At 42.9% G+C, this 69,323-nt stretch overlaps 1 protein-coding gene across 2 annotated transcripts; it reads left to right on the top strand.

Moving 5' to 3' along the window:
- Positions 1-33,915: 33,915 nt before the first annotated feature.
- On the top strand, positions 33,916-57,568 carry insyn2ab (inhibitory synaptic factor 2Ab). 2 transcript variants are annotated; one of them, XM_037466460.2, is made up of 4 exons: positions 33,916-34,040; positions 39,655-40,819; positions 49,979-50,050; positions 57,316-57,568. In XM_037466460.2, exons 2-4 carry the CDS (start codon positions 39,660-39,662, stop codon positions 57,497-57,499), a joined length of 1,416 nt encoding a protein of 471 aa, XP_037322357.2. In that variant the 5' UTR covers positions 33,916-34,040; positions 39,655-39,659; the 3' UTR covers positions 57,500-57,568. The 2 variants fall into 2 exon arrangements, with proteins under 2 accessions (XP_037322357.2, XP_037322358.2); XM_037466461.2 differs by lacking the exon at positions 33,916-34,040 and adding an exon at positions 34,234-34,423.
- The last annotated feature ends 11,755 nt before the right edge of the window (positions 57,569-69,323 follow it).

The raw sequence follows: 69,323 nt of genomic DNA, 5'->3' as shown, positions 1-69,323 counted from the left end.
CATATAAGCATGTGATATTTGTTCAATACATTGAAAACCATTGATCTCGTCAAATTCCTGACTTTAAAATGTGTTCAATTTAATTACTAAAAAAAAAATAGGTGCGGTCAGGGTGTGATAGTTCAGAACATCACAAAACCACAGAAACTACCTTCAAGGTCCTTTAACGTTTTACTTCTTATAGACCAGACTTGTCAATGGAGCCATCTGCTGGCAATGAAGGACCCTGAACTCACTCAAGTTACCAATGTCTCTATGTCTCTGCTGGCTGGAGACGGTCTGTGGATGTACCTTATGTGTGATCTATGTTATGGTCTGTGTTTTATAAACAGCTGACACTGTACGTCTCCAAGACAAATGTCCTTCTGGACAATACAACATATCTAATCTGAGCCTCTAAGGGTGGTGTTGTTGTGGAGGGGCGTTTTCTTATACATGCGTTGTTGAACATCAAATGTTTTTGACACGGATTAGACATCATTTTTTTATGTGTCCACCTTCAGTTTCTCTATCAGCACTCTTTTCTACCATCACATTTTGTGACCGCTTAAAAACTTGCCCGCGGCATGTTGCGTTTGCACATGGAAGTCATGAGTCAGACATTTGAGCTCTGAAAGACAACTTGAGGGCAGTTTAGTTAAAGGGCAGCTGTGCAAAGACTCTTCTCTTCCCGTGATGTGAACAGATTTCCTGTCTGCAGGTTTTCACAAATACATTTTCCTGCATTCCTAGAACGCGTGATAAACAGATTGCACTTGCTCATGAAGGATGTGTGAGGATCCTCTGCGACTTTCATTCACCTTCAAGGGACATGGAAACAAAAGATTTTAGTTGAACTGGGCTGCTTCTGCTGGCATCGTGTGGAGGCTTTGTTGAGTTAACGGATTTCTGTTTTAATAACATTTTTGAGTTTTAACTAAACATGTTGAAACGCACATGTATAGCGCGTTACTGTCTGATTCCAACGATACAACAACATAACTGTACAAAAGAGAGAATGGTATTCGTTCAGCAGGTTGTCCTCTATCGGAGTCACGACTAACGCTGTACTAGCCGTGCGGGACGGAGCAGTTTACTAGGTGTACAGTATATCAAGATGCTGAGTGTGGACGTTTTAAAATAACATTCGGACACAACCAAAATATACTAATCAGTATGTGAGGGATTAGGTCTTGAGTCTTAAATATGTGATAACACTATACCAGCAAATACAAATGATTACTACTGTACTGAGAATATTAACAGCAGGGGATTCTTTTAGAAAGTATAGCACATAAGTGATCGGACAAAAATGTGTGACATTTCCTCCAATGTTTTAGTGAAATAGGATGACACGTAACAAAGCAGACCTAATTTGTGTCAGTTAAGCTGAGATGGGGGGAAAAAAAAGCAAATGTTATCGAGTGAACAAAGCAATCGTCGACATTTCGTGATGGCTGAATGAATGACGTGACTGGACGTAACGTCCTTGTGTCACAGTCAGCTGCTCTCTGTTTTGAGGGATGTGCATGGTTGTGCTATCAGGTGTAAAATATCTTACTGAAAACACGTTGTAGCCCTGTAGTGTGAATCCATAATAGCAGCATTGGGAACAATTCTGCCTCTTTGAAAGCTGAACTCTCAGTCAATTTAGTGCATTGTGATTGAATATTTAAAGGACAAATGTGCATTTCAAGTATGTCTGTTGTCTACAGACAGATTGCTTCTTTATTCTCTTTTCTTCCACCAGCAGCACTTACCACATTTCAGCTGGGGGCAGTGTTGCTCTATAAATACCCACAAACATCCAACACTGCACAGTTCTTAGTTATTCACACAGTGGTGTGTATTCGTGTGAGCGTAACAACTCAATCACTTACCTAATTTACAATCATCGCATAATTGAATTTTATTCAGTTTCTTTCCAAACTGAAGTCAAAAAGAGATCCAACCGTGTTGCTCGGCTGTAATTAAACAAAAGGCGTTGTGAGTAAGTCATTGGATTGCTCGCCCAGTTGAAGTTAATTGCCATAAGAGAAACATTTATGCCTGCTGAAAAGGATGAAGGGAAAGAAGTGTTTTCTTAAATGCAGCATCTTCGTAGAGCACTTCTGTTCCCCTCTGTGGAGAAGCAATCACGGTTTGAAGGTTTTAAATCTTCAGCGATTTGTGCGATATGACAAACAAAAATTTCGATTGACACGAGCCATTGTTGTATCCATAATAGGCTTTGGTCCTCAGCGACAGTTAAACAGCCCTTGTGGTCCATTCATGGACGGACAATGTCGTACTATGTCGTGCCCCCCGTCCCGTCCAACGGACCATCGCTGATGGTCCGGCCCGCGTGACATCAAAGTGCACTGTATGTGGCCCCTTACCTAAAATTAGTTTGATACCCCTGCTCTATAACAAGAGCTAATTCATTCGGACTTGCCATCTTGGCTTACTGCATGAATTACCGTAAAGATGTTCAGTTGTCATGTCTGACATGTAGACTGAGCATTTAACATTTACCTTTAACATTTACATTTAACATTTACATTTATATTTAACATTTATATATAACATTTAACATTTAACATTTAGATGAAACATTTATATTATTTAAAAACTTTGTTACTGCCAAACATTATCCTTGGAAAAGTTATTGCATGTATTTACATGACTTTCTCTTTAAATGTTTGAAAAAGGGACATATGAATATTGTCATGCTTTTTTTTGTCATGTGATAACGCTAAATGTACCAAAACTGCGCAGGATTTTAGAACGTGCGAGATTTTACAAACGGCGCCCCCTAGGAGACCCCAGAAAAAGAACCCAGTCCGACCCAGTCATCACTTGAGTCATCACACAGAGTCCTTGCGCACGTCTTCCCATTTCGATGAGACACTTTATTCCTTCGTCATATTTACTCTGACACAGTGATCGATTCCACTGATTTGACTTCCCGATATTCACCACACAGCACAGGTTACCTACGGGTGACGCCCACACCCCCCCCCCCCCCGTCTTAAGCTGCGCCGTAGTACTTGAAGCGCCTCCCGCTCGGCACTGGCAGGTACATCGCGGTGAAAATAGGCCGCGGTGACAAGTTGCTCACGAGTGACCGCCGGCTGTGAGATAAATGTTTCTCTCATGTCCTGTCTGTTGGCTCCTCAAAGCCGAACGAGAAAAAAGATGCTGCTGCTGTTAGCTTCATGACAAAATGTTTTATCCCCCATTAACCTTGACAGAGCGCGTATCAGCGGGGGATTTCAGGCGGAATTAAGCACCAGTGTCAATAAGCAGGTGTGTCACTGAGCTCAAAGGAGATGACGGGCGAGCACGAAGCGCCCTTCGTCCTTCGTTTCTCCTCCTTTTCTTTCGGGGTCATTCCTTAGCTGCGCTCTGACAGTGACCACTGATAAGAACATGATTAAATATCACAGACTCAACACACAATCCAATTCATGTTCCCAGTTTCTCTGCACACATACAAAGAAAGCTGTGACAGGAAGTTCTATTAGCTTTTTGATTACTCCCTCACATAAGCCATTTTGGTGTAGGGCCGCCCCGACTTACATCCCCGAAATCCATTTACAGTACATTGTGTTTCTTTCTCAACGTTCCCGACATGATCAAAGGATCAAAGATCTGGTTGGGACAAATCAGGCTGAGCTCACCACTGTGTCTGAAATAGATCGGTACGAGTTTCCGTGGAGCAAGACACCGGCTCTCTGGAAAACGCATGTGAAAAGGCAGATTTGGTCCACGGGGATTGGCAATCAGCCGTGAAATTCCACCCGAGATGCATCTGGGCACCCCGTGAAAAATGGAAATGGCAGCTGCCGATCCGTCGACGGGGACCAATCTGCCTGCTCATCAGGGCTCTTCGTTAAAGGGGAGCACTGTCTATTAGGGCCTGTAATCCTCCTCACCCACTGCCACACACACGCACACACACACACGACCTTGAGGTGCAACAGTACACAACAACAGCCCCTAAGTTCTCACACAGGTGCCGTTAATGTCAGAGGCATTTTTACCTTTGTCATTTAAGGGCTGAAAAACTATTTTGAAACAGGGGCGGGGGATTTAAAGAGCTCTCTTAACCCTCTCGGATCCGCTTGGAGGCGCGGTCACTTTTTTTTTCCACTGCGCTTTACAGGGGAGGGATCATTCCACGCTGACAATAGTAGCTGCTTAATTGAGCTGGATGCACGTCAATGATTTCACTTAGACGGAATCATCAAGATTCAGACAAGCACCTGTTCTTTTATGCTCCTGCAGAAGACTGGCAGGAAAAACGATTACGGGGCCCATTTGTTCTCTATAGACAGTTGTGACCTTTCCAATTGGCACATCGTCTTACGAATATGACGGCTTTTCTTTCCCAAAACCAGGAGTGATCTCGCGGTTAATATGCACATAAATTGCATCTTGCATATATGAGCGAGAACATACTCTACTGTCAGTGAGTACATTTTTTGGGACAATGGATGTGGCAGTTGCCCGTGAAAGTTTGTAGTAAACCCATTACACTCACAGTTCTGAGAAAATAGGTCAGTTTGAGCAAATTATTAATCTTATTATTGACTTTGCATCTGCAGAAATATGTTAACGTTTCTGCAGATGAAAAGATTTTACATGACAAATACGTTTTTACACAGTTTTATGTGGCAGAATTATACAACATATCAAAAAAGAAAAAAAGAAACAGCTGTTATGGATGATCAACAGATGATGCATTTATCTGGAAATATGCAGTGTCAACGATACGATGCTAAAAAGACCTTCGTATTGCTTTAGAGCTCTCTGAGCAATTTGAAACCTGATAAGAACCAATGGCTTGTAGGATTGGGTCCCTGTACCGTTAACCTAAGCTGTAAGAAATACTAGACAAAATACCCACCTGGGAAATATACATCAGAAGTGTTTTTACAAATAAAATTCCCAGTCTATGTGCTTATAGATTTTTATTTTATAAAACGTGGTAAAAATGGGGTTAGGGGCACAGGGAGTTATTGCCAAAATCATTGTTTACTTGAATGAGTTACTACGTTGGTAGAAATACATGATGTACAATCACTAGGAAATACCAGAGCAGAATGAAGTTGCAGGACCTTTAAAAGAAAAGTAGAGGTATCCTCAACAAGAGTCTCAGGACTTATAGTTATTGATCTTCTTGTACTTAATAATAACCATGTGAATGTGTATATTGTCTCAGAATCCTCATGGATTACTCATTACTTTGACTTTTTTTATGCTAATAGTCTCCAATGAGTTGTATTCCTTTGGCATTTTCAGTTTTGGAAAAAAAAAAGAATTACCCAGTGGGAAACTGCAAATAAATATATAATAAGAAAAAGATTTAAAGGGACTTTGATTGAAAATGTTGAATTTTCAAACCCAAAGCCCAAAAAGGAAAAATGTGGCGTGATGTTGACCTACGGAGCACAGCAGACAACTCAAATTACAATCATGATGCAAATGCCAAGACTTGATGAAATGTCTCTGCGAGAACACAAAAGGGACCGGATTTGAGCCGTCTATGGAGAGCGAAAAGTAAGAGAGGAATACACCTCCGCCTCTCTCTCTCTCTCTCTCTCTCTCTCCCCATGGGAGTGCTGGAGCGTATTGTTGCTGCCTCTGTTTGTTGTTCAGTGCCTTCTGCCTCACTATCTGTGCGTGCAATCAGATGGAATCGTACAGACTGAAGCTCAGAGCACTCACAGCATCTCATACGGGGCCAAACATCCACGTGCTCTATCTCTTTTGCATCACTGCTTTGGACTCTTTGACTATTTGAGCCAGAGAAATTTCATGTCATTTTTTTTCCCCCAGGGGCTCTTCTTGTCCATCACTGCCTTTGTATCTTCAACAGGACCGGAGCGCTGTCCAAACCTGGGCCTCGGTGATGTTGACCACAGGCACAACAACCATCTGTGGTGTGTCCCACTCTTCCCTTTGGGGAGCAGGTGAAGGATCTGCTGTCACTCTAGCAGGGGATACATCTGTCCCCGTTAAATTACTACGGCCCTGCCATGCAAGTTATCTCTACTGCACTCTATTTTACCGCCCGGGTCCTGCGCCTGCAGACAAGGGTATGAAACAAGATTAGTTAAATGACTGAGAACAGGGGAGGAAGGGAGGGAGGGGAGAGAAGAAGAAAAAAGTGAGGGAGACTTCTCTTCCCTTGTCGTCTGCTCTCGTGCCAATTAGGAAGTGGGGACTGTCCTCGAGTGGAGCGAAAAAAGAACGACATAATCGCCCCATCCATCAGCTCAGTTGTCACCGCACGGCGTGGACCCATCACATGGGTAACACTACGAGAGCATCGTGAAAGGAAGCAGGTCCCGTTCGGAGGACCTCTCGGATCTTCAGAATTTGTGTGCCTCTATTTGGTTTTTTTTAAGTAGTCCAGCGGTGCTCAAAATGTTGTTTCACTTTCAACCTCGAAAGCAGTTCCGAGCAGCTCCCACAACGCAGCTGCTTGCATTGTCATGGAAGGATTGTAGCATGAATGCATAATGGATTCAGTAAAAATGCTAAGACATTTGAAACCGGGCATAGGGTGCATAACCGGAGCCTGTAACATCTGGCATAATCTCAATGGAGATGAAAGAGCTGCAGCTGAGTCGCATGCAGTTTTGTTATTTTTCTGTCAGAAGACATATGAGTGTGCAGCATCACTTGGACTCTCTGTTCCGTCAGCATGAATTGAATAAAGCAGAGGAAGGTCTGTGAGTGTGTGGATGAGTGCTTTCTATGACTAACCTTTTGTTGCACATTTCATTGTAGTTTTGACATTTCCCTTTGACAACCAGAAAAAAGGCAGAAAACATTGGTATTCATGTATCTTTTTCAACTGAAATAGAGCATTTTTTGTTGGTATCTTCTTTTTTTTGTAATCCCTGTATCCATATTCTTGGCACAAAAAAACATTTGCTAGGTGTTCAACAAATTGTGATTCAAGCCAAAAATAAGACGGGTGTCATGCTCCAAAAAAACAGACTTCAACATGTCTACTGTCACAAGCCTCAGGGAGAGTTCCACTGTGCTTCTAACACATGCTTAAACAGTGTGGTGAAGGTTATGCATACATGTCGGCATGTGGCGCCAAAAAAAAATATTTATATTTATGCACACCGCATTTTACACATTACGCCTTGTGAGATTTGTCTCCCCTCCTGCGACTGGAAAGTAAAATGACATTCCTTTTTTTTTTATGTCGGCATAATGATGCTAGCCAAATGCGGCCCCGCACTACTAAAAAAACTAAATGTTATTCAAAACAAAACAATAAGGTCAGTGATGGATGAATTGTTTTTTTGGGGCGGGAGGGCAGGGGGGGGGGTGTTGTGTTTCAGCTTTATATGATGTGCATGCATTTCGGAGCAGTGCACGTGGAAGACGGGGTGAGAAAACTAATGACCGGCCAGGTAGAAAGAAAAAGAGATGTGTCTGCAGGGCGAAAACAACAAGTGAAAAGAAAAAATAATGAAGGATATTGGCTCAGAGATAACCGGGCTGGGAAAAAAAAAAACATTGGCTGAAAATAGAGATACTCAAATGGAGAGACGTGGACACAATACACGCAGTCAGGTGACTTTTGTATTTCTCTCTCACCCACACACACACACACACACACACACATGAGATGACATTTTTGTCCTTGATAAAAGAGGCAAAGAGGGGAAACAAGCACAATGGAAATTGGAGCTTTGAGCATAGAGAGTAAACTAATAAGTCTAGAAACACAGAAAATAATAAAAGGTGGGAGTTTAAATGGATTCAGTAAATGTTAATAAAACTGTACGAATGTCCAATGGTTTAATGCGACGGTGCAATATTTGGGAAAATGTATTTAACTGCTTTCTGGCAGAGAGATGGATGAGAGACCAATACCAAAAAAGTCAATAGAGCAGAGGCAGTGGCCTGGAGCTGTTCAACAGTCAAATAAATTGACCTAAACCTCTGAAGCTCGCACATTCAAATGTTCTGACACATTTGTTCAATGTGTGAAAATAGTTTTTAAGTTTTACGTGTGCTTATGTGTCTCAATCATTTGTAGGTATAGCATATGTCATTTATCTCTCTAAACATTGAACATTGAACTATTCCTTCTTCACTTCATTCTATTGAATCATTACCGCATCCCGTAGCTTCTCCAAATCAGTTATGCTCTCTTTCTTTATTCCAGTGTCCGCCTCGCTGCCAAGTCACATTTCTTAGTTGATCATCTGTTCATGCCTGTGATCTGCTCACTTGTGTGAGAATCAAAACGCGACTCGTTTGATCAACCTGCACAACACTGTAGGTGACCTCTGTCCCATAGCTTGGAGGGAATGAACTGTGGCATGGTAATTAGTAAAGCTTTTGATTATTCAATGGAGCACAGTGGGTGTCATGAAGCTAATAGCAAAAAGCAGCGCCGGGCTATCATCTTTCACCCGGACAGTTTAATTCTTAGAACTGCCTAAGTCTGATGAGGCAATGCAGCTCATTGCTATGCTATTCCACACAATGACCGGGGGCTGTGATAAACAACTTTTTAATTGCAAGTGCCTGAAGTGTGACCGGTGTCAGAAGTTTGCATTTTACATTGTAATAGTGTTTCCATTGCAGCATGGTTCACCTCACATAACAGATGGTGAAACGCTTACAAGGCGATTCAAATGTACAATGAATGTTACTTTATTCATTTAGAAGATTCATATTGTATGTCTTCTTACCTCTCTCAAGTTTCTCCTCCTTACCATCTTCAACATGTAATAAATCACTTACTGTCTGTCAAATGACACAATTGTGAGTCGGGGTCTGCGGACGCTAGAGGGCTTCAAGGGATTCTCCTTCTTCACTTACAATGTAACGATTGGACCCGAGAAAATATGCATTTCAGCCTGGAAAATCTTTTTGCTGCACCGTCGCTGTTTAAACACTCACTACACACTTCGGAGCATTCACTTTCAAAAAAAAAAGAACAAATAAAGGGAAGATAAAACATTGGACAAAGAATTCAGCTTTCCGTATTCATCAATATTATTCCAGAATCCAAACCCTGTGTGTAACACTGGAACTTCCTTCACTGCAAATGACAGCAATGCCTTCATGCCCTTGATGCCGCATGTTACATTATACAATATATACATATATATATATATCATGAATACATGCATATGTAAGCATACACACAGCATCACATGGGACTTCACTTTCTGGGACCAACACAGAGACAAAGCATCATAACCTCTGCTGCGGCTATGTCTTTTGAGTTTTAAAATATTGAAAAGATCTCACGTCCAACCACCCCCGGCGCTTAAACTCCACGAAGTTCCCCACCAGGCACCGCGTGACCTTATGTACGAGGGGGGGGGGCGAAGCTCCGTCAGCGGACGGGAAGCCCACCGCCGTGCCGAGTGACACGTGGTAAACAGGGTCGAGGGAGCGTCCCATCGAACGCGCCGCCCACTCCCGTTCTCTCCACTCGGCTTTCTGACACCGTGGTGGTGGGAAACAGGGGGGCGGGCTGGGGGGGGGGCGAGGGTCACAGGCCCCCGGTACTTAAGAGACCCCCCGTAGTTCCGGACGGGCTCTAATTGTCATGCTGGAGTGTAGGTTGTGTTTGACCTTTACTGATTTATTTACACACAAACAGCTCCATCATCACAGGCCTCGGCACGTCATCGGCCCCTGAGAGAGAAACCTCACAAACGGAGGACTCTTTTTTTTACAAACACAACACATGTGCACACATGCGCGCGCAGTGAGTCATGCACCATGGCATTTTGCCGGGCGCACACACCCAAGCCAAAGCTCACAAACACACCCACGCACAGTCTCACTGGAGCAGAAAGTGAGCAGAGTCATATTTGTACTGGGCAAATATAAGAGGAATTAATTAAGCTGACTAGTTTGGGGTTACATTTAATTTAAAATCTCGCTTCAAGGGACATCTTCCACAGTAATATTTGCATTGTATTCAAGGGGGTAAAGATGACATTATTACACATGTGAGCCCCAGTGAGTCTATATATTCACATTTAAGAGAGGTTGTTTGGTAACTGCAAGGTGTCTTACTCTGGTTTAATCCCCCAAGTAAAAGGTATTTTAGTTTTTGTTGTTTTTTGCTTGTTTTTCAGATTCCCTTTAAATCTGATGTAGTTTGAATTTTACCAAATATAAATAATTTACTATGTTGCCTAATAAAACCATTTGCATATTTCCACTGCAGTGTTCGTACACACTGATTGCTCAAGGGCGCTCAGCCCAGAACAGAAGAGAACTAGCAGCATCGCTAACAGTACAAAAACCTTAATTTTCTCTTACCGCAGTGCAATGGAAATGCAGTGTCGTTTTTTTTTTTTTTTTGATGTCCTTGTTTGCCGAGGTCAACATTAAGAAGCTGAAACACATCGCCCAATGGATCGGTGGAAGCCATTGACTGGAGCAAAACCATAATCAACTAGCTGCCAACAGCTCAATACAGCACCATGCAAAGCTGTGTCATTAAACACATGAAAACAAGCAACTGGTCAATGCTGCAGATATGCAAAATATACATTAGGTTTAATGTCAGACAAGCGTGAAAGAAATGATCATCAGCAAAACAACTCACAACCCCAACATGGACAACAAATAAGAACTTTTTACAATCTCATGGGGAATAGAACCCTTTACTCTTGTTAAACCACAATTTTAGAAATGCTTGAGAACCCTTTGAGCAAGCTGAAGTTTGGCTAGTATATAACATTTAGTGGGGACTTGGTTGACACACCAGGTGAGAACTCTGGAGGTATAACATTTACTCCATTTGCCAACTTCTCTTTATTGCCTTATTCATTTGAAAATCAAAAAAAAATATGTTTTCATTCATATCACTTATGTGCATGCAGTTTGCCCTGAACTTGGAATTACAAACCCGAATATTTGGATTGATATTCTGAAGCCATTGTGATTTTCCTCTATTTTGTTGCTGTAGTGCCATTAAAGATCATGCGGCTTATTTAAAAGTTGAGTGAAAGATTTGCAACGATGAGAAACGGAACGCTGGTCATGCAAAGAAAAATGTAATTAGATCTGGCAAATATGTTGCAAAATGCAAAAATGATTCATTTGTGAAATTACAGCACATAATGAGACACAAAGAAACACAATGTCATGCTGATAGTCTAAATACGCTAACACAACTCAGAACATCAACTGTGTCTTTGTGTCTGTCTTCACAAACTGGTAGCTGTCAAAGTTAAAACTATTATCTTTGGATATTTGATCTGGAGGTGTCTGAAGAACACCTTCAAAAAAACACAAAAACACAAAACACAAACACAAAAAAAGACAGAGACGATAATTCCACATCTATCACCTACGCTCCCAGAGTTCAACCGCCCTGTACATTGCTGAATTACTTTGTACTTCATAAAACATACAAACATTTTTTTTTTCAAATCGACTCTACTCTCCTGAAAAGCAGATGTTGGGACGGTGTTAAGTTCAAATCCTTTTTTTTCTCCATTCAAATACTTAAATGAATGTCTACTGAATGCATACCCATGACGCTTGCAATTTTATCATTCTAAAAATACTATAGATGTATCTCTGACAATGCTTTAATATTTTTCCCATGCATAGATAGTGAGATAATAATAGTGCGCTCTAACAACTTGTCAAATTAGAAGCGGGGGGGGGGGCGGAGTTTGGCAATGTGTCAATTATGTCATGTTTACCGTAGGAACTTTGCACTCTCTTACACTGCTGAATGCTCTGATTCCAGATGGCACCGTTTGTTTACGTTTTCCTCTGATGAATATTACTCCTTCATTGCCCGAGAGAGTCTCCCTCCTCTGATACACGGTGATATCAACATTTTACATCTAGCAAGATATGTCAACTGACGTTTCCCCCCGTGTGTCAATTTAAAACTGGCAACTTCATGTGTTCAATGTGCTTCAAAACTTAGTTATTTAGTAGCACTGTATAACACTGTATAGCATGTCAAAGGTAATAGTTTAACCTTTTAATCAATGAATGTCCTTCACTTGTTATAAAATATCTAAAAAAGGAGACTTCTTGATTCACAGAGTTTTTGGTTTATTATTTAACTCAAAATAGGCACTCAAAGGTGTTTTTGATAACTGGCTTTCTATTCCCGTGAGACGTAATCTGAGTAGACCAAATTAAAAGGCGTTCTCCAGCGTTGCTCACCCACCATGCGTGGCGCAGCCACAGGGGACAAAGGGAACAGCAATAAAAGAAGATGAGTGAGGGATTTGGATAAGTCACCCAGGATCACCCCATTATATGAGATATTCCTTTTTAAACCCTCATCAGCATAGGAGGGCTTTCCATTGCAGCTTTACAGCTCAGGCAAGACTACAGTCTCCCAAGAGAGAGAGAAAAAAAAAATCTTTTCATACCGTTGCATGATGTAGCTCTTGCTTATCAGCTCATGAAAATGAAGGCCTCCTCATTTATGAGATTTAGAAAATTCCTGATGCAACACCTAACATTTATGTGACACCTACAAAAACGTCCTTTTCTTTTCATTTGTCATTTGTGCCCCGAGTTCTTTTTTTTTCACATCATTGCCAGGCACTATGCAAAAGAAATTCAAAAGGTCACCGTAGAACAGTGTCGAATAGCTTTCTGTGAACAAAACAAGGTCACGCGAGCGGGAGGTCGGCTGCTTGTGTCAAATAAACATGTTTTGAGGTCTGAAGGTGACTGAGCTGCCGTTAAAATGATGTACATGAGGGGACAGAATAACATGCGGCTTGAATGATCTGATGAGGGATAAAGGGGTCATGTTTCGCTTTCCAGGTTGTCCGTATTAGCTAAATGTTTTTTTTTTTCAAAACGTGTGACTATTGAAGCCTGACCCCTTTCCGATACAATACGTGCTTTATTGATCACAGGCCTCTTACTTGGATTGCTGTCCCAGCTCGCTGTCACTGCTGCAGCCTCCGAAACAACACAGGAGACCTCTGAAGCATCCTTTGAGATAAGAACGCATTATGTGTCCATGCACTTCCATTTTGCAGGTTGCCAAAGATGCAACATGCAACCATCATACAAGATTGTGAGCCTTAGGCTACACACATATACTGTATATATATATATATATATATATTCTCCCTTGATTAGTAGACAGTATCCAATCGAAGGAGGATTGGCTTTGAGTGACTGTCCTTGTTAAATACTTTTATTTCCCCACTTTGGAGAACGAAAGAAAAGTTCTCGCTATGTAGGGTGAAGTTCAGACATCTTAGACAAAAGACAGAAGGCAATTTAATATTGATTTCTACTTCAACAAGAAATGTATGTGGTTGACTGTAGTCAGCAAAGCACAACGGATACACGTTGCATGTGTCCTTTAATCGATTGCAAAATAATTAAATGTGTCTGTTCTTTAGCGGCATGTTTTCAGATGTAATATCCCGTAAGGGACATTATCAATGGTAAATCAGCCTCGCTGTGTTGAATTACACTTCATTTTCCATCATAAGTTTTAATATTATTGATCAATGCATGTTTTGGCAGCTGGCCAAAACATGCATCGATCAATAATATTGAAACTGGAATTGTGCTGACATGTTTTATTCTCTTAATGGCCACTGTCAGTATGCATAAAGTTTGGAGTTTTGACAGTGACACTTAAGACTACTTTTTATCTTTCACCACTCACCATCTGTTCACCATGGATCTCTCACTGACTGTCGCTGCACATTTTAAGGCCCTCCATTTCAGCACCTCCCAAAATATACAATAATAACGGGTTGCAGCTCTACTTATTATCAAGAATGATAGTAATGGCCTTTGGATAGCAAATAAAGTAAATGTTTAAATTGTATAAAAAACAACGTTTAGAAAAGTTTTTCGGGGTGTGTTTTAAGGTGTGTCAGGTAACATGGGTTGAGTTTGCCTGTGTGCATTTCTCCCTGCTGGGCTGTTTCGTATGGCCACAACCAATAAATCAATTTAAATGATAAGGAAAGGTCCTTTGATGTTTAGCTTTGATTCATTTAGCTGACTGTGCACTAGAGAATGCTTTAAGATACGAAGGATGGGGAGATCATACCGTCCCACAATTCCTTGCATCAGCAACATTTGTAGACATTGAGGTCAAGGAAAAATATCTACTAAAATATGTGATGTAATTTCTTCGACTATTCGATTCAATGGACATTGCATTGCTCTCTACAACATTTTTTTCTGCATGAAGTATTGGTTTTGATTGCGGCTCCAAAACGCATTTGATAACACTGATTTGCCTAAATTGTGAACGTACAAATTAGGCCCAGATTCCTTTCCCTCGAGGTTGTTTAACCGCTCCATTGTAAATCTATTAGATGGAGGATGGTACGCTGAGGGGCATTTCGAGCACATAGCAGGTGTGAAGATACAGTAGAGGAGCTTCATTAAGTCTGTGTCAGGTAAACAGACCGCCGTCGTGAGAACAAGTGGCAGACGAGGGTGTCATTCTGACAGGCGGCATCCAGAAGCACCTTCTGCTCCTTCAAGAGCTTCGGCAGCATGGAACTGCGCAGAGAAACAATAAACAGTCTACAATGCAGGGAACAAGTGACCCTAATGATGGCTTGAGATGTGTTTCCAATCCCGTCTCTGCTGAGAGTGTAATCGCATTGTGCAAAACATTTTTGCTTGTGAATCGAACTCGCCCCTTTTACCTGCTCAGTGGGACTCGGCGGCTTGTGGGGCTCAATTTGCAAATACCATCCCGGCTCTCCTCTCCCGCACAAAGAAACACACAATAACGTTACAAGCAGAGTGTTCACGTGCAGTTTCAGTTCTCTTAGGGTTGCAAGTGGCATGTGGTGCAGGGACACGCAAGTACATCATACATTATATACTGTATACACAAACTATGTTAGCCATTTAAGAAACTGCGTAGCAGAGATACACAGATACAAAGAGGCCTCTAAGGTAAACAGAGGCAGTGTGAGCTCTTTTTCCATACGTGTGTGACTTTCCCACAGCACTTTACGTCTTCATTATGCATTCTGGGCATAACCCTTTAGTTTGCAAACTCTGATCGATTTCTCAGTTGTACTATACCCGCAACCATTGCTTTCTTAAAATCAGCGTTGCCCATTCATCACTTCAACTGCTTTACAATTCAAAAGGGGAATACAGAGAACATGTGTCCCAAGTGTTGTTAAAGCAATAAACTTTAAGGTTTAAATTGTTTCTTGCGGCTGTGTAAAAATATTACAATGTACATTCACTTCTTTTTTTTTTTTTGCACAACCGGTTTTTAAATTGCCTGTTTTTAGAAAATGCAAAAGGTCTACTCTTCCAGTCATCACGACAACCTCCGTACACCCACACAGGTGTTTTCAGTTTGTCCGGCGGATTGGGGCTCTGCTCAGGTTGAGCATGGGCCGCAGCTATTGTCATTTATTTCAATCAGAAGAGACAAGTCGGATGGAGAGAAGATAATTGTTTATTATTGACAGATGATGAAGTCTTGACGCAGCAAGATAGAATCCCCTGTGGAGTAAATGCAGCCACTGGTGGTGATGGCTGATAAGGCCTGATTGACTCATGAATTGAAAGCTGATGAATCTCCTAATTGGGTGAAGATGGGGCAGTGGAAGGGGAGCATGAACGTACTGAAGGTAGAGAGAAAACTATATTTAAAATAGACAGCAGCAACATGTAATTGTTTTTTTATTTATTGGATAAAGGAAACCAGCTGATATCATGATAGACAGCCCCGAACAATGACAGCAGCGAGGACATAACGAGTGAGGAGCCAACGGTGGACGATTGAGAAATAAACTGTGTGCCTAGGCATGCAAGAGTAAAGAGTGACTAAATAAATGCTAGAGCTTCATTAGGTCACAAACCATCGTCCACCAGTAGCAAGGACCATGGTAGCAGGTGCCTCAAAATGTCAGTCCATTAACTCCCACAAAGGCTTTTTTTAATAGTATACTGTGAAAATGGGATTTCTATTTTGTTGAATTGATCAACATATCAGAATTAGAATCACCTTCATCAGGTGTCGTTGTCAGAGCCCCACTTTAGGTCCATGGGCGATTAGGGATCCCAGAGACTTGAAAGTCTCCACAGCAGACAGTGCTGTTGAGTATGGTGGTGGGGGGGCAGTGCTGGGGCTTCCCAGCTGCTTAACCTTCCACCAGCAGATCTATCACCTTTCCTGATGAGGCGCGCAGTTGTTGGTCCGGTGGGGGGGAAAAAAAGCAGTGGGAAGAGCACACTTCCCTGTGGGATGTTTTCAATGAATAAAATGGTTTGGTTTGAAAAGTGATTCCAAGTGAGGGCTGCATGATTCCTTCAACACTGTGACGTCCTTTCACCGTGCTTTGTTGAGATAGGAGGCTGATTCGGCCTCCCTTGTTTTGAAGCCCCCCCGTTTGCTCCGTTGAGAAGCCGCCGCTCATCCTTTTGTCGGCCAGAGAGCAGACGTTCCCCTGATGGATTGTCAGGGAGAGCATTTCTATATCCCTGCTGACGTGGTTTAACGAGCGCTCGCTTCCCTTGTCGCCCCACTCCGGCGAATCCCGAGGAGAGCCGCCGCTCCACCAACTAAAAGCTGGGTAAAAGGTTTGAAGTTCGGCGAAAAAGTTGATTGTGTGATGTTTAGAAGTTTATTCCTGCTGAAAGCGATCAGAGAGGGAGAGCTGGAAACGAGACAAATAGTAACGAGGCTGCCGTGTGGATCCATCTGTGGAGCAAGAAGTATTCCAATGCTTCACTGAAGCAAAAGTAATAAAAGCAATAAAAGAAGAAAAGTATGTTTATTTTATCCAGTATTCACTTTCAGTATCAACTTTCTTTCTTTTTCTTTGTGTTGATTCTTTTTCCCCTTGAATTCTTTTGTCTCCCCTGCTCCCCTTACTGTGTGGGTTCAATGGTATGTTTGTGTTTTGTGAGGGACGGATGTGTTGCATCTCTCCCCGCTCCCTGACTGCTGTTGTTTAGCGTTCACACCTGCTCCAAACCGCACACCTGCAATCCATCCCCCCATCTGTTAGGCAACGAAGCAGCCCCCAGTTGTTTTGGCGGCCCGTCGCTCGATCGTCGCGTCAGTCAAAGTGGCGGAGCGTGGCTCGGGCCACTTGAAGTGTCTTCGTTCTTCTCTTTAGCTCAGGTTCTTTGTCTAACCCTTTCACTTTACACCACAGGATCACTGGCTGCTACTCAGACACACTTCACCAGCCACCAGCTCATCCCCCCCCCCCCCCCTCCCCTCCATGCCACCACCAGCTGGACTTTCCCACTGAGCCCTCTTCAAGCCCAGAGGCTTAAATTATCCATTCCGTTCTCTAAACCCGTCTTTGGCTGTCTTTCACTATTGTGTACAATGTGTTGGGATTATTATTGCTAATGCATAATGTGTATGTTTGCTTTCAATGCTGTAGATGAATACTGTTGTGACCACTTCATGCAACTTTATAATCTGCTTTTTAGTGTAATCTGCGCCATTGCATCATGTGCCATAAGAATGTCATAGTAGCATCGCTGTCTTGTGTGAACCATTGTCTTGGCTGTTCCAGGATGGTTTTTAATAGTTAATATATTAGTTAATAATTAAGTTTACTGGGATTCAAACCATCCATCAGGTAATGTAAAAAATGTATTTGTTTTTACTGGACTGGAAAACTATTAAATTATCCACAATGTAATTGAAGCTGACAGAAGTTTCATCCTTTTGACAAGAGAAAACTACTTTACACTGATTGCATTGCCAATTGTTTGAAGGCCATGTGTTATTCAAAAAAAGAATATTATTAAATCATGATTCTTAAAACAGACTACTTAATGTATTCTCTGTATGGCCTTCCATCATCAAAGCGGTTCAGTGCATCAAATAACATGTGGCTCCATTTCATAACAATCCACAGCCGACAGGATATTGTTTGCTTTCATGCTCATTCATTTTAGGAGTTGATACGTTTCCAATAAACATCAAAACATATATATTTCTATCACAAAGTTTCAAGGACATTGTTGCACTCAGATGGATTGATGAACATTCCACAGTGAGAATACCTGATAAAAACCTCATTGGTAGAGAACTCTGGCTCTTTCGCCCCACTGTCTCTTTTTGTCTTTTTAGGATCTAATGTGCAGCAGCGAGAGCTAAACAACCACTTTCCTTTTTTTTCAAATGTTTGACAGCAACATAATGTTACAGTCTGAAACCAAATTAGCATCACGAAGTAGAGAAATGGGAGGATAAATCTACTACGAAACAAGTTAAATCACCCGATCACCCTTCCATCCTGTTGTGCATTTAGTGCAGAGTTCAGCGAGACGACAAAATGACGGAGTTAAATTCATCACAAACCGCCGCGTGCAAGCCTCTCGGGCTCAATGAAGGTGGCAAACACCATTGAGCATTCGTTGCCGTGGAGAAACCGTGGGGAGATGCTCGGGGAGATGGCCGCCCTGGAGTCAAGAGAGGAAGAAGAGACATTGATTCTCGCTGCAATCTGCTTTATTGCTTTTCAAAATCAATTCTTAATTGCTGAAATCGTTTTCTAATTGACTGAATTTCTAACAACTGCACACCCGTGCCTCGTTATAATATATTACACATTTTCACAGGAAATACTGGGTCCCACTGCCATTACTGTATGTATTTTAATGCTTCCTTGGTGGTGTCTGGTTATTGTGTTGCAAGAGAGAAGTGATTTTAAGGGAGAAACCTAATGGAAACATCACAAAACAAATCAAGTGCCCTTCTTCCAATACGCATTCGGACCCATTAGCCCTCATCCCACATGGGCCTTGAATCAATGGACAATAATGCACCACCAAGAACCCCCCTTAATCACACCTCACTCCACAAAGGCTACCTAATGGCTTGGCTCAGTTCTGGAGTTGCCAGGTGGGGACCAGCCGTGTAGCGAGGAGAGGGGTCCTTCCAGAGCTTCTCACCGGGATGCTGCATAACGGGTCTGAATGCTTTCTGTGACGGAGTGCTAAATAAACATTAAACCTGGAATGTAATATTGCAGATAGAAGCTATACTTGCATCGCACTCGAAGACTGAACGGATTATGACGCGGCATCTCGTTTCCGTCCATTTTGATGACAGGTTTTCTTCTAAAGTGTGTCAACCTAGTTATTAATAGAAAGACATCTCCTGGATGATAGAAAACAAGTCCACTGTGTTTCTTTCCACAGGAATTGGGGAGGGATATTTTCCATTCCATTCCAGATGTGCCAGCTAATAAGAGATTTCAACCTCAACACAACTGGCAGGATTTAACAATGAAAGTGTCTGCATTACACTATTCAAAGAAGTAAATACATTCCATTTTACGGTCCTATTTAGTGCTTACACATACATTTAGTTCAGCCTACTAAAATGCTTTGATCCTCTCACAATAACAAACGTATTGCATGCTAGATATTGTCTTGATGTTGTAGTCTATTAATTAACGTAAAATATGAAGTGGACATACTTTAGGCAATATATGCTAAATCTTTTGAAATTTCAAAAGGACTGATGTCAGCATGATTTCACAGCATTGTATAATCAACACTATAGCCTCTCAAAAATGATATTTACATACTACTATTTTAGCCAATTACCTTTTGTGTTGAAATGTAAATTGGCTTTTCCAGCAACAAGCTAAATGTAAATAGGTGAATACTTCACTAAGTTATGCTTTTGTTGTCGTTGTGTTGTTTATCTTTAGAAATATTTTTAATCAAGTTTGGGAATCAAGTTTGGGATTTTTATATTTCCTTCCAATGCAAAATCTATATAATGACTGCATGGACTAAAGCCGCCAACAGCATAGCTTTCCACACTGAGGATAAGTCAAGACCATTTAAATTCACTGGGCTCATCTGCATATTGAAATACTGTCATATTGTCATACTGAATATAGCATAACCGCTTGATAGTTATACTGAAATCATTACTTTTTAGCTATTTGCTTTCTTCAATTCTCATCAGCTGCTTAATTTAAATAATGAAATAGTTTAGAATTCACGGATTCAGCACTCCTGTATTTCCTGAAGCAAAGGATAAATAAATGAAATGGCTTGTTAAATGACACATTAGATTTTGGCTGGAAGCTAAATGCATAATGCTCAGGCAGCACACAAAAGATAAAGGGTTATGATACTCAGCAGACTTTCTTCACTCTCCTTTTTAATAAGGACTTACCATGAGCTGTAGCTCTGTGCATTTCCGCAGGGACTCTACTGCGCATCGACCTCGTCCACTGGCTCTGAACTCACCCACAAGCCCGAGTCGTGCTTGCTCATTTCCCTCACTCACCGTTAAACACTCCATGCTTGGTTGCATCATAGTTTACTGGATGGAGCAAATTGTCTCCTGAAACTAGAAAGCAATCTATTCATCCGAAAGCATTGAAACATAGTTTAAACCGGCCCACGGATTGTTTTGGTATTTGCCATTTTAACGCTACTTGTAGTTGTGCCAGTTTCATCCTCGTCCTATTTTCAGGTGCGTTGAGGAAATCCCTCCTTTTCCTTTATTATTCTTTAAGTCGTAAGTGATTACACTGATTATGCAGAGCAGCGGAAGTGTTCAATTTATGCACCACCGAGCCTGCTGTGAGTGAATCGTGAAGTGCCCCCCTGAAATCCCATTGTAAGCTTTTCTCGGCAGATTTGGATAAACATTCTTGGGACTCCTTGATCACTCCAGAGATTGACGCCTCTGTGTGATACCAATGCTGTCTTTCTGAATGACATGAAATACTTTTTTTGGAGTGACCTCTCTGAATCCATGTTGTTTCATCTAAAAAATAACCTCAATGATCAATCTGATTCTAATTCAACCACGTGTTTGTGTGGACTTCAGATATAGGAGTACGTCTTGGAATGTTCCCTTATAAGCTACAACTGAACATTTCCAAAATAACAACTGTGTCCGTCAAACCCTGGTGTGTAAAAATAACGAGTTAAATAAGTGTATCACAGCTCTACTTCGAGCTTTTTTCAAACCCTATTGGAAAATGATTGTTAAACAGGTAAAGGGCATTCAGGAAGAGGTGGACATTTTCGATTCACTTGAAACATCCAAATCAGTTGACAAAATTGTGTTTCTTCATCCGGCACCCAAATACTGCATCAATGATGTGCCCCTTGACCTATCACAGTGTTAAATATTTCCTGTCAAAATGTCACCATTTAGAGTGTATTTTCAGACCTGAAAGTTACAGCTAAAAAGAAAAATTCTGTAAAGTTTATCAGCTGTATATTACAAATTCACAAAAGGTAAGACTGAGTTGAGGTTGCCCGGCAAGACGATTGTAGTCAGCCAACATCTATGTACAGATTACACTGTATCACACCTATATGTCATCTCGCCCAAAAAAGGGGACGGGATCAGCCATGTGAAAGGATTCAATGCTGTTTGTCTTTGTTCTTTCTAAGTCCACACCCTCTGTCTCCCCTTGTACCCGACATTTCCCACAAATGTCAACCTTGTGATGGGAGTGGAGGAAAAGTCAGGGGGTCGCCAACGTCATTAGGATACATTAAAAACAAATATTTACTTAAATGTTATCATCATAATATTGCAAGGGGAAAAGTAAGGAATAACCCGAAATTGTTGTCAAATTGAAAACAATGGAGCAATGGGAAGTGGCGTGCCTTGATTTGCACATTTACTTCAATGGATCCAAGTTGCTCCGCCTCTGCTGTATTTTTGTCACATGACCTGGACGAGTTGCCGGTCAGTGTCTGTGTGTGGCTGAATGATCTGGCTTTGACTGACTGAACAGTGTGTTGCCTCGCAGCCTGGAAAAGGAGCTGCAATGTTGCTTCCAGGTAAGCTCTGCTTTTGTTGGAGTGTGCGTCGCTTAGAAGGTTGATCAGACTGCTGCGCAATAGATCTATTTGACTGGATAGCCGAAGCTGCAACGTCAACAGTAAAATGCACTCACAAAACAATAGAGCAGAAGACAAAAAACAATTGAATAAAAGGATAAAGATGAATAATTACCCTTAAGCAACAGTAAATCTATGTGATTTCATGTAGCTGATAAAAGAAACACAGTAAACACTAGTATAATTGAAGTAAGCTAAAAACAGGTGAATGCAGTTATTTTGCCTTTAACGAGCTACTGGCGAAACTCAGGTCTGGATGCAAAGGCGGTTTTAGGGGGATCAAAACTCAGTCGGACATTTCAAAACGCAGGTTATCACAACCCCACACTTGTGTAGTGTGAAATTACTGAGTGGTGTCGTGTGAACGATTCGCAACAAAAAAAAAACCTCGCCATGAAATCACGGGACGCTCGCCTACTTCTCTCATCCGTTGTGAGGAAATCAAACCTCTGAAGTTGCTTTGACGATCGAAGCGTTCGAAGAGATAACTTTCATAACTCCTTTTCTTCCCTCTCTAAAGCCTTTTGGGGGTTCAATTTACTGCATGGAACAGAAAAGCCAGCTTTTTTTTACTGAAAAGGCAATGTGTAAATCTGCTCTGATATCCCCATGCCAGCAGAGAGTGGGAAAACATTGGTACTTCTGAAGTGAGACCCTCTTAGCTGTCATAATTCATGAAGTGTTGTGAGTAATGGGCCAGTCTTTAATGAAACCGTACATGTACCGCTGTCACAGGAAATGTGTCAGACATTAAACGGTTCGTGCTCTTTCTTTAGTAATGAGATGAAGTCTTTGTCAGTGATCCAAAGATGCAACCTCACATTCCCTCGCATCGGCCCATGAGTGCTTTTGGTCTGCTACGTTGGGGGGCTGGAGAAGTGAGGAGGGATCACTGAGGAACTAGGAGCCAGGAAAGACAAAAGAGCAGGCTTCTCAGAAGGCTTTGACCTGCCAACACGCTGCATCATTGGATGTCCCTTGCAGATTGGACGCCACAGCTGATCGGACACATCAGATACATCGCAACATCGCTGGAGTTTCATAATGGAGTGAAAACATTTTCATTTTTTTTGTCATCATGATTTAGATAATTACAATTTTTACCTGACACATAATTTCCAGCATTTAACTTAATATATCTTATCTTACACTAGGTTATTAAATATAAATAAACACTAAGGGCAATAATGAATTATTAATTACACATTAAAGGCGTACACAGTATGAATACAGAATGCATGTTGGTATTCACACAGGCTACAGAGACAACACACTCGGTGAGCAGCGATAACTGTGAGGTTTTATTAGCATCAGTACAGTTAACATGTGTGCAGACACAAACTCCATTAAAAACCTCTGCAGCTTTCAAAGCCGACTGACAGCCGATCGACGCTCTGACGCTTCAGAGGAAGTTACGTCTCATCTCTCAAAAACAAACGTCATTTGTTTACTTTTTCCTTGCTGGGTTCCCTGCCTCCTCCAATGATCCCCGGTGGGAGAGACCAAAGCCAAAGCCATACTTCCAGTGTCTGCGAGGGTCCACTCAGATATGCGTGACATTGAATTTCTTCATCACAGGGTATGTGCATAGCCTCCATGTGGACGTCTGCCAATATCCAATTTGCTACAAATGGCAGCCAATCAATCTTCTCGGATTGATTGGCTGAAACAGCAAACAGTACTACTACAGCAAACAGTACTTCTGACCATATGAGCGCTTGAAGTCAGTTATACGTTAAAACAAACGCTTGAAACATACATTTAAACCTCTAGTGTATTCTCTTATTGTCAGAAGGGATCTTCTCCTCCTTTTTTAAACCAGGGCTTATCATAGCAGCTCTTACATTCCAATTAAACCTAAGCCTAAGATTTAAGCTGGATGTTGTCCGCCCACTATTGTTTATTCCCAGCACCCTCCCAACAGGGTTGTGCATCTAAGAAAGCACTGCATTTTTCTATTTGAAGAAAGACAAAAAAAATATCCTGTGCCTTTTGCAGTCTTTTATTCATTCATGAACTGTAGATTCCTCAATGACATTCGGCGGAACACGACACCCTGGGCCATCACGGTCAGCAAAAGCTCAAAGACAAAGGTCAGAATGTTTAAATTAAATCCAAAACCCACAACAGAAGTACAGAAGCCCTCACTTCAATGAGATGACCTGCATCTAGTGTTACTGATTCAATGTCACACTAAAGTTTGAGTGATTTTTCTTGAGATTGTCTATTTGGTTTGGTTTCAGGCCAATGCTGAAGATATAAACCACCTCCAGTGTGGCAGAAAAGCAGTCAAATTGGTTGCCACGCTGACATCAGTGGAAGTTGTTTAAAATACATTTGCTTTTGCTGTAAAAAATAAAAAATAATTGAAAAAAAATTGAACATTAAAATGGTAAAAAAAGAGATTTTTTTTTTTTTAGCATTTTGGGAAGTTCCATTTAAAATCAAATGCAAAGGCTAAATAGATTTCTGAGAAAGGCTGTGAGTAAAACATGTGACTCAGACAAACTGCATGCTGCGTCTCTCTGGGGCCGCTAAATCACTATAGAAAAAGAAAAAATGAACTGAAAAGAATGTATTCTTTAAATGACGGAAACCTAGTTTTACTGTCTGTTTTACTAGTTGAGGAACGTTATTCTTTTTGCTTCTGGTTTGGCCAGCATTGACACATTTTGTTTTCCATTCCAAAAAAAGAGAATTACTTTTTTTTGTTGTTCCCAATCTGAATTGTTGACATTGCTGCAGAGGGTCAACTTGTACTAATAATAATTTTGCAAGAAGGAAATGAATGGGTTTTGGCATATGCTATGACAGCCCTAACATGAATTGATCTCTCGGCAGCATACACACACAATTGCTTCATCCATGCGCAAACTACACTAAATATGAAACAAGGCTTAGCTTTCTTCTCTCCTTCTAAGCAGTGGTGTGTTCTTCATGTGTGTGTCTGCACTGACTGCTCTTCATCTGACCGCTAATCAGTCTGATAACCTGCAGGTGTGCCTGCTGCCTGACTGAGTTACCCTTTACCCACAATGTTAAATCACAGCCATATTCTATTTTCACATATTTCTTTCTCACAACAACCTTACATCTATGAAACCTGTGGCAAGTAGTGTTGTTTTAGATCACAACATCGGTGGTGAGTATTGCAAAAAAATATCTACAGTATAATGTCTTGCTAGGAAAAGTTTGTATATCAATATTTTATATTTAAACTTTTCACATGCATGTTTCCTTGTTAATGAAAGCACGAGTTTACTTTCAGACTTGCTTTACAGAATACAGACAGCAATTTAAGTCACTGACTAATGGCAATGCTTATCTGTCCATAGTTGGGCTGCCAATAGAAAAAACAACTAATTAATCGCAAATTCATTAATCGCGATTAATTTCGATGAATGAATATGCAATTAAAGTGTGATTAAATCGTTTTCTTTCTAAAGACTAAAACACATCTTGCAAGTAATGAGTCATCACTTTAGAAAGTGTGTATTTTAGACACTGTTGTTTAATTCTTAATGTTATTAATAATGTTAAAACTACACACATTTCATCATCTTTGAGGCAGAATTCTACCGGGTGGAACTAGTGACTTTTCCGGCCCGTCCTTGTGCACTTTGCTCTCAACTCGCCATCATTTGACGGCTGTGTTTGAAGTGCCAACTATCTCCCCACATTTAGCCAGGACGTTTTCAAACCACCATCTTTTAGGGACACAGTGGTGGTCCTCTGCAGACTGTGTGCCGCGCAGGGAAATGTTAAATGTTGCGATGGAAATAGCCTAGCAGCTAGCTTAGCCTAGAGGTGCTTTAAGTGGTCCGTTTGCCACTCACACCATTTATGTTTGACACGTGTGGAGTAATTTCTCTGCACGGCTCTCCGTCGCGCCTCTGTTTGTTTTACTTCCAATGCAAAAAGCTCTCTCCATCTTGAGCTGTCGTCTTGTTTTCTCTGATGTAACTCACTGCAACTAGCGGCTGTTTAGTTTCCGTGGTCAAATTCTGGTTTACTTGCGCTCCAAGCAAGTACACCGCAAGTAACCAAAGTTACGCTAACTACTAATATTTTGTCGCATTAATCTCGGCCACATTTATCGCATATTAATGCGTTTATGTTGACAGCCCTAGTCCAAAGTGAACCACCTTTTTTGCCCAATACTCCTATTCTAAAAAAAGGGAAAACATTTCAAAAATAAACATAATGCATAGTTCCTGCAATTAATTTGCCATTGTTGAGTGTCTGACCCTGCAATATAGTGACTAAGTGCTGTTCCATGCCATTGGGTGGCATTATTTAGCGCAATGCTGACCTTGTTATATAAAGACAGTAGCAGTAAATGATGGGCAGGGGAAGTCACAAGACAAACGACGATGGAGAAATATTTAAATAGGGAAAATGACGCCTCTGAACTGGCCTCTGGAAAAAATTGAAACTAAAAAATGTGCAACGATTACCATTCTTGGCTGTCATATCCTTCTGGGAGGGTCACTGATGTACTCTTGAAAGTCTGTCTAGAGGCTTTGGGGAAGTATAAAGCCTTTTATATCCACTCTCCCTCAAGTGATGCGCTGTAGGACCGCTCATCATCTCTTGAGACCACATTAGCAACCAGTAGCATGCCACACACATATTGCGTGAATGAAATTGCAAAAAAATGAAAAGACCACAGAGCAAAGTATAATGGACTTCAATTTCATTAGTAGCTTCAACAATGCCCTGAACAATTTGATAGGCAGAAAGACAATTAACCCCTTACTATCCATACAATTCACTACATTACAGAATGATTTAGAATGAGTTTTTTTTTCAAGAAATTAATGGATCTCTGCAGTTGAGAACTTCACGTCACGAGGGAGACGCAAATTGAGTCAGTTTAAAATCCTCATTGAGCGATTTATTAGTTGTATTGTTGTAGGAGTGTAGCATGATGAGTCTCGTATTGTATGAGTGCGCTCTCATTCAGTATTCATAAGCATGGTTGCATTAGCGAATAAATGGCTATTCAACCATTGTGTTGCATGTAGCAGGTTGCATGTATAGCCTTGATATCGTGCTACAGTGTAACCAAGAAGAGATTTCTCTTCGTTGCTTATAAATGATTATTATCTTTCAAATTGTTATGATTTTGAATGTCATAGGACGGAATAATGAAAATAATTGCTTAACGCTACCACAATTTGACAAATAAATATTCTGTTCTATGCTGCTGCAGCACTGGGCATTTTGGGGAGTGGAGAAGAGAGGGAGACCCATCGTTATACTGCGCTCAGGTTCCCCTAGACCGGGCGTACCCCACACATACACGTCCATCACAGTCCATGTGTGCCTGCTGAATTCCTTGTAGATTTGTCTTACTTCATGTCCCCTTGGGTCCTGCTAGAAAAACAATAAGACAATCATTCATTCTGATTTAGCATTTTAATGCTAAGAACCATTAATGTGATGCTCGATCTGGTTTCTAAAATAGAAGAAGCCTTAAACCGCAGACCATTGACTCATAGGACTCAGTGGCCAGTATAATAGCATTACATACAACAAAAGGCTCATAAATCAACTGGGAGTTGATGAAAGCGAAATGAAAAAAGCTGCTGCTATCAAAGAGCGGTCATTATTTTGTCAGACATCCAAGAGTCCTAAAAAAGCATTTTGCATGTCTCCAATATCTTAGCTGATTGCTCAACTGAAGGAAACCTTGAGAGGTTATTACATGGTATTGTAGATTAATTTAATCTACCGTACATACAAGATTAATTTCACCCCGGTATTAATGAATGTGATAATGGAATAATAAATGGGATGCAAAAAAAAATGCGTGTGTAATTTTGCAATATTTAAAGACTGAAATGCATGATTAATGATTAGAGAACTCAAATGTTTGTAAATAACTGTTTACACTGTTTGGCAGTACAGTCTTCCCTCTGTGCGCAGGGCATATTGTGAAATAAGCTGATACATTATGATTTTTTGCTTTGAACAATGTAAACAGAAGAAAGATATCTTATTATAATTTTATTTTGGATGATTTTTATCAAAATTATCTTTACACCTGACAGGACACAACAAATCCTCTAGTTCAAGAGCTGTGAGTACTAACAATGGCCATTTTTGTCTTCTTGGTTCATCATGGTATGTTGCATACATAGGGATTATTTCGGTGGAGCTGATTTGGGGGAGGCCTGACGCGACTGTCAGTATTGTCCACTTGACCCTTCAAGGTGGATTTGTGGATGGCCGCCTCTCCATTTCGTCCTGCACCTGATATTCTGACTGCTTATATTATGGAACTGTGATGTGAATGCTGATGTATTGTGTATGTGTGCGTGTGCACAATGCTCTCCATGTCTATGAGTGGCTGGCTACAGGTCATCACACATCATATTCAGTTTCTAGTCAAGCAGACCATATGGTGAACTGCATATTATTATTGATACGCTGCAGACGCCTTTTTATTTTTTTTACTTTATCCACACAAATCTAATGTACATTTACTCTGTTTTTGTTCTTTTTTAGTTTTTTTTTAGAACCAGCTGTTTGAAAGAAAGTGGTACCACCCCCCCCCCCCACACACACACACACACACTCCATTGAGTTTAGCGGTTTTCCGTTTCCACAAATGCAAAGAAAACTTTCTTGAAGGAGTAATTTGCCATGAGAAATAATGCTTTGAATAGCAGTAATAAACAGTAATGGCAAATTTCAACCAAACCTCAGAGGTCTTATCAAACAAAATTTCCATTTCCATTTTATGGTAGCTATAGATGATGCAGTATGGTCCAGCAGCCTACAAGATCATGATGAGTAGAATTACATATAAAAAGTAATTACAAACTGATTGCCAAAGGGGAAGATTATAGTTGAACAACCGACAATATCTATAACACATTTATACACATATAAATGTGTTATTTTCTATGCAATATATTAGACTGCTTAGAGCTCTAAAATACAAATGCCTGCATGGTCTTAAGTGATATGGCAAATATGACTTTAATGTGCGGCTGTGCTGAAGTGGCCCACAAGATTAAATAATAATTGTGTGTCAATAGTGCACTCCATGGTAAAACGGTATAATGAATCATGGCTCAAAGATGCCGTGTCAGATGGGTTAATACCCCAAAATTCCTGCAGCATACAGCAGAGTCTGTAAATCTGCTTCGTTAAAGGGCCAGTGGGGTTAGTTACCAATGAGCCCAAATGGAAAAATGATGAGTTGCAGTGATTTTATTTGGATGAGCAGAGATAACATCTGCACGCATGAGGAAACTTCAATATGGAGGACCAAAAATTACTTAAGTATGAATAAATAAATAAATGAATGTCATCGTCCTCCTCCTCGCCGGCGCCGTTGTCGCCCTCGCCTCCTCGCCTGCTCGCCTGCCGCCGTCCTCCTAGCTTCCGCCGCCGTTATCGTCCTTGCTGCCACCGCCGTCATCCTCCTCCTCCTCGCTGCTGCCGCCGTCCTCCTCGCTGCCGCCGCCGTTGTTACCTTCCTCCTCGCTGCCACCGCCGCCGTCCTCCTCCTCGTCGCTGCTGCCACTGTCCTCCTAGCTGCCGCCGTCGTTGTTACCTTCCTCCTCGCTGCCACCGCCGCCGTCCTCCTCCTCGTCGCTGCTGCCGCTGTCCTCCTAGCTGCGGCCGCCGCTGTCATCCTCCTCGCCGCCGCTGTCCATCTCGCTGCTGCCACCGTCATCCTCTTTGCTTTATTTATTTATTTACATATTTATTTATTTATTCCTGTATTTAGTTATACATTTATTTATGTATTTATTTATACTTAAGTCATTTTTGATCTCAAAGCCACATTTGCCGAGTCAAAAATGACGGCCCACCAAGAGAGAAGTTCTGGAGATCATATTAGCTATAGATATAGTTATTTCAAACTAATTACACGAGTATGTTTAAGATTTCTTCCATCTATCCCATTGAACATTGTTCAAAGCTCATCTTCCAGTTTGAAGAGCAGCGCACATCTTCCAGTTTGAAGTAGTGTATGTGAGGAGAAATGGGAACCAAGCACATCCAATTTCACTTCTGCTCAAAGATCATTTCTCACTTTGAAGTGTGATGTCAAACAGGGCCTGCAGTTGGTGTCGACACAGACTGGGAGCAAATAAAATCTGGGCCATTATGTGTTTAATGATGGACGAGAAGGTAAAGCCACCCCACCCACCCCAAAAGACTAACTGTTACGGCCGAGGCTCTGAGGACAGCATGTCAGCACTATGCCGGGTCCATAAAACAATATGTAGGCAAATATGTCCACAATATGCCAACAATGAATTGGGTGCTATTCGTGATTAAAAGGCATCATCAGAAGAAGAATTATAATTAAATGTAATTTAAAAGCGTAAAATTGTCTCAAAAAATTAAATTGTTAAAGAGATCCATTCTTTATTTCGTGTGTATCGTATGTTGATTCAACAGAAGCATGCTGCTCTAAATCCCCAGTGCGAGATTAGCTATGTTTGAATGTAGTCTCACTAGGGGTGGGCACACAGTGCATATGCAAATAGAATTACTGACAACCAATTACACCGAAAACTCCTCGAATAAGAGTGTGCCACAAAAAAAGAGAACAGTAATTTCTGGAAAGAGGAGGTAAAGAGCAACGAGTCACCGAGGGTCGTAGGCACAGTGAGAAGAGGTTTCAGTCATGACATTTTGGAGTAGAGACAGATTGAGTTGTATTACTGGTATAGATGAGAGGGATGCTGATACTACACTTCAAAACATCAGTATATTAAGATTGATTTATCTCACTGTTTATCCACCACAGTTACCCAGTAATCATCTGCAGCAAACAGGGAAATAATGGGTTGTGTAACAATTCCATATGACATTGATTATTTATTTTGAGTTTACGTGCCTGTGTTGTATAATGGAAGTGGGCTAAGCAGCATTAGCGTTTACTTCTCTTTGGGTTTTTTACACATAGTTAAGCCAATTTTCCAGAGCCATTAATAGTGATTAATGGTGCTGTGCTTTTAATGCTATTTGTTGGGATAAAACTGGAATGACAGTTTGTGAAAGGACCATGAGTCAATGCATTTACAAATATTATCCACTCAATAAGGAGACTATCATTTAACATTCCGACGGTTTGGAGAAGGACCATGTGTGTTTTTCTTGTGTGTGTGTGTGTCTACTTTAGCAGTGGGAGGTGGATAATATGTGTCTGTCCGTGACTGGATTTGTTGTAAATTCCCAAATAACACGATTACTCTGGGGAAGAGATGGATCATCTAGAAGTCCACTGTTCCGTCAGCGTGCACAGCATGGCTTTGAAATGCACATTAGCATGCTAAAACGCTCACCAGTTAAAGGATAAATATGTTTATATTTGTACCAATTTTGGTGCCAATCAATCAGTAGTGGTAACTTGGGAGGTGAAAGGTCAGGGGTTCATGTATCTCTTTTGGGTAAACAATGGTGGTTGAATACTATCAGAATAAGAAAAAGTCATCCTATAGATTTTTCTATCTGCAACAAAGTGAGGGGAGCAACTTAAGAACAAAACATTGCTTTTGCGACGTGACTAGCGTGACTGAGAAGCATAAATGTATTTGTAGTGTTGGAGTATTTTAAGCACATAAATGCAATGATCTTACTGGCTCAGATCCCCACGTGCTTGCAGCATACTGTAGATAGATATTAATGAATATTTAAAATAAATTATAGTCATATTATGAATAACGTATATATTATTATACGTTATTGTTTGCTTCTTTAGTTGTTTAATAAACTAATGCGGCCATTTCTCTTTCACCTACACCACCGAGACTTTGAAGAACTCAGACATCAGGAAATGAACCAGAAGAAATAAATAGCGTTTGTGTGTGAGCCTCCTCTTTCGGCCTTTTATGCAGCATCTGCTGTTTTCCCGTTCACACATTTTCGGATTCCAAAGCCTTTCATTCAAATACACATTTTCCCAGTTTCAGCAGCGTGGGACCACTATACAGTTTTTGCATGTACTGTCTATCCTCAAGGATCCAACCGTAAGGAATGGTTAAGCTGACAGTTTTTGGCATATATGTGGACACTCCCCTCACAGCCCTTTGGCAGGTCAATAAACGGCGTCGTGGAGAAGAGATTAAGGAAAGTGGTGAAGGAAGGGATTTTCCCTAATTGTCAACTCTGTGTTGTTCCACTCATTAAATACAGAGAGATTAAGCTAGTGAGGGGACTGAGGGGGATCTGTGGTCTGTGGCAGGTTGGATTAGCATCCACAGTCAGAAGCTCGCCATGGGCTTATGACCAGGCAGGCCTGAGAGGCAAACAATTAAATCAATAAGACAACAGTCAGCGGAGTATTGTGCCGGCTACCAGCTCTTCTCCACTTCAGCTGCAGGATGCTGACAAAAGCAAAGAATGATAAAACTTTGATCCACTGCTGGACTCATTTCAGGACCTGTCCTTCCCAATCCTAATCCAAGTCGCACCCACCTTCCCTCTGTTTGCGCGTTTATGTGTCAGAACAAACCAATTAGCTTTTGAGTGGACATGGTATTGTTATATATTATTACTGTTATTCATATTTGACTTATTACAAACGTATTTATATTATATTCATGAAATTATTTATCAAATGAAGAAATAGCTTAGCAGTGTTCAAGGCCGACTTGAGGGCATGCAGCAGAAGATCGAGCAACCATAGGAGACTTGACTTAAACCTGAGATCAAAGACTTCAAGAAGTTTGCAATATTCCCTAAATTGTGATAAACAATGTTGTTAACAGGGTCACACTTGTGACTATAATATGTAAGGAAAAACTGTTTTGCCTGCCAGGGACGGAAAGAGATAAACTAAATAATTTATTTTTCACTTTTTTAGCTGTTCCAATAGTTTCTCTTTTTACAGACAGACGCGTCTTGCATTTCATATCAAACACGTTTGAGAAGCTATGTCACAACACAATAACTGAGGTACTCAAGCAGGTTCTCTATCTTAGATTTTTTTTTTAATTACTGTTTTTATATCTGTGCAAATCAGACGCTATATGCATGTGAAAAGCTAACATTCCAATGAAATTGTCTGTCCCTATCGTCCATGCACTTCTACTAATATACATGTACATACATACAATACATACAATATTCACACATAGAGTATGCAAATGAAATAATCTTGGTATAGTCTTTGTACAGCTTTAGGCTCATTCATTCCTAGTGTTTCTGAGCCTTTTTGAAGAAGTAAAATTATAAATCCTACTCACAGTTGTTGTATATTCAACTACACAACTGAAATCAATCAGATACATAGCTGCAAACAACACTTGGAGTAGTGAAGACAACATCTACAACAGTGACTTCATGGCAGTATTAGTTCATATTGATGATGATTAAAACATGATTCCACCACTTTGTCTTTGTAATGTTTGCTTGATGTCGGCCTCAACTCAGGAAATGTCTTTTTTGAATTGTGTTTTTGGTGTTCAGGACTTCATGCCGTTTGGCTTAGTCATTAACTTCCACTCAATATAAGAACGTCTGCTTGATCAATATTCCCAGTTTTTTCAATGAAACACATTCATCTCTGAGCCTCTCTCTCTCTCTCTCTGCTGCACGGTCTTTATTAGTCTCTCTCATCATTTGATTTTCCCTCTCGTCTCAGTTTCTCATTAGCACTGCTGCCCTGTTGGCTCCTTACCTTGTCTGCCCCCCCACCACCCCACCCCCCTCTTTGAAAACCTACAGAGCCTCTTTTCTTCTCCTTTGCTCTATTCAGCCCCGTTCAACACCTCTCATACACAATGTGTCAGATGTACGAAAGTAATGGGGAGCAGGAGACATCCAATTAAAAGCACAATGCATTATTATTTCACAGCTCCCCCCTACCTCCTCCAAACCCCCCTACCCTCCTCTGTCGTCTTCTGAAGCCCTTCAGATTATATAACAGCTCAGTGTCACCGGAACCAGACTGTGGAGGACAAGGGGGTCTTTGCCAATGATGCAGCTCGGCTAAACTCTGGACTTTCCCCATGCAGCAAGCCAACTACCCCTCACTCCTCTGCTCCTCCTCCTTTCCTCTCTCTTTGCCATATCCACCCACCCACCCACCCACCAGCCCACCCTCTCTCTGCCTTCCTAACACACACACACACACGCGCGCGCGCGTGCATACACTCCATCACGAATGCACAGGGATTGCAGCAACAGCAGCGGCACAGCGAGATGGAGATCTCCGCCGCGCGTGTGAGCGCCTGTTCCCGGTGAGTGCAGGGGACAGGGAGCGGGTGCGTGTGAGTGATGCTTGAACAGGGAGAAGAGGGTAGAAAGGGGGGTTGATATCAGTGAGGACCCAAATGAGACTCCAAAGGCAATGTCTTTCCGCTTTGACCCCCCCCCACACACACACACACACACACACACACAGACACTCATCTCGATAACCCGAATCTTTGCCTGATGTGGCACAACTACTCCAGCTGTCAGCGCGCCGGCTGCCTCCCTGTCGGTCCTCCCGCAGCCAGTGAGAGCTGCTCCGGCGGCTGGACCGTACGCCGGCACCCGGTGAATACATGGATGAGCACGGGCTCGACCGGGGATCTGCGCTTTCCTTTGCGTCCTTTGCACCTCTGATCTGTTTCTCAAGGTAATAGTTTCTGCTTGGCTTCGGGGAGTTGCGCACACGTTTTAAAGGCAGTGCAAAAAAAGAGTGGCAGATGAATGAAGTCTGCCTGTCACAATATTAATTGAATCAAAGTGCAGAAATTGTGATCAAATGCTTCTTCGTTTTCTTCTTTAGTGCTGCTTGAATGAATTAGATATTTAGATCAGGGATGGAGCATTTTGGCATCCAAGCATTGAAAGGTTAAATGTAAAAACAGGAATCCACGTCAAGGTTTTCCTCAACGATTGAAAATGGAGATGAATGGTGATGTAATTTGACTTTTATTCATTCACTCATTAGAGTGTCTTTGCAGGCTTTGCCAGACATGCAGTATTTATCTGATGATGCAGAGGCTGATTGTGGAGATCTGTGCTGGATAATGAAGAATATTGATGTGCACTCGATCATAGACTATTGTATATTATGCTGTATTAGACAGCTGGAACGTCATTCGTTTATTGGAAAACACCCATCTTATTAAGTGGCGCATACTATATGACAAATTTGAATTTGTTGGGGACGTGCTCCTCTAATTTCATAGAAAGTGTATTCAGACTTATCATGACTAATGACATGTGTGAGCTGGGAAGCTCTAGGGTACTGCATCACCCAGAGCTGCACTTAAATGTGCTCTCATTCGTTGCCTCCTGGCTCCACCCCCACCTCCCCTCTCTGTGTCTCCGTCCCTCTCTTTTATACGTGTCTTTCCTTAACTACTGAATTGACTGGATACAGAAAGGGAACAGCACCAAGGGGGTCATTTCTAAATCATCTTCCTCATGTGACATGTGACATAGATGACCACGGCTCAACCCCCTGGTTAATCAATGCAGGCTGATGCACAACAGAACAGCCCGCACTAGCAGGACAGCGTATGATCTAGGGAGGAGGAAGACACACAATGTCCTTCTTCATATCAGCCTCTCCAAACTTACTCTTCCCAGGGATCTGTTTCACAGCCCCCCCCCCCCCCCTGCCATGCACCGCAACAAAAAGTGCTGATGAATCTTTTAAGCCGATGTCATGAAGCAAACTTTCACAGGTGGTGGATGGATGCAGATAGCCTTGGAACACTGTTGAAATAAGATGGTGTGTCCACATATGAGTATTTCGTGTGTGTGTGTGTGTGTGTGTGTGTGACTGTGGACATTTTAAAAAAAAATGTAAGAAAAGAGAATATAGAAATGAGGGACCAAAGGGGCTTACATTGTCACTACACCATAAGCCTAATAGTGTATTTAGAAAATGAATACTACAGTGGAGAAAGTGTGCGAGCCGAAACCTCTGCGTGTGCGTCAATTGCACATGACGCACACACAACCTCATAGGTTGGACAAAAGGCAGCAATCTCGTCCTTTCCCATCCTGCTTAGTTGGTGCAATGTCACACTCTGTAATGTATGCGAATAACAAGAAGAAGGAAAAAAAAGATCCCTCATACAAAATGAATACATTGCACAGCAACGGTGAATACAGTGGAGCGCATGGGGGCTGCTGAGCTCAGCATCAAACCATTTGCCTTGTGACGGACACTTGTCTTAGCAGATTTTAGCAGAAGACGATGAGCTGTAGCGATGACGAGCACCCTGTGTTGATGCCCTCAGTCCGTCTCGATGGTTCAGTGGAGGTTACAATGTTAGAGGCCAATTACTCAGCCCTTAATGAGAGTGGCTAGACAGTGTTATCCCATGTAGATATCCTACAGATGCTCATCAGCTATTATTCTGTTGATGAAGACCGTGGAGGTTGTGAGGCGATCAAGGCAAAGCCGCCTCTTTCTCTCTGTTTTTATGATGGGGCGTACATCATGAGTCAGCAGTGTTGAAAGGCTGCTATTGCCTATTGGAAGAAGGACCCAACCTCCTTATTAACATTCTTTACTAACAACCACGTTCCTCCAGCACTACGGTCATATCAAAAACAATCAGAATACTATAGCGAAAGGTGCTTCCCCCCCCCGCCCCCCCCGTGCTGCATTTTAACATGATGAACTGAAGGGCAATTGGAACAGACAACGTGGTCTGCCACTGTACATAAGGAGATTTCAGAGGATTACTTTTGCAATTTTAGAGTCAATGCATTATTCATAATCCTTTTGGATAGCTGAGGCCAAATCAGGGGAGGACCTCGGGGTCATTAGCAGAGATCCAGCTTGCATCGAGAAGAGGAGGAGATCGAAGATGTTGAGGGCGAAGGAGATTCTCGCTCATCCGCCTGAATGCATTCATGCGCCGCGTCGCTCCCGCCGCATGTGTGTATCTGACTTCCAACAAAACCTCATTCAAGAGCTCTTCTTGATTCCCTTTGTGTGAATTACCATTTAGCTGCTTTACATGCCTCACGTGGCTGAATAAGAAATCGCACGCGCTTGGAGGAGACTTCCTGCAGATGTGATTACCTTTTCAGTGGCGTGAGATTGGTTATTTCTCAGTGCGAAAAAGAAGGATCGCTTGGAACAAATTTATTTTCCCAGAACCGCTTCTAACAAACATCTTTCTAACTCAAATCAAAGTGCATCCTAAGCTATGTTTCAGAACAAATACCCCCCCCCCTCCCACCACACTTAAAAAAATCCAGCTGTTTCAAATCCCAAAACAACTGCACGTAAATGTGTGACACAGCATTTGATATTGTTTTGTGTGCTTCCCTGTTTGTCGTCTGGCACTGAATGCATTGCAGCGAATAAGCGAGAAGCTGCTGGCATGCCGTGTTTCTCCACCATGAAACCCTGTTGCCTCCAAATATATTTTCCATTTGATCAACATTTTGAGCTGAGCTGAAGGTTTGGTTACGGAGGACACTCTGCAAGGTCTAACACATGGCAGGGACTCTCGAGAAATACAACCTCATGCTTTTTATTATCCGTGTGTGTGTGTGGGGGGAGGGGGGGGGGGACACATACTCCGCGAGCTGCAGAAACAAAAAACACACGCACACACATGCAAGTGCCCATATGATTTTAACACAATTTTCCCATCTTCAGAAGTATTTATCACACCGAGTTACTCGCTCTTGTGTAAGAACTTTTACCCGATTGGTCTTTACATCACCGAGGCTCACCGTGCACTGACGATGTAGATTAACTGCACATCAGAAATGAACCTTAACCTCATCTCCACAAGTGTTTCCTTTTACTAATTCAATCGTAAAAACTGAAAGTAAGCTCAAGTTTAAATTTCCCCACCAGATCAGTGGCATGATTTACAACATCTCTGAATGAAAAAACGGGATTACTGTCAGAGGAGCAGTGACACCATGAAAAGCTCGCTGTTGTGTGGTAATGAATGATTCATTGGAGTTTATTTATGGCACGCTGTCTTGTCATCTAAAAAGGATTAACCAGTGCTTTATGATTTCCTCTCAACCGTTCAACCACATTCAGATTTGCTCGTGCTGCATGATATATGTTCATGTTTCATCACAGGTGAGACAAAACGTTGCAATATGTCACACTTGTTGTATTGTGAATGTCATTTTTAGTGGCTTTACGTGATCAAAACAGGTTGTGAATTAACACTTTTTGGAGATTTCCCCATTTTTTCTCCCCTCAAGATGCTCTAATTAAACAGTTGTAACAGTGAGCCATAAACATTTAACGTCCACGGTTCAACTCAGTCAGTCAACTCAAGTGAAACCAATTTATTTTGTGATCGCTGAGTATATACAGACTTTGTAATTGGTGTCTAAGCTGTGACCTCGTCACTCCGCCGTGCACAGCGGAGATTGAGGGGTGAAGATAATACATTTCCCCAAAGGGAGTTTAAACAGAGCCCACAGGTGGAGACGGGTGGAGGACTCCATCCCCAGCTGTTAATTAGAGTCTAATATGTGTGGGCCTTAGAAGCTGTGTGGTCATTTTCTCTGCCGGGAGTATCAGACCACAAAGGGAATATATTACATCCCAAACACCTTTGACTAGTCGGCCAATGAAACACCACCTATTGTGTCAATCATTCTATTTTAACGCAAATGAATGCAAATAAAGATAGCTTATATCTTATAGCTTATATCTTATAGCTTATATCTTGTGAAATTTGATATAGCATGAACGTAAGTGTTGGGATACACAGGAAACTCAAAGTCGTTAATGAATGCACCGGTGTATATCAGCAAGGTCACAGTGTGTTTAAATCACTTAAGCTCGTGTTACCCTGTCTATAGTGATCCAATAGGAGACCCTCCAATAGTAACATGAGCTGGGGGGGAAATAAACCACAAAACCAATTAAGCCCAAAACAATTTAAGCTGAAACATGGGCATTGCTATTTCAAAACAATCTAAATCACTAAATAAATGAGTTTTAATCCATTTGTTAAACCAACGCTAAAAGAAAATATAGCAATGGGCAGCTTTGGAAGGCCCATAGTTTAATAAAATAGCCATGCATGCGGACATCTCCGGAACCACATTAAGTCACATTAAACATGTTAGAATGACAAACTGTATTAAAGAAAGTTTTCACAATATCAGAACCCCGTGTCAGGTTTACATTACATTACATTACATGTCATTTGGCTGACACTTTTATCCAAAGCTACTTACAATAAGTGCATTTCAATCATAGAGATACAAACTCACAAGAGCAAGAAACAACAAAGTGCAATTTCATCAAATAAGCCAATTTACTTGCTATAGATAAGAGCCATTATAAATACAATTTATGTGCTACAATTTGTTAGTGTTTTTAGTCGAGGTGCAGTCCGAAGAGGTGTGTCTTTAGTTTGCGGCGGAAGATACAAAGACTCTCTGCCGTCTTGATGTCAGAGAGCTTGTTCCACCATTTCAGCACCAGGACAGCGCCAAGAGTTGCGATGTTGCCGAGTGTTTTGCTCTCAGTGAGGGAGGAACAAGCAGCTTGGCAGAAGCAGAGCGGAGTGTGCGGCTTGGGATGCAGGGTTTTGTTTTTCCGATGCCCTAAACTGAGTTCTTGGATGGTGTGGAAGGCCGTGTTGATTACCCTTTTGAGAATAACTTTGTATTAAAAGCAACTGTGGGAGTCAAAGACAACCAAAACAACGCAAAATATCGCCATATGTTTGAATCCTCGATTTTTATATTGGACCATCATAGATTGTGTATTTTATAAAAGTTTCCTGGTCATCGCTTCTCTCCCCAGGCTTATTTGTTACAGAATATCATTGCTCTGATCTACATATTCTTTCAAACCCACATTATATGACAGAGTTACCCTCTTTTCTCTTTTACCTTTTTCAGGAAATATGGTGAGCAAAGAAGACAGTAAATTCGTCCTCTCAATTTCAGATGAATCCGATTCAGATACCGGCCTATCACACAACCTTGATGCGCAGTCTGGACCCATATCAGGCAAGCAGCAGGTGAAGCAGAGGAACAAGGCCTTACAGGTGCGTTTTAAGGATATTCGTGAAGCTCAGAATGAGCATCGAGGTAAACGCTCCAGATCCATTTCCTGCAAAGTGACACAGAGAAAGTACATGACCATGCCGGCTAGACGCTCCATTCCAAACGTGACGAAGAGTACGGGCGTCCAGACCTCGCCTGACCTCACCAAGCGATACAAGACTTTCCCTTTTGAGAGGAAAAAGGGACATACGTTTAAACACACTGCATTGGTGGAAGATTATAAAAGACAAAACAATGGTTTTTTGAGCGACATAAAAACTGAAGGAGAGGACGGACGACCCATCGGGGACACCTCCGAGTGCCAAGGGGAGATCGTGGGCCAGACAACCGCACTGCTTCACCACTCCCGTGGCAGCAGTGACGCGGAGGATTTGCTTTCCGGCGCCAACTGCGTGGACGAACCCTCTTGTCCGGAGTCTTCGCAGCTCAAAGAGCGTCGTCCAGGCAGCCCCGCGTCCAAGAAGGAGACAGATCGCCAGGTTTGTGGGACCGGGACCAAACACAAAGGATTACCCAAAGAAGACACGGACGGCGGCGTTTCTTCTAAACGCCAGCTGGCTGACTCGGAGCCACCACCCGGCAAGTCAAAGGGTACGGGCCCCGTCGCGTGGAACTCTTTGGCGGAGGTGGAGCCCGCAGGAAGCCCCTCCGCCAGCTGCAAGCGGAAAAAGGGCGCGCAGCCGGGCGAGCAGCAGTCGCAGACGCTTCCCCACAGCGCCAAGTGCTCGGCGCAGCCCCGAGGGCAGTGTCGAGCGAGGCACGCGTCGGCCTCCTCCAAACTCCAGCAAACGCTCGGCGGGGACCAAGGCTTTCCTCCAAGGGAGGCGGGAGCCGCGGGCATGAGGAGCAGCCAGCAGATAATGCCCATATCTGGAGACAAGGATATCAAAGTACAGCTGCAGGCCATGGAAAACCTCATCAGCTCGAGCCAGGAGACCATCAAAGTCCTACTTGGAGTCATCCAGGAGCTGGAGAAAGGTGAAGCGCAGAGAGAGGGGTGAGTAGGCTTTTCTCTGCAGACTTTGATGCATGCAGACCAAACATACAGTGTGCAGTATGTATGTATGCGTGCGGTTGCTTTGGCCATGATTTCTTTGTGCTAAATCAACCACTTCTACTCTCTGGGAGGGGATGCAAGCAGTCAACTCTTTGTAAACTCTTACATGAGATTATTTCGACTGTTTCGTTTGAACGAGAGACAAATCATGTCAATAATGCATAATCTCAAATGAAAAACAGCCGGTGGCAAGTATGATTAAATTTCAATCAGCAAATTGGTCTTTGAACTGTGACAGTTGATTTGGCCTGTGATGTCCCTTCTATTTACATTTACATTCAGGCATTAGTAATTTATAACCTGTATGTTTGTCTGACTGCTGAGGTTTCTTCCCTCTTCAGATGTATTTGTTTCAGATAAATATTTGACTAATTAACTAAAGTGCAATTGTATTATGAGCCTTTGCAATGGTGTCCTGATCTACAAGAATAAAACTTTGGCTGTAAACAACATACATGGTGGTTTAACAAGACAAAGTGTCTACATCCAGGCCAGAGACTCTGTGAACTGAATCATTGAGAGCATGTTAGCACATCAGAGTGCTAACATGCTCTCAAGGACAAACCTAACAAGTTGAAAAGGTATAATGTTCCCCATCTTAGTTTAGTGCCTGTTTACAGGTGTGGCCTAAACTATGAAGAATTGGAGAAAGAAACGCTAACCTCGCGATGGCCCTAGGCAAAGGTCAGGGGATCACATATTGCTACTTGCTATCTTGTGTTTACCATTCAAGGGACCTGTAGTAGTAGTAGTAGTAGGGATGGGCCCATCTGGCTTTGTGTAAAGGCCAATACGGACCATTGATCCTTCAATGTATGGAGAAATCCACTTATTTCATGTGAAAGGCAACATCAGGCTTGACAATCTTTATTAAGTACTCAAACCATGTCCACAGGCAGACTGCTAGTGCACTAGCTACTGCAAGAATCAATGTATTGCAAATCTAAAACCCACAGCAAGACAAAGCAAATTGTATGTCTTCCATATCCAGGGGAGAGGGAGGCACCCCAGTGCGGCTCGGTGGATGTTGGTTGTAAAGGCCCAATTAGTGCAGCCTCATGACACTTTGCCTTTCATCTCCACAAAACCTTGCCGGCTGTGATGCTCCCCCTGTGTAGTTCTCTTTCTTAGTTATTAGAGAGGCGCAGTTACATGACGTAAAGCATGCGCTCCACACTGCGTTCGTTGCTGCGTGTGTGAAGCATCAGATAGCCATCTTTAAGACCACACTTTGACCTGAGTCCAGTGAACGGGTGTTCTCTCCGTTAACTAACGGCAAAGCAGTGGACACATTGAGCCTCATGCAAGAAGCAATCCTACGAGCAGACTCAGTGGCACAAGTGTTTTTTTCAGGGGAAACTTGCCACTTTAATTATTTATTTATTTTTCTCTTTGGTATGAACACAATTTGCATGTTATACGGCCAGTGATGTGTTCCTGTGTGTGTTTTTATGGCTAACTTGCGTCATTTGGATTAGAGTGTCACATCCTTGGAAGAGAGCGTGACTTTTCACATGCAGATTCATCCAAGTGGGTTCCCTGGGAACCGTCCTCTATTGCAATGCCTTATATAATGGCACTTCTTATTTTGTAAGTGACTTCCCCTTGAGACTTCCTCATCAATCGCCTTGCTGTGGATAGACCTTATGTTGAGGTATTTTCGTGTGGAATTATTTCCGCTTTATTTCGGTGGCAGAACGACCCTCAGGTATCAAGGCATTAACAGCTTATTTTTGTCCCATTGCTTGGCTCCAGCACGCCCAATATTCCTGCTGCTGACGGCATTCAAAAAAAGTTTATATTTACCTTTCATGTCACTCGTTCTTGGCCTTTTCATGGACAAATGAGACAGGAATACTTCTGGTGGTGGTAATCATGCTAATTTAAAATTCCCATTCGAGCACATGTGGCATTCATCATGTGTACGATGGTCATTTAGACACAAGTTGAACTTGATCTGTAGTGGCAATCAAAATACAAGCCTTCATTATTTCAACATCACAATTCCTTGTTTTTACCGTTGTCCGTCACACGGCCAGCTGTGGGTAGACGCTGTGAGTGTCACTTGATGATGTGTGATGTCACTGATGATAATCAATTACAGCATAACTGAATATATCTTAAAACCATGAACAGCTTGAATGGATTACATCATCTATGGTGTCCAAGGTTATTCGTTCCAAGTGGTTCTGTCATACCGGGAGGTCAAGCTAGGGTTTGTGTCCGGTTGTCACGTCTATTGTTGAACATCCTGTTTTATTTTGGTGGTTAATTCTCCTCTCGTTTCAGGTGCCTTGCCCTTCCTCATGTGTCCCCTGTTGATTGTCTTCCCTGATTCCTAATTGTGTCCACCTGTTCCCCCACCTCCCTCATGGATACTTATAGTCTGCGTCTCCCTTTGTCCTGTGCCAGTGTGTCTTGCATGTTGCATGTATTCGCACCAGCATCACAGCTACCACGGTGACTTTTCGTTTGAAACCCTACCAGTTGTGAGTATTGTTTATTGGAATAAATCCTAATAAGTCAGCCTTCTCTGCGTCCTTGTCCTTCCCTCTTGCTACGGGCGTGACAGTACACACTGGCCAGCATGGACTTGGCAGAGAAGGACCAATTGACTGCGGCGCTGCGCACTCAGGCCTCTCGGCTGATGCAGCAAGAGGATTTGGTGGCTGGATTGGACCGAGGAGTCAGAGGTTTGGCGCATGACCAGGAGGAGTTTAAAACCACCATGACTGCGCAGGTGGGACTCCTCAGCTCCCAGATGGAGCAAATTCTCGCCCTCCTCTCCAGAAGCCCAGTTCCTGCGTCCAAGCCATCCCCGCCTCCCCCGGACCCCCCTGCCGAGGCCACTCATGTGGATGCTGGGGCCAGGCTGGCACCTCCGGATCGGTACGACGGAACCTTCGGAAAGAGTAGGTCTTTCCTCACGGAATGCGAAGTACATTTTGAACATTCCCCTCGCCACTTTCCCACAGAACGTTCAAAGGTTGCATTCATCATGTCGCACCTCACGGGGAGAGCGAAGGCGTGGGCCACCGCGGAGTGGGCCAGGAACTCCGCCACCTGTGCGTCACCCAGGCAGTTTGCCGACGCTCTGAAGCTCGTCTTCGACCCAGGGGCGACCGACCGGGAGAGGGCGCGGGAGCTCAGCGAAATACGACAGGGAGGAGAGTCGGTGTGTGACTACGCCATTCGTTTTCGCACCATGGCGGCAGATAGTGGCTGGAACAACGCAGCGCTCTACGACGTGTTTTTGAAGGGGCTCACTGACCAGATCCAGGACCTCATGGTCCCACTGGACCTCCCCCTCGACCTCGACTCACTCATCGCCCTTGCCATCCGCACGGACAACCGGTTGCGGGAACGGAGGCGGCAGCGAGGAAATAGGGGGACACGGCCGGCACCTGACTCATCGACTGCTGGCTGGCTCGTCAACACCCATCGGCCTCCCTCGGAGCGGCGGGCCCGGGTTCCCGGGGAAGGGGACGAGGAGCCCATGCAGTTAGGGGGAGCCCGGCTCTCTCGAGAGGAGCGGGAGCGACGTTACCGGGAGGGTTTGTGTTTCTACTGTGGCGAGCGTGGTCATCTCGCCCTTTCCTGCCCCGGTAGGGGTAATCAATCGGTGAGTTCAATTCCAGGAATTACTCTCACCCCACGACGACTTACCACAGTGATAATGAGACATCACAGTAAGGGCCGTGAGTTGGGAGTGTTGATTGACTCTGGGGCAGACGAGAGCCTGATTGACTGGGGTCTAGTTAGGAGTATGGGTATTCGAGTTAACCCATTGAACAAGCCTGTGAAGGCGAGCGCGCTAAACGGGAACTCGTTGTTCACCATAACTCATGTCACCGAACCAGTCGAAATCCGCATCGCCAATCACTGGGAGCACATACGGTTATACCCAATTCACTCTCCCTTGCATCATCTTATTCTTGGGTTCCCGTGGCTAACTCTCCATAATCGCCATATAGACTGGCGCACCGGGGATATTCGTGAGTGGGGAGGGGAGGGGTGCAGGTCCCAGTGTCGGGAGTCACAGCCCCAAGAGATAACCTCCACGTTTAACCGTGTCCACACTCACTTTGTTACAGAATCCCAGACTACAGATCTGACCAAGGTGCCGGAGTGTTACCACCATCTCGCGGAGGCATTCAGCAAGGCCAAAGCAACAGCCCTACCACCTCATCGGCCGTTTGATTGCGCCATCGACCTTCTGCCAGGTTCCACCATCCCGAAGGGCCGGCTCTATTCTGTTTCGGGGCCCGAGAGACAAGCTATGAAGGACTACATTGAGTCATCCCTGGCGGCAGGTCTGATCCGGCCTTCCTCATCCCCAGCAGGGTCGGGTTTCTTCTTCGTGGGGAAGAAGGATGGCACCCTGCGTCCCTGCATTGACTACAGCCCGCTTAACGCAATCACCATCAAGAATCGGTACCCCCTCCCCCTAATGAATACGGTATTTGACCAGCTCCAAAATGCGCAGGTCTTCACGAAGCTAGACTTGCGCAACACTTACCATCTGGTTCGCATTAGGGAAGGGGACGAATGGAAGACAGGATTCAACACACCCACGGGACATTATGAGTATTTAGTCATGCCCTTCGGCCTCACGAACGCTCCTGCCGTTTTCCAAGCTATGATTAATGACGTGCTGAGAGATTTCCTAGATCAATTTGTGTACGTGTATATTGACGACATTCTGATTTATTCACCTGACCTAGACACACATAGGAAGCAGGTCGAACTTGTTCTACAGCGCCTTCTGGACAATGGGCTATATGTCAAGGCGGAAAAGAGCGAGTTTCATGCCGACACTGTCTCCTTCCTGGGCTTTATTGTAGCCCCTGGAAAGGTGCAGATGGATCCGGCTAAGCGCGGTAGCCGAGTGGCCAACACCTGATAACCGCAAGAAGTTGCAGCAATTCCTCGGTTTTGCGAACTTTTACAGGCGGTTTATCAGGGGCTTTAGCGCAACAGCAGCTCCGCTTCATGCTCTAACTCCTCCGCAGGTGCCGTTCCGCTGGTCTACCGATGCAGACGCAGCCTTCCGAGAGCTCAAACGGCGTTTTACCACAGCCCCCATCCTCACACTCCCCGACCCGGCCCGTCAGTTTGTGGTGGAGGTGGATGCCTCCGGGGAGGGGATCGGAGCCATCCTCTCCCAGCGAGCTGAAGGGGACAAGAAGCTTCACCCCTGTGCCTTTTTGTCCCGTCGATTGACGTCGGCAGAGCGAAATTACGACGTGGGGGATCGGGAACTACTGGCAGTAAAAGCGGCACTGGAAGAATGGCGGCACTGGCTCGAGGGGGCGCAGCACCCGTTCTTGGTTTGGACGGATCATAAAAACCTACAGTACATTAAGAAGTGCAAACGGCTAAATTCTCGGCAAGCTCGCTGGTCGTTGTTTTTTAACCGTTTTGATTTCTCCTTATCCTACAGACCAGGGTCAAAGAACACCAAGGCTGATGCCCTGTCTCGTCTGTTCAGCCCTGAGTCGGTGGCCAGGGCACCTGAACCCATCCTTCCGCTAAGCTGTGTGGTTGGAGCGGTGACCTGGCCTATAGAATCCAAGGTGAAGCAGGCCAACGGTGAGACCCCTCCACCTCAGGGGTGCCCAGAGAGTCGCCTGTTTGTCCCTGTGGATTTACGCCCCCAGGTGATTCACTGGGCTCACTCGTCCTTGCTCACCTGCCATCCGGGCGTACGTCGAACCATGTTCGCCATCGCACAGAGGTTCTGGTGGCCCGCTATGGAGCCGGAGGTCCGGGAGTACGTGGAGGCATGCTCCGTCTGCGCCAGGAGCAAGAACTCCTCCAGAGCCCAGGCCGGCTTGCTTCAGCCGCTGCCCATTCCGTCCCGGCCATGGGCCGAGATCTCAGTGGACTTTGTCACGGGGCTCCCGACATCCAATGGTAACACCACAATCCTGACAGTTGTGGATAGATTCTCCAAAATGGTGCATTACATAGCCTTACCTAAGTTGCCGTCAGCAAAAGAGGCGGCAGAAGTAATGATGAACAATGTTTTTAAGATTCACGGATTCCCCAGGGACATTGTGTCGGATCGGGGGCCCCAATTTGTTTCCAGGTTCTGGAAGGAGTTTTGCAAGCTCATCGGAGCCACGGCGAGCCTTACATCAGGGTACCACCCTGAGGCTAATGGCCAGACGGAGCGCCTCAACCAACAGCTGGAAACCGGCCTCCGGTGCCTGGTGGCGCAGTGCCCGGCCTCCTGGAGTAAACACCTGACATGGGTCGAGTTCGCCCATAACACCCTTCCCTCCTCCGCCACGGGTATGTCCCCCTTCCAATGTGTGTTCGGTTACCAACCCCCCGTTTTCCCAGCGTCCGAGCCAGAGGTGTCTGTGCCCTCTGCTTATGCCCTAGTCCGCCGCTGCCGCCGCATCTGGGCAGCAGCTCGCCAGACGCTGATCAGGCAGGGGGACAGGGTCAAGAGGGCAGCCGACCGCAGACGGAGACCGGCCCCGGTTTATCAGCCCGGCCAGAGGGTGTGGCTTGCGGCCAAGGAACTTCCCCTGCAGGTGGAGTCACGCAAGCTGGCTCCGCGTTTCGTCGGGCCATTCCCGGTGTCAAAAGTTATTAATCCAGCAGCTGTCCGCCTCCGCCTGCCCCGGTCCCTTCGGGTGCATCCCACTTTCCACGTGAGCAAAATCAAGCCAGTCAAGGAAAGCAAAATGGTACCGAACCTCAAGCCACCCCCGCCCCCTCGAATGATCGACGGGGGACCGGTCTATACCCGGTAAAGAGACTCTTGGCAGTACGGAAGCGGGGCCGAGGCAGACAGTACCTCGTTGACTGGGAGGGATATGGCCCGGAGGAACGACAGTGGGTCGCACCGAGCCTCATTATGGACTCCGATCTCATTCGAGATTTTCATAGAGACCACGCGGACATTCCACGGCCGCCTGGAATTCGACCTTAAGGGGGGGGCACTGTCATACCGGGAGGTCAAGCTAGGGTTTGTGTCCGGTTGTCATGTCTATTGTTGAACATCCTGTTTTATTTTGGTGGTTAATTCTCCTCTCGTTTCAGGTGCCTTGCCCTTCCTCATGTGTCCCCTGTTGATTGTCTTCCCTGATTCCTAATTGTGTCCACCTGTTCCCCCACCTCCCTCATGGATACTTATAGTCTGCGTCTCCCTTTGTCCTGTGCCAGTGTGTCTTGCATGTTGCATGTATTCGCACCAGCATCACAGCTACCACGGTGACTTTTCGTTTGAAACCCTACCAGTTGTGAGTATTGTTTATTGGAATAAATCCTAATAAGTCAGCCTTCTCTGCGTCCTTGTCCTTCCCTCTTGCTACGGGCGTGACAGGTTCTCAGATAAGATTAAACACTTTTAAACAGACTACTCATCATTTTTTGTGATAACAACGGCACATAGTTGAATACCTTTTTGAAAGGATGTGTGTTGCATGACGGCTCTTTTAAACTGCATTGATTAAACAGCCATAATACTACTGTTACACGATTGTATTGATATATAAAGGTCGCTGCTCGTGAAAGTCATGTTTGATAGTTTAAGATGACACGCAAATCCTGAATATAAAGCAGGCCCCATATGAATGTAGTCTTTGATCACAGGTTATAAGTAAAAAAACAAAAAAAGATGCAGCACTCGGGCAGAGCAGTTACCACGTGTGGAGGGTGGGGATGGGGGGGGGGGCAGTAAAAGCAGAATGACGAGGGCAGGACATATCCCAGGACAGCTGACGTGGGCAGACAACACAGCAGTTAATCCGTGCCAAAAAAAAAAAAAAAACAGTCCGGTTAGGAAATGAAAACCGGAGGTTTAGAAGGTCCAGAAGATAAAACATCTTTTAAATCTTTGTGGCAGTCTGTGCTTGGCGTCACTTCTCAGGGCTTCATGGGCGTTTCGCCCTGAAAGACAAAATAGGACTTGGTTTCCACACACTAGGATTTTGAATTTAGGTTAATGCGCTTTGATTATTAGAGCGTAGCTCTTTAAATTACCAAGACGTACAAGAACCTCCAGCAGCACAGCAGGACTGTGCGCCGAGTCCCTGCAGTGAGTTACTGTTCCTGCTCGCAGCGGCTTGGAGACACTTCATTTGGGAACAGGGCAGGATGGATGAACTTGTTGACCTTGAGCTCTCATCAGCGTCTTCGATCCACGCGCTGTTCTATCCCCCCCCCTTTCGCCGGATGAGGTCACCTCTGGTGTCACGCTGAGCGCCCCTCCCCCCCTACGCATGACATCACCACAGCGTGATGGGCTGCTTTGACGGTGAATAACACAAACCTCCCTTCTCCCTTCATCCCCGGACCAATGCAGTCGTGACTTATCGCGTGCAGTAACCTGTAGGGCAAATAACAACATGCAGACCTGCATGTTTATTTAAACTGGAATAAGGAAATATGCAAAAAGCGTTCCAACAAAGCCTTTGCTGGTTAAATGTGTCATCATGTGTCATTTTTAACTTGTGTATGCATATATCTTCCTCGTGCCCGAAAGATGGCTTACGTTGTTTCTTTTTTTTTGTGGACGTCTTTCGACATGACAAATTGCAAGTCTTCTAAAGTAAAGACAAACAGGCCCTTGGGACTGTGTTCCTATGCAAATAAACAGAGCCGATGCAATTTGTCTCGCTGATTTTTTTTTATTTTTTATATCCTTGACGTTCATCATGTCTGTGGCAAATTGAGTTAGATGGGAGGTAAAAAAAAAAAGCAAAAAGATATAAAGCACAAAGGAAAGGTATTGATTTTTCACAACACACAATTCATGCAGCATTTAGTTGCCATTACTTTCTATTGCCCACAGAACAGAGACGCAGCACGCGTTTCATAAGTATGTCGTAGCACAGCGAGGTAATCCTGTTATGTAAAATCAGGCGAGTCTGCACACTTGATTAACCAGATCTGAGAGAACTGCAGGATCGGAGCCCCCCCGCTGCATTTTCAACTGTTGGGAATAAACAAACAATGAGTAAAAAAAAAAACAAGTTGAACTGATTTTTTTCCCTGATAGCTGACGCCCACAGGTGTTGAAAAGTGGAAGCTCAAGCCTGTCACTGGAGATCACAGGTATCTTTCTCGTCTCTTTGTTCACAGGCTCACCTACCGAACAGGACAAGACACGGCAAATTGTGACACTTGTCGAAACAGCGCATGCATCATTTACAGGTGGGCCCTCCTTTACGCATTCATTGATACCTGTGTCATTAATGCTGCATGGAATGCTTTTCTTTTTGGGGCTTCAGTGTGAAAGGAAGATGCCCACATGAGGTGTTTGGGGCGGTGATGCTTTTTTTGGGGGCAAGAAATGCATGATGGAGATAAATGGATCGCACTGAGTTCAAAAAGGTAAATATCAAATGTCGGATGATGAATCAGAGAAATGATCGTTGGGGGATTTGAGAAGAAGAGCTCATAGACGCAGCTCCTGGCAGTACTATTTAGGTTTTTCTCTACAGTACAATGGATGATAAAAATTGATTATTCTGCGGATGTGTGTGGCTGTAATGAATAAGTAATCATACAGCAGTAGGGAGTGAATTAGATGGGACAGAGGAATAAGTGGAACCTGTTATGAAGAATGAGGATCTAGAAAACTCTCCTGTCCCAAAGAAAAAATATTTTCTCTTTTCTAAAAAAAAAGAATGTGGTTTTTTACTCTCTGGATTTCTGTCAAAAATAAACAGGGGTGTTTGTGATGTCATGAGTTGCACAAAGGCTCGGAGGCAGTTGGGAATTCCCATAAAGCTTCATCCTGTCAGTTGTCACTTCACTCCAAAAGCTTCTACTGCTGAAAACGATTGTTACCTTGTTCTTTAAAACAGGAAACGGAGGAAGCGAATTTGGAAAATACTCTGCAGAATATAAACGTTGTACAGCGGTACTGCTTGGTTGGTTTCAGATGGGCGGGAATGAAAGTAGCTTTTTATAACCGAGACTTGAACTTGACAACTGGACCAAAACCGTTGGTTTTAACAGCAATACAGTGAAATTCATGATTTAAAAATGAATGTCAGATATTTTTTTTAAAGTCTGTTCTTATAGTTGAGTCATGTGACACTTAACCGAGGACATTTTGTGCAAAGCAAAGAATACCGCCCCTTCCTCCACACCGCTTTTCAGAATTTCTGCTTTATTTCACATCTTCTACAAAACGCCTCCTTCTTCTCTACCCCAACGAGGACATTGTCAGGCTGACCCAGATTGTGGTGTGAAAACCATACTGGGACTTGAAAGCAGGGTGCTCATTTTGTATCAGATACAGCGGGACGAGAAAGAAACGGCCCTCACGGATTTGCTGTTCTGCAAGCATTGCACGTTGAGTCGGGCCATAAGTGTCATCCAGTGATAGTTTGAATTTTCTCAACAGAAGGAACAAAACTGCCTTTGACATGTTTGAACTTATTCTTAACACCCCCCCCCCAAAAATAAAATTTGTTTTTATTATCATACGCCAAAGCTCCGTGTATGAGCGAAATGACGGCCACGGGGGGCCTCATCACTTGCACCCGGCACCATAACATCCACACACATACAATCTAATGTTTGTTTTAACTTTTATTTTTGTCTCTACTCAGATGACGCTCAAGAAAAATGTTTCTAATTTCAGGGTCCTGTAATATTGTCTAATTTCTTTTGTTAAAGCGCATTGATTATTCAAATAATCAAATAACGAACATGCAACTACTCATAATCAAGTACTCATCCTAGTAAGCCTTAGGGGGGGGAAAAGTTAGAGCGATTTAAAATAACAAATATTCTCAGGTGAGCCCATTGACTTCCCAATAAACCTCACATAAAGGCTTTCCCTGATCTGTGCCACAGACCAAGATCTACTGGATATGAGAACATATCATGGTTTGGGTTGAAATAAGAATGTTTGTAATTGTAACGAATCTGCCGTGAGCTTTTGCAAATCCCACTCAAATTAAGTCCATCGCCACAAAACAGGAAACAAAGAGGTCTTCATTTGCGACAGTTTTTTATTAAATCTGGCTTACACGATATAGAACGTGAAGAAGCCTCATTAGAGAGGAAAATGAAACAATTGTTCCATTGAGGTTACCTCAGGAAAAATCCAGTATACAGAAAAAAGACATAATGATGCTGCAAAGTCCGACACCACCACCACCTGTCACAGGGTACAATCCATTCTCCCCCCCCCAGACAAACACACTGACTTTATAAGAGGTGGCCAGCACCATGGAAACAAAAAAGGGGGAGACAACACACATTTTCACGCCAGTAACGACACAAACCCACAAATGAACACAATACATTTAACTAAATTTAGAGCCATGGATAAACTTTAGTCAATGCAAAAATTATATTAGAGAAAATCACCTTGATCAGGACATCACATTTCCCCTCTAGTACATCACAGTTGGTACAGTCCAATTTCCTTTAGACATCCCATAAAGCAGATCTACTTCCTGTTGGAACCTCTTTGTCAGCCAGCTGGTCCATTCCCCCATCACACCAGGTACTAAACATTTCAAGTTATCTTAACTTCAAAAAGGGACTTTAACAATTGTGCTATGTTTTTACATATCACATTAGACAAATTGAAATTTTTACTGGTTTGAATGTTTAAACATTACACCTTACAATGACAAAGATTTTAAACCAAACCCATATAATAATGTCCCTTTATTAATGCAAAGATCTAAAAGATTTGGGGCTTAAATCCTGACCATCACATGTTTGTTTATTACATTAATCACAAGTTAAGTATAATGTATAAAGTATAATCTATTTAACCTGTTTTTATCCATCCCACACCTCCTCCTTATGAGGACAGTTTCTCTTCTGATGATCTAACAATAACAGTATTCCACTCAATAGATACTTCAAACCTTGTGTGCTTACTGCCTGGTGAAGCCTCTCATGAGATTACCTCAGGTTGTTAAAACAGGTGGTTCACCTAAAAAATAGAATGAATCTGTTCACCTACTACTTCATCCAACGTGAAGATGTGAAAATAAATCAAATCAAAGTGAATTTAGTGAATGAAATCCCATTTCTTACAAACAAATTTAGGATAATTCTTACAGTAGATGATCAGATTTTGTAAGTGTACTGGGAGAACAATGATGAAATGAAGTTTTTTTTCTATGCTTTTCATTTTGAAGGTTTAACAGCAGAACAGATGTGTAAGAACATTTCTAACTCAATACCCTGGTAGCAGCGGGTGAAGGGTGTCATCTGTCATGTGTCTTTGACCTCTTGTTCAATCATTCCTTGCTGTTGATACATTTCGGCTTCAGGGCGCATTCGTGGTTCCGTCTAACTGAGAAAACAAACATTATAGATGGAACTGCAGCATCGTGCGTACGACAGAAGCAATACGCCCACTGTCCAAGATGAGTTTCCCCTTTTTTTCGACCCCGCTGATCCTATCTTGCGCCGACTGTGTGCGTCGGTGAAGCGGCTCGGCTTAATTAACAACCTACGAGCGCTTTCTGACGGCCAACAAACTGCCCCCCAGTCTGCTGTCAGTAAACCAAAGCATGTGGTAAGGTAATGAAATCCCACTGAAGACACACTCGGCGGACTACTAATAATGTGCAAGATTATCTTTTCATCTGTGCCCCGTTTCATTAAATGTTGTTTATTTCGGATCACAGTTGGCTTATAAGTCAGCGACTAGAGCGGAGTCTCTTGGCAAGCGAGGCAGCGCACTGTCACAGTCCTATTTCTGCCCAAGCAATTATCATAAATATCCTAAATTCTGCAAAAAGCGATTTTTACTTATTCTTTAGCAACACAAACCTTACCAAGACCCAACGATGGTTTTAGAAAGAGAAATAAAAAAACATGACGTCATTGTTTACCTGTGCTCTTGATTTCAGATTTCAACCATATACAACATCAGAATCGGTTATTTATACTGAATTACTCATAATCATAAGTAATTTTAGTAAGCTATCGATACAGAAAGTTAAACTACTTTGGGACGACACAGTTACCCCCTTGACGTTTGACGAGGAAGATTAGCAGCCCCCCCGGGATGTAGCACTTCATTTTTTACAGCAGTCAGCATCTCCGGTACGTTCGATAAATTCAAGACTTGAGTAGTTGCTGAGCTCCGGTGGTCAATCTTTAGGTCTTATCGAGACTTCGGCTAAGCCCTGACAGCCTCTACCCCCACACTCCTCTCCAGTCACGTCACGGCAACAGATAGAGCGAACATTTGGCCGGTCAAGAGAAGGATAGAAAGGCCGAATGTACCATATATTAAGAGAATAGCTATAGAGGCACAAAGAGGGGGGAAAAGGGGGATTCCACAGGGACCACACTACAAAAGGAAGATACGTCTGCCCCATATCTCTGGTGACTTCTACTTATGCAGATTGTTTCAGGCTTTACTTTGTAAATGAGAAATTGCATGTTGGCCCTAATTTTGGCATGTTAGACAGCTCTGAAAGCCATGCAATATGCATGAGGCCCTGCTGGCATCGCCAAGGAGAAAAGATCAGTCAGGGGCACAGAGCCGAGCGGTGGCATATTCAAAATGCTTCATCGTGACAGCGGAGAATATAAAATGTTAAAATAGTTAAATTAACACACAAACGGCCTAATACTTGGCCTAAGGGGTCGGATCAATAAAATCACTCGGATGGATTTCTTAGCAGTATAGTTTAGTTTGCAGAAATGCCGTATTTTCTTTCATGAAATCGGTAAACAAACAATACAAGAATGCTTTGGAAGTCTACTCATAGTTTCCCATACAAACCGGGTAAATTAACCTGATAATATCTTAAACCAACTAAATGGGCACCCTCATGAATTGAAAAATTACTTGTAGTAGTATCTGAAGCCAGTTTGAAATATCCGTCCACCAATTAAACCATGAGTACACAGCAGGAAGCCCGGTTTAACAAAGATACTCGCATCACAGCCCTCAAGGACTTTATTTCTATTTTGTGTGCTGCGTTGAAAGAAAACTAGCTTTTTAATCAAAGCCTAGTTGTTTCCAATTTGGAACTAACAATGACTTTGAAAAACCGTTAAGTTCAGGGAAAAGCAATATGATGAGAATCAAGGAGCTAATTAGCGCTTGCATCCCGCGCTGCGATGGTGGAGCTGTTTTTCTTTTGGTGAACAATCAAGTGAAGACTATTCTGTTTTGTTCTCATTAACGAATTTGGGTGTTTCTTGTGCATCAAATTGGGAGGATGTGTAATAGACGATAACAAATGGCTTTTTATATTTGGTATACATGACCGGCATCTGCATCTGATCAACATGACCTGCTGGTTAACTGGTTAGTGGAGGAAATAACTGTCGGGCCTGTCACGGTTCTGAAGATGTGACATTACACCGGGGCCTGAACCACTCACCTCTTCAGGTGGAGATTTTCAACTTTCAACTTCAACAAATGGAATTTTACCCGAGGAGAAATTTCACTTGAGTGCCTGCAGCAGAAATCACAGGAAGGAAAAAGCAGCGAGCAGGTGCACAGCGCCAAAGGAATAGAGCACGCCGTGCTAAGAGGCCATCTCACCGCGGCGTGAATCCCTCCCAGGCACAACAGCCATTGAGCGGGGGGGCTCGGCACGCCGCGACCACAGGCAAACAAACGGCTAAAGAGATGATTCATCTGCTTTTGCTCAATGTCCCAGAAAAGCCTTCCCCCGTCTCCGGGGGCTGCTTCAACCTGCTTCTGCTTGTGGTCTTGAGTCTTTTGGTTTGCTGAGGGCCCTGCGTGGTGCAGCGCTGCCCCTCGGCCTCCCGTCCCCCCCCCCACAGCGTGCAGCGATGGCGGAGATCTCGCGGAATGTGATTAATTGCTTAATGATTGCCAGGGCTGTGGGTTGCGTCGCATTCTCGTGCTTTTCCGTCAAGTCGACGTTCTTTGGGCAGCAGTGGTAAATTTAAAATTGTCTTTCTAGTATAAAACAAAAGATGCAAATAGAGGTAAAGGCTGGTGGAAAGGAAATAATTGATATGAATAAGAGATGTGTGCCTCACTTACCGCTGGGAGAAAAAAAAGCAGCTTATATCAAGATAAAGGCTTCGGTGTAATTTAAAAAAAGCGGTGTTTACATGGAAATATGGAAAAAGCACCCAAGAACAAACGAAGGAAGCAATAGCTAAATGAGGTTTTGTTGTGATACAGCCACACAGGGGTTGAAAGTACGTTTTAACATCAATAATGAGGCGTTTCATGCGGCCCAAGACTCTTGCACATATTCTGACTTTCATGTAATCGAGCATTGATTCTTTGTAAGTCCCCCGCCTGCCAAAATTCTGTCCAGCCCTCCATGCGTCCCCCCCCCCTCCCCCGCCCCCCCTGAAGGCTTTAATAGAGCTCTGTTCTTAACTGACACTTATCTTAAGGGTGAGGACAGTTCCCGGGACTCATTGTCACTTTTGAGTACAGCATATCCTTCAGCCAACTAATTGCACTGCCCATCAAAACGCTTTTCCCTCTCAGGCCAACTTTGTGGCCTTTTTAACGTCTGTTTTGTGCGCCGGGCAGACAACCCCCGGAGATCACACGTTTGACCTTCACGCGTCAGGTGTCATCTCCCCTTTAGCAGCTTCACTCCCCCGCCACCTTTAATCCTTTGCAGTTTGAATGACAGAAATGAGCTTCATGGCTCACAGGATGCAGTGCGTCGACGTGGCGTCGGCATTGATGGAAACGAGTTGATGAAAAATGGCCCAAAGCAAAAAAAGCCACGGGACGTGTTCGTATCAGGTGCTGTTTGTTGAAGAGGCTCACAACTCAGATGATTTAATTCTTCCTTTTTTTTCCCACTTAGATGGAACCACAATTTATTGCATACCCCAAGAATAAATACACTAACAGGTCACTGCAAATCAATAGCAACAGAGTGAAAAGAGATGGTGTGTAATAATATATGTATCCCTTGCCTGAATACAGGCAGTTAATCAGGGGGGTGCTGAGCCTCTCAGCGGTTTCATTTGGATGGGATTAAGCCCTACATTTATTCTCAGCCCTGGGAGATTTAATCGGAGAGAGAGAGAGAGAGAGAGAGAGAGAGAGTTAAACTACTACCAAATCAGACGATGACCAGCCCGGGATTACGATATGGAGGTCTGATGTCAGGGAGCAACCTACATTTTGGCTTTTTATGTAGATAACTATAATCTATGAAGGAAAAATCCTCTGCCTGCATCCATTAAAAATACACAGCTGAAAAATGCAAGGTCTATTACTCGGCGGGCGGGGGGGGGAGTCTCTAAAATGTGGATATGTGCCGCTAGTGATATGTGCTGCCAGGGTGTCTGTCCGTCCAAGACTCCATCCGGAAATCAGTGGACTTCACATATTTAAAAATAAATGGAGAGAGAGAGCGAGAAAAGTTTGGACACACATTTTACTGGTACTGTACATCAATAAATACTGAACTGACGTCATGAGAAATGATCTAAAGCTCTGCCTCTCTCCGCTTGTGTTGCAGTGTCGAGCTGGACTTCAAGCTGCAGGAGGACAAGCTACTGCCCCTGATGAAGAGACTTTGCCCCCCGGACAGCCAGCAATGCCCCGCTCTCCCTTACCCTAATGAAGTATTCACATCCACCCCCAAACGCAAAGCCAAGACAGAGTCCAAAAAGCACGCGCGCTGGAAACTCTGGTTCCTTTGACTGAAACGTGAACGCCTCGGAGCAGCCGCGTTTTTTTTGAAGGGCAAATGAATAACCCTGAGGTTTCTCCCCTCCCTCCCCCCCCCCCCCCCCCAAATGGATGAGGGAATATTCAGAGGCGGTGGTCAACACATGAGGATGGATAACGACAGAAACCGGTTCATTGGGGGGGTACTTAGTTGAGACTGCACATTAATTCAGCTTGGTACAGGAGAGACGAAAAAAAACAAACATTTTAGAGTTCGTCAAACCCTTTTCTGGCTCGTTGGTTTGAAGAGGACGAACGCACAGCTGTGGAAACTAGGTGAGCATTGGGACACTCGTATGTATATATATATATATATATATATGATATGATCGATATATTATTTTTTAATGCAGCTCAGGGTTTGTATGTATGACTTTTTGTCTTGTCCCCCTTTAGAGCATATTGCTTGGCAACAAGAGGACGCGGCGTGCGAGGGGCCTGTTGTGAGTGAGCTGTTCTCTTTGAATGGACGTTAGCCCCAGCTACGGCAAAGCACAAACATTTCGCCTACTGGGTGGAACATTGCGTAAAAAAGACTGAAACGCCGCGCTAGTTCGTGGCTTTGTGATCTTCTCTCCCGTCTATTCTCTTTTTCCTCCTTGCCTTTTAACATCCGGCTCAGTTTGTTTGTCTGACTCAACGTCTGCCTGCCTTTTTGTTTATGACGCCTGTCTCTTTCCTCTCTTTGCACCTTTGTCCCTTTATCTCTCTCTCTCTCTCTCTCTCTCTCTCCAGAAGTCACCATTTAGCTCACTGTGCAACCGACCTACCGACTACCCAGCCAACTTTGCCTCAGTCGTCCTGTCCTCTCTGTTGATTACACTTATCTCGTATATTCAAAATTCATATTTTAGGATATTTCAATATTTTCAGCAAAGTACTGTGAAAGAAAATCAAATTGAAAAAAAAAAAAAAAAACAACATGAATGTGTGTTTGTTTAGGCCGCTGCTTTTGAAGCAGGTACATTTCTGGGTTAGGTCAAATTCTATTTAACAACATATATATTTTGACCACTTCCAATGCAGAATATTTTCTATTAAAAAGTGGCATTTCTCAGATCTCTGACCGAGAAGTCATTTATTTCATGCTAAGTTAGGTAAGATTTGAATTGTAGTTATTTTCTAATACCGATTTTTTTTTTTTTCCATTTAGCTTCGATTTTCAACTTGTAAAAACAAACAACTGTGCACTGAACTTGTAAGACCAGAAGGGCTACACGGTACTAATGAAGTATGATGGCATTCTTACAGCAGAGACTTGTAGGGAATTGTAGCCACCAGCTTTGGTTAGGTAAAAAAAAAGAAATGGGACTGTAGCAATGGAACTGAACTTGAACGCTGAGACAAAGAAGGTATTTATTTCAAGTAATTTTATGACAGCAGCTCTCCTGTAGATAAAGGGACTGTGAAACGTGAGGACGACTCATACTGGCCTCGCTTCGACTGCACAGTAGGAAACATTGTTCAGGTCACCAATTTCCATGCAAAGATCTGTAACTCGAGAAAGTGCAATTTAGTGATTATGTGCAATATTATGCATTTTTCTACTGTTTCTACATCGCAATTAAAACATTTTCAACTGCAGGTGATCTGGTGTGCTCGTATCTCTATTGAAAGCTGGAGGCAATGGGCCTGTGAAGTGAGAGGAGCTGCTGTACACCCTCCAGGCTCCGGGAGAAAAAGCCCCATTCATTTTTCAACGTTTGTTGACTCACAGTTGGAGCGCTCCTACACCTTCAATTGGCATAAAACTTTCTCAGTTGACTCATCAGTTAAATAAAATATCTCTTCATTGGATGAGTTGGGGCTATAAACCTGTGTACATAAACATTATTTTTTGACTCTCAAGCTACATTTTCATCTCAACTTAATTTACTTCACATGCACTATTTGAAAAAAATAAATATATATTTTTGAATGTGCCAGTTGCATCGAGCAATCAGCTTTGTGTGAGTTGGCAAAGTTTGGTTGTGCTTCGTTAGCAATTGTAACGACGGGCAATTAAAATTCTCCCTTTGCTTTCTCAATCTCAACTGATTGTTTTGTTTTTTAGCAAGATCCACAAACATTGAGAGTTAAACTGCTCAATTGGGAAACAAAATGGAGAAAACAAACAGTTTGTGGGCCGGGCATCTCGTTCTACTCTACATGAGCATACAGTACTAGTTGTAGTTACGGGCAGAGCTGGTCTGAGACCGATGTATCCTCCTTTAACATGAAGCAGGGATGGACCTCGGACCGTGAGCAGGACTCAGCAGCTCCTGCTACACTCCTCCTGAGGTGATTACTGCCACAAAGTCAAGACCCGGAGGCTCAGGCGAGTCGAGGTTCAAGTGATTTAAACTAAGTAACTTGATCCCAAATCCATCCCTTTCCTGGTCGGTTTCATTTTCCTCAGTTGATTCTATTTCGCTTTGATGTTTTTTTCTCGCATTTGATTCCTCCAGTTTTTACCTTCTCTATTTCAGAATCATTCTTTCCCAGCACATGCTTCTTTCTCCTTTCTTTGTCATCTGCATCTTACTTCCAAACCCTTATAAGTTCACATTTTCGGTCTCTATATAAAATACATTCATCAAAAATAGCAAAATGCTTTTATTTTGGCTTTTTCAATTTCATTGTATGCATTAAAGTATTGCATATATTTTTAAAACGGATCAGAAAAAAAAACCATTGGCATAGTAACTGATAAGAATATGTAAATGAATTTCATTTATAATCTTTTTAAAAATCTAATTCAAAGAATTGAGTGTGTAGAGATGTCATTTACATCTTGTAATTGATACCTATAAAACAAAATGAAAAAAATGTAAAAACATGAAGAAAAATGCATCCCTGTATTTCTTAAATCACATATGAAATCAAAAATCAAGAGCGTAGTGCATAAAAAAAGTTTTGACTGGATGTAATATATTTAAATAACTGGCAACCCCTCTTGGATCAGCGCCTCTTGAGTGGTGGTACGAATACTTCTTCATGACGACCATGAAGCTGGACGCGCTGGTCCATGTGGCCTCCAGCTCGCTGCCAACGCTCCTCGCTGCAGCTGGACAGGATGAAGCCGCTCAAACACGGACGGATGGACGGAGCTTCTACTTGCTGATGGTGGACGGGGGGGGGCGGCGGGGGCATGTAATCCCTCAGGCGTGTCCGGGGAATGCACCTCGAGAGACGAATCAATGAGCGGAACAGAAAATAGACTTTGAAAGAAGAGAAAAAAAATAAAATAAACCACCTCTCCTTCTCTGTCAGAGCAATCAGCTGACGGCGGAAACTGTGATCAGTCATGAGAAGCATCTGACGGGGTCAAAGGTTGAGGGGAAATGCATCATTACCTGCCTCATCCTCGTGCTGGATGGCGGACCTCTGTGCTCTCGTTGCCAGCCTCGTTGGAAGCACCGTCTGAATCAACTCAAACACATACGATAAACCCCCTCTTCATGGGTGCACACAGAAAAGTATAACAGAAAGGGGTGGATGGTGGCAGAAGGGAATTTGATCATCATTTAAAATATCAACAACTTTAGTATGCGGGGTAATTGTAACGGCCCTAAAACTCACCCTGAGACAAAAACCCTCCATATTCTATGAAATGCAGTTTGGATCCACATGGTCTGGAAGGACGACAAATCCAGTTATTTTTAATTACCTTGGATTTCCCTGGCTTCATAAAAAGCACAGCATGTTAATTGATCAAATTCATATTGGGTTAAGTTCATTTTACACTTACTGTGAATGAGTTTGAAAGTTTCCTTCGCCTCCTCTATCGACTGGGTCGCTTTAACGAGACCTTTCGGCACGGCAAAGAGATGCAATATTTTTTTATGCATGCATCACCTCCAGAGGTTGAAAAGGATCCATTAATGACTGGCAAGTGAGAAAGTCCCAAATATCAAATGGACTGGACACAAAAAGGGAAGAGGACAGATGAACAGACTGCATTAGGCAAAAGTAGCTACTCTCAACCATCTCAACTAACAATGACGCCATAAAAAAAAAAAAAAACTGCAAATCTCCCCACCAGGTAAAAAAAAATGTCCATGTTGAGATGATGTTAATGAATTTTATTTTACTTTTAAAACATCTCCATATTCCTAAAATGAAAATAAGCTTTAGTGGAGAAAAAAAAAAAAGATCCCATATACATTTTTATTTTACTGCGGCTATCATTCTAGTGTTAGTGCACTAGGGACACAAAGTCAGGTCATTAATGTCGCGATGAAACAGCGTTACTCACCCTGAGTGAGTAATTCACCAGTTTGTCCAAAACCCTATGTGCACCGATCGGTTTGAGTGGAAGGCCGAGCCCACAGGACACCAGCCAATAAGGCAAGGCTTTGGCTCTTGGTGGAATCTGTCCAACAAACACAATAAAATATCAAGTAGTGACGCCTCGCTGAGGTTTTCTGTACGTCGCTGGGGAAGGTCGGAGGAGTCCAACACTTTGATCCAGACTGAAATATCTCAACTATTGGATGCATTGCCAGGATACGTCGGTGCCCTAAAGATGAATTATTCTGACTTTGATGATTATCCTTACTTTGAATTCAATTCCACTTCTTTGCCAAAGATTTCAGCATGGATTGGTTCCGCACTTATACTTGGTTCATTGATAATTTAGCATGTAAGCATGGTCCTGAGAACATTAAGCTAAAAGTGTTGCTGCTTCTTATTACATTATTGTAAAATCACATATGTCACATTACCAGAAAACCACTGACTGAAATGTATCTTCTTCTTTTCTTTTTACCATTCTTCCTTCCGTTTATTTAGCTGAACAGGTGCAAGTTGTCCTTCCTGCCGTACATACCCCATGCTGATTAACCCCCGGCGCAAGGTGAGCCGGCCTGAGCTCGGCATCTGGCTTGTGTGCGATCGCTCCTTCGGTGAGCAGTCATGGCTCCTCCTGACCTTGTGAACTCTAGTTCCCAAAGACCACCTGACTCGCTCATATGAGTGAGATGGTTTGCAAAGGTCTAAAACCCCTCCCGATAATAGTCCGCAATGTCAGTCTAAATAATAACTAAATGACTTGCCTGTTGATTTTTTGACTGTTTTTTTTTTTTTTGCATGGGGAATTTTATGTGGAGTGTAATCAGTAAGATCATCAGCTCATGTTTGCTATGGACCTGCATGTCGGGGGAATGGCTGCTGCTATCAATCAGAGGGAGAACAATTTAAAAGAGGGAGGTGGTAGAAAACTGAGAAAACTAACCAAGCAGTAAACAGGGGATGCCAAGATGGAAAAATCAATGTATAAGCAGAAGTGTAGGCTGTGCTTAATGCAAATGTTTAATTCTTCTTTAATGCCAACGCTAATATTTATTCATGCTTCAATCCATATTTTTGCTCTGTTCTAATGTAAGTGGAATGAACAGATACAGTCAATACGTGGGCTTTAATAGTCATCAATGGTAAACAAAAAAAACGCCTTTGTGTTTCCAGTGAATATTGTGTCGTTACTGTCTTTACAAGTAATTGTTAAATCTGTTTTGCTCAAAAGAAACACAAAACCATCTTTTGTAGGCAAAAAGAAAAGATGAGAGTAGGAACGTACCAGTGGCTTTTCAAGGAGAGAAATCTAAGCTTCTCAGAAAAATTGAATGCATCAAAGTCAAAGTGTTTTTTTTATCTGGTGCAAGTCTCCATATGCTCTACCAGGGACTCTGCTGCAGTAGTTTGAGAGGCTCATCACTCAATATCAACCGGGAAACTTGCTCTCAGCTTCATTTCCCTACCTTTGTCATATCCATTTCTGGATCACTCCCAACAGCAAAGAGCAATCAGGTTTATTGTATTTTTATCCCCTCAAGCTCACAGAGCAAAGCTGCATTTCCCCTTTTTTAAAGTGTGTAATGGATATTTGCTTTTAAGTTAATCGAGGCAACTGAAAACAACAGCTGCTACAGATTTATAGATATATTAAGATTACACCTGAATTACAGTTGGTTTTTGAAACCAAAACCAAATAATTTGATCATACACACTGATGCAAACTTAATATAAAGTGATGAATTTTTGAAGAAAACACTGCTTATGTTGGATCCAAAAAGATAAAAATAATTTGACTCAAATGTGTTATGTAATACCAGAAAAACATTTTGAATTATTCTTCACCCCACCATACCCTTCTCAACGTGCAAAAGTCACCTCATTCGTATTCGTTGCTCTGCAGCAGCGATACAAAAGACACACCTACTTCCTTTGGAAAAATCGGTGTTAAATATTAACCTCATCGTCAGACATTTAACATCCTCAGTCCACAACAAGATGGAGACCTACATTTGACCAGTGATCCAAGGTGGGATCGCAGACTCTGAGACACAAGAGGAAGTATTAGAAGACACCGATTCCCCTCAACGCTAAACAGAGAGTGTGTTCCCCCTGTGTTGGGCACTTTGTGTGTGTCCCTCTGACCGAGGTGGGTTTGGGACGTGCTCAAGCTTGAGGAAATGTTGTACATTTTAAAAATGAAATGCATCGATAAGTTACAATTTGAGAGCAAAGTGGTGAGGCTGAGATCCATCACATTAGTCAAATTGGTAGAATGTAACTGTAAGGACAATTGTGAGGTACTTGTACTTCCCTACTTATTCACGCTCACACCACGTTTAAAGAGAAAACTTGCTGGGAAGATGAACATTGGGTTTGTTAGATAGAGTCCTTCAGGAATATGTTCCTCAAACGATTATTTCTTTTTCCGATTAGAAGCCTGAAATAATGTCTCTGGTTAACTGTAACGTTGTTTTCATACAAGATAGATGACGTGCGAGTCAGTTGAGGAAGTGCTTTGATTGACATACGTACAGTAAAGACCTCTTGACGTGTTGTCCTCTTAGATGGCACCGCTTCACAGGCGATGCTTGGGCAATCCGTCAGCGTTCATGTCGCTGGGATCTGATCCGCTCGGGGGGGGGGGGGGGGGGGGGGGCGAGAACCCGTCTCTGAGCAGCCTCCACTTTTCATTCCAGCCCTCAGTTTACAGCGTTCTTTACGACCGGGAGGAGTCCCTAAAACCAGTTGACCCTCCGAAGCTGCAGGAGAACCAGGGGAGAGCAGCAGGCGGATAAAAGTCCTGGTCATCAACTTCATTTCAAGACCACTTACCGCTGGACAAAGGCTGCACGGAGGGACAGTGAATTCACTCTGTCTGGGGGGGGGGGATATGGACAGGGTATGTGTGATATTTCAATGTTGGAAAGAGTTAGCACTGGAGTCGAGGATAATCTCATAGATTTACACTCTGTTTCAGAGACAAATCCATCCTCTTGTTATTTATTTATTTTCTTCTAAATGCTGCACAATCTGCTTCACCCCAACTTGTCGTCTTCGCTCTTAGGCGAGGGAATGGCGTCCGATTGGAACATCTAGCGAGGAAAACAGAAACATGGCGCTTTCTTACTTCCGTCACAGTATGTAAATGTTTGAAAAGCATTATTTTTGGGCATGCCCAGTGATGCACATATTTGGAGGTCTAAATCATCCTGCATGTATAATCTGGTCTAAGTTATCTTGTCATGCTATTTATTAGGTGTTTTAATCTTTTGGCATTTCAAGATGTTATTTAAAATGTATTCAGTACATATAGGTACTAAATCCAGGGTCTGCTCCAGTGGGCTGTGCACTAAGAAAAACGATGTGTCAAATGATGGTGTAGACGTTATGGAGATTTTGAAAAATTAGGGTCAAGATCCAACCCTCTCCTCAATATATTATGTCTATTTTCTCTTTCAAAAATTACCAAATGTAGGATTAATTGTAAAATGTATAAAACAAAAAAAGGTTTTGCAAGTTGCCTTGTTTGTAATTAATTCAAAATAATTCCTCATTGACACAAGTCATTTCACACCAACTTTAACCCTGTTCCACCCATGTTGTGTGAAAGTGGGTGCTAGACAGTGCCGTGTACTCTACTCCTTGCTGTGGGGCTCATTAACAAGAAGCTGGCGATGCTTTTCGCACATATGTTTTATTTTAATTTTTTTATTTATGAAACTCCAAAGCTGCTGTAATAATTATCTAAATTTACAAGATCGTTGTCTTTTGAGGAAGCCTATGAGAACCATCAAAACTAGAGATTTAGAGCTCATCCTTTCCAGCATACAGAGGAAAATTTAATTGGGGCTGTACGGGTTCAGGATTTAATTCACACGTTGATGTTAAGATGTAAAAAAAAAAAAAGAAAGAAGAAAGTCTATCTTGACTTTCTTTGATGTTTTGGGCGAGAGGGACGTCTGGGTCAGACTGTTGGGCCTGCTGCCACCATACAAGAAGATGACCATTCGGATCCATCGTGGATTAAGGCAGAAATTAATATATTTACGAATCCATAAGAAAAGAAAACACAACAAAGGGAAAAGATTTCTTACAGATAGTGCAAGTACTACTACTGGTTAACATGGTCACGTACAGAAATCTGCTTCTAGTATTCTAAGTTAATGCAATCCGAGGACAGGTCTCAGGGAGTCACCCCTCCGTCATGAACCCCGCTTATAATAGAAATTTTAATGAGCCACTTTTTCACTTTGTTTACTTAAAATCTCTTATAATAACTTGACTGTTACTATTTCAGCTTACTTACTGCAGTGTAATACGGGCAGTCCCGCTGTAAGTTTCCACTAGACCACCTAGTTTAGCTCTGAGGTCGTCAGCACGGCACCGTCTGTCATAACTTTACGAGTTTCTGGTCAGGAGATTAAGCATGTGTACCACGGTGGCTATCAAGTCAGCAGTAACGTGCACCATGTGACGTGTGGCAGTGCAGTGTGTGTACAGTTTCTTTTTTTTTCTTCTTTTTTTCCCAGCAGAGAATACATGCATCAACTCCTCAAAACCTAAAAGGAGACCCAAGCTAAGTTCCCATTTCTTTCTTACCTTGCCGTTAATTATAATTTAAGTGAAGAGGATTACGCCCGATGTCAGCATCGGCTCCGGCACTGTTTAACTGAAAGCACCGGTTTAATGGTTTGTAATTAACATCCTTACAGCATCCCTTCTCTTAGGTACATTTTCGATTAGATAAAAATTTGACTGCTTCGCCATCATTATGGACGTTAAAGCAATTAACCGTGGTTCAATGTTTGAATCGATTGACGTAGCCACTTCCCACATCCTGCTCCTGCTCACGCCCTTCTGTGGAAGTACGGAGTCGACGCCTTTTGTGTCCCTCTTGAACTGTGTCCATATTTCACCAGGGCATCCCTGCAAGCAACCGGTCAGTGAGGAGTTACCGTAACTGTTGGAATGACTGGCTTTGGTCAACTTGTTGAGCAAAAGTGGTGGGGCTTCAATGTTTGGAGAGGAATATTGCACAATAGCACCGATCAAAAATGAATACTGAGATCTGCCGCAATAAATATAAAATATAAAATTCAGCTTATGAACTTCATTTTGAATAAATTTGAGAAGTTGACAATGTTCCTCGATTTGGGTCGCGGCTTGTCATTAAGGGGTGATGGTGGGTCCCGGAGCCAGCCCAGTTGAGAACCACTGCTTTAGGGGTCACGTCTTCACCTAAAATGATCATCAAAATCCCTCCCGTTACACTCTTCTTTTATTTTGAGCACCACACTGCTCCATTTAGATCACGATGTGTGGAACTACCGCACAGTTTGGAAGGGATAATAAGCAGTGCAATGCACGGGGCGGGGGCAAGTGCTGCTGAAAAGGTTAAGTGTATTTGTTTATGTACGTCGTGCCATTAGCAGCGCCTGCATGTATTTTTCAAGGATGCTTATGTTGCATGAAGCCATTGGATGTTGACCTTTGTCATAGTGGAACATTTCTCTTTGTGCCACTTCACTGATGTATAAGTGGGATGTTTTCGACTGGGTCAGTAGTGCCTTGCATGCTCGCAGCGTTAGTAAGCAAGTAACGCAAGGTTAGTTTTCAGGCTCAACGTCCTCTTTCTTGCCTGACTAAGATTCTGAATTCTAAGGTTTGTCATCTCATTCACCGAATGAATGGGGAAACTTAAGAGTCTAAAATGTCTAAAAAGAGAACTGGGTGACTCAACTATTTAGGTCGGTTGAAACTAAACATAACAAATTGTGGTCGGTCCCGCTCAGCTGGGCAGCTCATAAACGGGTTTCCGGGTCGGGTGCTGCTCACTGGTTTCTGTCGATAGATGTCGACGACTTTCAGTCCCACAGGGAGGATCTCTCGCCTTGCTGTATGTTAATACACTTTTCACCTTTTTTAAAAATCTCCCTAAAATTATTATTCAAAGCCATTCGAATTAACATATATTCAAGAAAATCTAGCTGGCAGGAAAACCCATGTGTTAGTGATGTAATTAAACTTTTATATTGTGATAAAGAATGAACCCAGCCACCATTTTGTGCGGTGAACTGCTAATGACCCGGGGGTCTGAAATCTCTGCATGCATAAAACTAAAATGGTCACAATAGTGTGGGACTCATGTTTTAAAGAAAACAATAAATGCAGTTCATTTCTTTTTAAGGTTGTTTGAGTACGAGTCCTGAACTTTATGCATCACAAATGCATGTGCCCTGATGTGCTAACAGTATTGGGTTCATGTACCTAGAATTCACAGGGTCGCATTTATTATTATTATATATCTTATAGTCTATCTGCCGGCTGTGATGAATTAAACATTACATTTTAGGTAGATCTTTGGCTGAGCTGTTGTATAGATCAGCCCAGCAGGAGTTTCCACAAAGAGATATTAAAAGAGAAACATCTCCAAATGACCTCAAAGAAAGATGATGACGACTGCAATGCGTCTGTAGATTTTGTGTCCCCATCACAAATTAGGTTAGGCCGGAATCATGCTCTTTTTTTTATAACTAAAAAAAATAAACTTAAAAAATAAAACTAACTAAACTAAGAGATCATATCTGTACATGTTTGATCAAAATGTCAAATGTTCTCTAAAGAAAGTCCATCTAATATTCTCAAAACTAGGATTACCAGTCAAAGTAAATGAGGAATAAGCATAAATAATACATGTAAATGCATTGCATTCGAGTGAGTGGTGATTATCAGATGTCGTTACTCTTCACTTATCATTTAATTATGATTCACCTGTCAACGATGCAAATGCACAACAATGTGCAATGCATATCAATGTATCACATCCTCAATGTTCTATACTACGGCCCATGACTGCTTTTCCATTAAATCATACAGGCATTCATCTAAATTGGAACTGCCGTTTTATTTAGAAAGTGTTTTCAACCAAACTACCACTGTCTTTATTATAAAAATAACCATTTCAAAAGCATTATCCGTGTGACCCACCTCAGTACATACACATTACAACAATCGTAATCCCTCTGCGATGAAATACACAAGTGCGCTCTAGCAGATTTTCCTCACTCACGGCTCTTTTAATAGTACTTGGATTAAGTCCTTGCATCTCCCGACAAGGTTAATTACACTATCGGTGACTGGCAACCTCGAAATTAATCTTTTTTTTAAAAATGAAACACACCACTGTTTAATTTAAGCCTGCATGCTCATTCTTACCAACAGACGCTGATATTGGTAATGAGATCAAAAAGCTATTGGACTGCTGAGTGCCGTCTCTCCACTCCGTACACACAGATTGCGTGTAAGCTTTGCCTTAAGTGAACAGCCGAGATCAGAGGAGTGAGAGGATAGAAACAAGTGTGACAGACAGTAAACAACAGCCAACTGTAGAGGCTCACGCCGAGCTTAAATTAAACTGAATTCCTGATTAAGTTCCGTCACTGTGTGAGCAGAGTCGTTCACGTACGTATCTCTTCATCATTTGGGAATGGATGATTAAACATGCATGTTGATTCTGCACCT

This window comes from Pungitius pungitius, chromosome 13, assembly GCF_949316345.1.
Source record: "Pungitius pungitius chromosome 13, fPunPun2.1, whole genome shotgun sequence".
Classification (NCBI taxonomy): domain Eukaryota; kingdom Metazoa; phylum Chordata; class Actinopteri; order Perciformes; family Gasterosteidae; genus Pungitius; species Pungitius pungitius.
Note: the sequence above shows the minus strand (reverse complement) of the source record. Positions and strands in the feature narration are given on the sequence as shown.

What these genes read in the sequence shown, in the direction of transcription:
- insyn2ab (XM_037466460.2), top strand. Translation starts at nt 39,660, where the DNA reads ATGGTGAGCAAAGAAGACAGTAAATTCGTCCTCTCAATTTCAGATGAA. An exon ending in GGTGAAGCGCAGAGAGAGGG is followed by an intron (nt 40,820 to 49,978) that starts GTGAGTAGGCTT and finishes CTTTGTTCACAG; the next exon opens with GCTCACCTACCGAACAGGAC. An exon ending in AGCGCATGCATCATTTACAG is followed by an intron (nt 50,051 to 57,315) that starts GTGGGCCCTCCT and finishes CTTGTGTTGCAG; the next exon opens with TGTCGAGCTGGACTTCAAGC.